The 60948-nt window shown below is 33.9% G+C and overlaps 1 protein-coding gene across 1 annotated transcript; it reads right to left on the bottom strand.

The window, feature by feature from the left end:
* Positions 1-875: 875 nt before the first annotated feature.
* LOC143253906 (SH2B adapter protein 1-like) lies at positions 876-58182 on the bottom strand. The gene is made up of 7 exons (XM_076508465.1): positions 57333-58182; positions 14135-14236; positions 13437-13552; positions 7299-7375; positions 5457-5621; positions 3060-3253; positions 876-1708 (listed from the first exon to the last, which is right to left on the bottom strand). The coding sequence occupies exons 1-7, from the start codon at positions 58053-58055 to the stop codon at positions 1304-1306; spliced, it is 1782 nt and encodes a 593-aa protein (XP_076364580.1). The 5' UTR covers positions 58056-58182; the 3' UTR covers positions 876-1303.
* Between the last annotated feature and the right edge of the window lie 2766 nt (positions 58183-60948).

The raw sequence follows: 60948 nt of genomic DNA, 5'->3' as shown, positions 1-60948 counted from the left end.
ACTTGCTTCCAGAGGTAGTAAAAACCTGGTCTGATTCATGTCACTTTTGTTAACAATGTTTGATACAAAACATAGCTATCTACTTTAATCATCTAAGTTCTTGACTGTTCACGACCTTTGTCATCATCACTTGCCAGCTTCAAAGTAATTTGTATTTTACAAATAATGACCTAGCACAGCCAGGTGAGTCAAGGCACTCGACTCATAATCTGAGGGTCACGAGTTTGAACCCCCATCACACCAAACATGTTCACTCTTTCAGCCGTGGGGGTATTATAATGTAACGGTCAATCCCAGTATTAGTTGGTAAAAGAGTAGCCCAAAAGTTGGCAGTGGGTGGTGATGACTAGCTGCCTTACCTCTAGTGTTGCACTGCTAAATTAGGGACAGCTACCACAGATAACCCTCGTGTAGCTTTGCATGAAATTAAAAACAAACAAACAAACATTTTACAAATAAAATTCTGTATAAATACCAAGTACCTTCAGCTGATATTCAGTGACAGAAGTTGATTATTTGAAGGCCCTGGGGCAAAAATACTTAATTCCATCCCTACAGCCCATCCTCTACTAATATTGTTCAAATAAAGAATATACTAAATTTAAGAAATAAAATTATGTTTCTAATTGTCTCATGTAATATTAATGCAGAAGTTATTAGGTTATAGACAGCATTAAAGACTGGCCAGTTGCATAGTTGGATGTTTCATGGGGTATCATTCAGGCCCTGGGTTCTAGAAGCTGGCCTCCAGGGCAACTGCCCCACCCACATGTACAGCATTCCTAGTGGCTGACAATACAAAATAAGTGTTAAACAAACTAATTCAAGTTTCAGTTTTAAACAGCTGTAAGTTTTGAATAATTTGATCCTCGGTCTCCATTTAATGACAAGTTTATATTTATACATGAAAGCCAGTTTACATCATAAACATTGACTGAGAAACACTTCACAAGTTTTAACATTCTATGTATCATTTACTAGTATATACAGAACTTATTAAAAGAGTGGCTACAGTCTCAAATGGTCTCCTCTCTTCTTCTCAAGAAACAAGCCTAGCAGAAACATGACGAGTCATTTAACATTGGCATTATAATTTAGCTGCCTCTTCTTAGAAATAAACAACACAATGAATGTTTGACAATAATACAAAAGACAGTTTTTAGTATTTGTGATTGTGTTGTCAAACTTCTTTGTATTCTGAGTTTATTTAAAATGAAATAAGAAACATCTGGCAATCTTAGCCATCCATTCTTTCTGAGAAAGGACAAGAGAGAGAGAGAGAGGTAAGGAGACACCATAATGGTTACACAAAGGAGTAAGTGTTTTCTATTGCCCGGCCTGAAACTGCTGCCTGTTGTTGGGGGTTAACGTGTAAAGTTTCTAAAGATTGTGTTCGAACTCGCACAGATCCACCATAAGTGATGACATCATGAAGTTCTGGAATGCTGGGAACTCGACTCTGTCCTGGGGTTCCCATTCTAACTCCTTCAGAATGGGAGGGAGAACCCCGAGTGGGATGTGAAACTGAGGTTGATTGCCGAGTACCCTCTGTGTTCACCACGTACTCTGTCAAGGTCACATCAGATGCTCCACCAGATTCTAGAGGAATGGGGTGAACACGGAAATGTTCCAACATGTCAAAGATTGCCTGGAACCACAGGTGTTGAACTCTACACTGTCCCTCAGTATTAATTGTCATTCGAAGATGCTGCAGAAAAAGATTTTAAAAAAATCGAGTTAGATGTAATCCAGTTTAAAGGTACTATTGCTCAATATAAGCCACAATTTTCTTCCATGACATAACAGTTGTTTGATATAACATTTTCAACTTATCTTTCCCTTGTAAATTCTTAGAAATTGCTAGCTAATGAACAGGACAGTCTTTGAAATTTTTTATTATGCATGGTGGCTGCATTATGGATATTGTATATCAGAACTGGTTTTGTTTTGTTTCCTGAAAGTCCTGACACCACCAAAGAGAAGTTCTGTTTTCTCAGTTCATACTTTGTATGTTCTCACAGAGATCTTTCAATGTCTTATGAAAAGCTTTTAATTTATAGGACACTTAAAATAAAAACATGTAAGTTTAAACAATTATGATATAAATTTGATTAGTCTATACAGAAATGTTTTAGGGAAAACCATAAACATTATGCTGCTTTTGAAACAATAAAATATACACTCAATCACCTTCCACTGTAACAGAAAAATAAATTTGAGAGATAGTAATCTATTTTTTTGAATAACTTCTAAAACACTTCAATTTTTAAGTAATTTTTTATCCACAGCTTCTACTAAAAGTGTCATATTTACCTAGGCATTGAAAGATTACATTATTTCTGTAAAGTGAGCATAGTTTTACCCAAGCAAAGCAAACATTCAAATGACAACATATCAACCTCCATGACTTACAAAGCTTATAAACACTAAAGGTATTGCAAACCACTTAAGAGTGTGTGTGTGTGTGTTTTCTAAGAGCAAAGCCACATCGCACTATCTACTGTGTTTACTGATGGGAACTAAAGCCCTGATTTTAGCATTGTAATTCTAAGTACTTACTGATGTCCCACCAGAGGGCTACTTAAAATGAAGGACAATACAAGCAGCAATGAATGAAGAGAAGAAATTATAATTGGTGGTTCAGGTAGAATAATTTGAAATTTTCAAACTATTAGGTGCATGAAACAGATGTTACTACACTTCTTTAAGCCACAACCATGCATGTATTAGTAACACATTTCTAGCTGATCTACAGGAGGAGATGTCTTTATTAAGATCTTCAAATTTCTAAATCTTTCAACACAACTTTACAATTGTGGTAACTGATCACCCCCCCTCCTGTCATGGATATGCCAATGAGTTTCTTTAAACAATTATGTGTGTATTAATAGCACATTTCTAGCTGATCTAAGGGGATATTTCTTTATTAACTTCTTTAAATTTGTGGATTTTTAACACAACTTTCCAATATGCTACTGAGTACAAGAAATATATATATTATTGGAAGTAGTAAGAGTTTCTGGATCATGGTATATCTGCAAGCTAGTAAGAGGGTTTACCTTAGCCCTGCCTTGGAAGTTGAATGTCAGGACATATTCTCCTTTCCTGGTTTCGCTCTGTCGGACTAGAAATACTCCATGACCAACAAGGCCTTCTCTGAGAACAAGTTGTGCTGCATCGCTTCTGGACAACATTCCATGAAACCATGGATATTCTTTCAGTGTCTGATAGATGTCTGGGACTTGTTCACCTACTGTAATAAAAAAACCTCAATTCTCACATACATGGGCCACCAATAATAATTGTTGTTCACATTTTTAGTAACCCATTCTTTAAATACTAGTTTTTAAAAAGGTTATTCAAACATTGTTGAATCCAACCTTTAGTAGCTTGAGAAAAATTAATCTTGCTTTCATTTGTACAAACTAAATTTGTGGCAATGCATTCCCAACCTGTAGCATGCATTAAGAAGAAAATGAAACCCACACCTCAATATTCTAGGGTAATCTCAGTGAATTACCATCAACATATTCTGTTAGCCACCAATTAACATTTGGCTATTATAGAATCACACTTGAAATATCTTTCTATTAACTAATATAAACCACTCTTAACTGGGGTGTGCCAGTTTCTTTTCCTTTTTTATTCTTACTCAAATCTTGACAACAAAAATCTGAAAATAGATATATTTTAATGGAATTGGAACTGTAAAAACATTATTTTGTTCATTATCTCTTTAAAGGTCAGTGTTCTTCTGGATTTTGTCTAGACAATTCCAGCTTACATACTCCCATTTTTACTCTTAAAGTTCAAAAATTAGAATATCTCAACAAATGAGATAATTTGAGCAAGATGATTACCTATCTCTCATTCCAATCAGTTTATAATATTACCATGAATGAGATAACATGAGCAAGTTGATTACCTATCTTTCCTTCCAGTCAGTTCATAATATTACGAAGAATAAGATAATGTGAGCAAGTTCATTATCTATCTCTCATTCCAGTCACTATATATTACAATGAATTTCATAAATTGAACAAGTTGATTACCTATCTCTGATTCCAATCAGTTCATAATATTATGATGAATGAGATAATGTGACAGAGTTGATTACCTATCTCTCCTTCAAGTCAATTCATAATATCATGATGGATGAGGTAATGTCAGCAAGTTCATTACCTATCTCTCATTCCAGTTAGTTTATAATATTACAATGAATGAGATAATGTGAGAGATTTGATAACCTATCTCTCATTCCTGTTAGTTTATAATATTAGAAGATATAATATAATGTGAGAAACTTGATTACCACTCTTTCCAGTCACTTTATATTACAATGAATGAAACAATGTGAGCAAGTTCAATACCTATCTCTTACTTCAATCAGTTCATAACATTACAATGAATGAGATAATGTGAGTGAGTTGATTACCTATCTCTCATTCCAGTCAGTTTATAATATGACAATAAATGATATAAGGTGAGCAAGTTGATTACTTATGTCTCATTCCAGTCAGTTCATAATATTACAATGAATGAGATAATGTAAGTGACTTGATCACTTATCTCTCATTACAGTCACTATATAATATTACAATGAATGTGATAAATTGAGCAAATTGATTACCTATCTGTCATTCCAGTCATTTTATAATATTATAATAAATGATATAGTGTAAACAAGTTCATTACCTATCTCTCATTCTTGTCAGTTCATAATATTACAATGAATGAGCAATGTGAATAAGTTGATGACCTATCTTTCATTCCAGTCAGTTTATAATATTAAAAGATTTGATATAGAGTGAGAAAGTTGATTACCTCTATTTCCAGTCAGTTTATGATATTAAAATGAATGTGATAAATTGAGCAAGTTCATAACCTATCCCTCATTCCAGTCATCACAATAAATGATATAATGTAAGCAAGATGATTACCTACCTCTCATTCCAGTCAGTTCATATTACAATGAATGATATAATGTGAGCAAGTTCATTACCTATCTCTCATTCCAATCAGTTTATAATAGTACCATGAATGAGATAATTTGAGCAAGTTGATTACCTATCTCTCCTTAAGTCAATTCATAATATCACGATGGATGAGATAATGTCAAGCAAGTCATTACCTATCTTTCATTCCAGTCAGTTCATAATATTACAATGAATGAGACAATGAGAGCAAGTTCATTACCTATCTCTCATTCCAGTCAATTCATAATATTATGATGAATGAGATAAATTATGAAAGTTGATTACCTATCTTTCATTCCAGTTAATTTATAATGTAACAATGACTGTAATAAATTCAGCAAGTTGATTACCTATCTCTCATTCCAATCAGTTTATAATTTTACAGTGAATGAGATAATATGAGCAAGTTGATTACCTGTCTCTCATTTCATACAGTTCATAATATTACAACGAATGAGATAATGTGATTGAGTTGATTACCTATCTCTCGTTCTAGTCGTGGTGATGTTCCAAGCTCACTACCTCCAACCACAGGAGTGACCCCACTACCTCCTACTGCAGGAGTGACCCCAACAACGGTTGCTCCTCGAGGAGGTAGATCTGGAGGAGGTTCCGGGCTAACTTCTGGGGTTGTTTCTTCATTCTCTGATTATATCATAGATAATAAATACATCTCATTGAAATAAAAAAATACTACCAAAAGATTTTATGAAATAATTTTAATCTTTGGCATGAAAAAAAATTCCTTTAAAAAATAATTCATCAGGAAATATTTTAACGAGGTTTATAAAAATGTTCCTTCCTTTTATCCAATGTTCTATTTTAGCGAGGTTTATAAAAATGTTCCTTCCTTTTAACCAATGTTCTATTTTAACAAGGTTTATAAAAATGTTCCTTCCTTTTATCCAATGTTCTATTTTAATGAGGTTTATAAAAATGTTTCTTCCTTTTATCCAATGTTCTATTTTAGCGAGGTTTATAAAAATGTTCCTTCCTTTTAACCAATGTTCTATTTTAACGAGGTTTATAAAAATGTTCCTTTCTTTTAACCAATGTTCTATTTTAACGAGGTTTATAAAAATGTTCCTTCCTTTTATCCAATGTTCTATTTTAATGAGGTTTATAAAAATGTTTCTTCCTTTTATCCAATGTTCTATTTTAACGAGGTTTATAAAAATGTTCCTTCCTTTTATCCAATGTTCTATTCTTCAATAATAGAAGTGTTATTTAAATGTTCCTTCCTTTTAACCAATGTTCTATTTTAGCGAGGTTTATAAAAATGTTCCTTCCTTTTAACCAATGTTCTATTTTAATGAGGTTTATAAAAATGTTCCTTCTTTTTATCCAATGTTCTATTTTAACGAGATTTATAAAAATGTTCCTTCCTTTTATCCAATGTTCTATTTTAATGAGGTTTATAAAAATGTTCCTTCCTTTTATCCAATGTTCTATTTTAACGAGGTTTATAAAAATGTTCCTTCCTTTTATCCAATGTTCTTTTTTTGTAACGATGTTTATAAAAATGTTCCTTCCTTTTAACCAATGTTCTATTTTAACGAGGTTTATAAAAATGTTCCTTCCTTTTATCCAATGTTCTATTTTAATGAGGTTTATAAAAATGTTCCTTCCTTTTATCCAATGTTCTATTTTAATGAGGTTTATAAAAATGTTCCTTCCTTTTATCCAATGTTCTATTTTAACGAGGTTTATAAAAATGTTCCTTCCTTTTATCCAATGTTCTATTCTTCAATAATAGAAGTGTTATTTAAATGTTCCTTCCTTTTATCCAATGTTCTATTCTTCAATAATAGAAGTGTTATTTAAATGTTCCTTCCTTTTATCCAATGTTCTATTCTTCAATAATGGAAGTGTTATTTAAATGTTCCTTCCTTTTATCCAATGTTCTATTCTTCAATAATGGAAGTGTTATTTAAATGTTTCTTCCTTTTATCCAATGTTCTATTCTTCAATAATGGAAGTGTTATTTAAATGTTCCTTCCTTTTATCCAATGTTCTATTCTTCAATAATGGAAGTGTTATTTAAACGTTTCTTCCTTTTATCCAATGTTCTATTCTTCAATAATGGAAGTGTTATTTAAATGTTCCTCTAATATTTTTTTCCCACATGCAGATTGTCACTCTACTACTTTGACTGTGAGATACAGGATGCTATATGTATATTATCTGCTGTAAAATGGACTGTATTACCATGGTAACATTGTTATATTCACTTGTCTAGTTGGTAAACAGGCTTATCTCCAACAACATAACAGAGAATGAATTGTAATATAAATTCTATTTTCCACTACAAAAAATACTTACTTTTGCTAGTTACAGGAACACTATGTCTTTCTCTTAGTCTAGTTAAACTGTCCGAAGGTACACTTGGTAGTCTTGACCTACTCAGGGAGGTAAGAAAATAAGTATGTAATGAAAACTACAGTATTAAAATGTTATGATAGCCCCTGAAAACTTGATAATGTAAAAATATTTATGTGACTAGTTAATAACTCAAACTATCTGAAAATACACAACTGGTGAATTTGGTGTAAATTCCCAAGTGGTGAATGAAGTAAGAGTGCTTAGAAGTTTTTTATGCTTTGCCTGTCACTTATAATTAGGGCTATTATTAATTAAATATAATTATTAAAGTAGAGTAGCTCTCCCAGTAAATGTCACCACTATATTATGGTGGACTCCAAAAATCAAACATCACCAGAAAATTTTGCAGTTTACATTATACTGACTATTATCTTCACTCTCACTTAAACCAAAAAAAACATGTCTCAGCTTAAAAATTGCATGTCTGTATCAATTATCTTTATATCAATCTAACAGTTAGGTTAGGTTCTGTTCAGTTAGGTTATTTTCATCTTATAAAACACATTACCATTCACAAAAAATATCTTAACCTTTAAATAGCAGGAATGTTGTAGGTAACAGCATGAATTTATAACAGCTACCATTAACTCACAATCTACATTTTATCAATCAACCTTATAGTGAGTGTACATGGTGACACTATCTACATTTTGTCAATCAACTTCATGGTGATACAATCTACATTTTTGTCAATCAACTTCATGGTGATACTATCTACATTTTGTCAATCAACTTTATGGTGATTGTACATTGTGACACTATCTACATATTGTCAATCAACTTTAGGGTGACACTATCTAAATTTTGTCAATCAACTTTATGGTGATACTATCTACATTCAGTTAGTTACTTTATGGAGATACTATCTACATTTTGTCAATCAACTTTATGGTGAATGTACATGGTGACATGATCTGCATTTTGTCAGTCAACTTTATGGTGATACTATCTACATTCAGTTAGTTACTTTATGGTGATACTATCTACATTTTGTCAATCAACTTTATGGTGACACTATCTACATTTTGTCAGCTTCTTTATGGTTACACTATTTACATTTTCGCAATCAACTCTAGGGTGACACTATCTACCTTTTGTCAATCAACTTTAAGGTGGCACTATCTACATTTTGTTAATCAACTTTATAGAAATTATACATGGTAACACTATATACATTTTGTCAATCAAATTTATTGTGATTGTACATGGTGACATGATCTGCATTTTGTCAGTCAACTTTATGGTGACACTATCTACATTTTGTTAATCAACTTTATAGAAATTATACATGGTAACACTATATACATTTTGTCAATCAAATTTATTGTGATTGTACATGGTGACATGATCTGCATTTTGTCAGTCAACTTTATGGTGACACTATCTACATTTTGTCAATCAACTTTATGGTGACACTATCTACCTTTGGTCAATCAACTTTAAGGTGGCACTATCTACCATTTGTCAATCAACTTTAAGGTGGCACTATCTACCTTTTGTCAATCAACTTTAAGGTGGCACTATTTACATTTTCTCAATCAACTCTAGGGTGACACTATCTACCTTTTGTCAATCAACTTTAAGGTGGCACTATCTACATTTTGTTAATCAACTTTATAGAGATTATACATGGTAACACTATATACATTTTGTCAATCAAATTTATTGTGATTGTACATGGTGACATGATCTGCATTTTGTCAGTCAACTTTATGATGACACTATCTACATTTTGTTAATCAACTTTATAGAAATTATACATGGTAACACTATATACATTTTGTCAATCAAATTTATTGTGATTGTACATGGTGACATGATCTGCATTTTGTCAGTCAACTTTATGGTGACACTATCTACATTTTGTCAATCAACTTTATGGTGACACTATCTACCTTTTGTCAATCAACTTTAAGGTGGCACTATCTACCATTTGTCAATCAACTTTAAGGTGGCACTATCTACCTTTTGTCAATCAACTTTAAGGTGGCACTATCTACATTTTGTTAATCAACTTTATAGAGATTATACATGGTAACACTATATACATTTTGTCAATCAAATTTATTGTGATTGTACATGGTGACATGATCTGCATTTTGTCAGTCAACTTTATGGTGACACTATCTACCTTTTGTCAATCAGCTTTAAGGTGGCACTATCTACATTTTGTCAGTCAACTTTATGGTGACACTATCTACCTTTTGTCAATCAGCTTTAAGGTGGCACTATCTACATTTTGTCAGTCAACTTTATGGTGACACTATCTACATTTTGCCAGCTACTTTATGGTTAAAATATCTATATTTTATCAATCAACATTGTGGTGACTGTACACTGTGACATTACATACATTTTGTCAACCAACTTTATGGTGACTGTACATGGCGACACTATCTACTTGTCAGCTACTTCATGATGATACTATCTACATTTTCTTAATCAACTTTACGGTGACACTATCTACATTTTCTTAATCAACTTTACGGTGACACTATCTACATTTTCTTAATCAACTTTATGGTGACACTATCTACATTTTCTTAATCAACTTTATGGTGACACTATCTACATTTTCTTAATAAACTTTACGGTGACACTATGTACATTTTATCAATCAACTTTATGGTGATACTATCTACATTTTCTCTACCAACTTCATGTTGAGTGTACATGGTGACACTATCTACATCTTCTTAATCAACTTACGGTGACACTATCTACATTTTATCAATCAACTTTATGGTGATACTATCTACATTTTCTCTACCAACTTCATGTTGAGTATACATGGTGACACTATCTACATTTTATCAATCAACTTTATGGTGATACTACCTACATTTTCTTAATCAACTTACGGTGACACTATCTACATTTTATCAATCAACTTTATGGTGATACTATCTACATTTTCTCTACCAACTTCATGTTGAGTATACATGGTGACACTATCTACATTTTCTCAAACAACTTCATGTTGAGTGTACATGGTGACACTATATACATTTTGTCAATCAACTTTATGGTGATTATACATGGTGACACTATCTACATTTTGTCAATCAACTTTATGGTGATTATACATGGTGACACTATCTACATTTTGTCAATGAACTTTATCGTGATACTATCTACATTTCGTCAATCAACTTTATCATGATTATACATGGCAACACTATCTACATTTTGTCAATCAACTTTATGGTGATTATACATGGTGACACTATCTACATTTTGTTAATCAACTCTATCGTGATACTATCTATATTTTGTCAATCAACTTTATCGAGATACTATCTATATTTTCTTAATCAACTTTATCGTGATACTATCTATATTTTCTTAATCAACTTTACGGTGACACTATCTAAATTTTCTTAATCAACTTTACGGTGACACTATCTACATTTTCTTAATCAACTTTACGGTGACACTATCTACATCTTCTTAATCAACTTTACGGTGACACTATCTACATTTTCTTAATCAACTTTATCGTGATACTATCTACATTTTCTTAATCAACTTTATCGTGATACTATCTACATTTTCTTAATCAACTTTATCGTGATACTATCTACATTTTATCAATCAACTTTACGGTGACACTATCTACATTTTATCAATCAACTTTATGGTGATACTACCTACATTTTCTTAATCAAATTTACGGTGACACTATCTACATTTTATCAATCAACTTTATGGTGATACTACCTACATTTTCTTGATCAACTTTACGGTGACACTATCTACATTTTATCAATCAACTTTATGGTGATACTACCTACATTTTCTTAATCAACTTTATGGTGACACTATCTACATTTTCTTAATCAACTTTACGGTGACACTATCTACATTTTCTTAATCAACTTTACGGTGACACTATCTACATTTTCTTAATCAACTTTACGGTGACACTATCTACATTTTCTTAATCAACTTTATCGTGATACTATCTACATTTTCTTAATCAACTTTATCGTGATACTATCTACATTTTCTTAATCAACTTTACGATGACACTATCTACATTTAACAATCAACTTTACGGTGACACTATCTACATTTTATCAATCAACTTTATGGTGATACTACCTACATTTTCTTAATCAACTTTACGGTGACACTATCTACATTTTATCAATCAACTTCATGGTGATACTACCTACATTTTCTTAATCAACTTTACGGTGACACTATCTACATTTTCTTAATCAACGGTTATCTACATTTTCTTAATCAACTACCTACATTTTCTTAATCAACTTTACGGTGACACTATCCACATTTTATCAATCAACTTTATGGTGATACTACCTACATTTTCTTAATCAACTTTACGGTGACACTATCTACATTTTCTCAAACAATTTCATGTTGAGTGTACATGGTGACACTATATACATTTTGTCAATCAACTTTATGGTGATTATACATGGTGACACTATCTACATTTTGTCAATCAACTTTATGGTGATTATACATGGCAACACTATCTACATTTTGTCAATCAACTTTATCATGATACTATCTACATTTTTTCAATCAACTTTATGATGACACTATCTACATTTTGTCAATCAACTTTATCGTGATACTATCTACATTTTTTCAATCAACTTTATGATGACACTATCTATATTTTGTCAATCAACTTTATGATGACACTATCTATATTTTGTCAATCAACTTTATGATGACACTATCTACATTTTGTCAATCAACTTTATGGTGATTATACATTTTGTCACTATCTACATTTTGTCAATCAACTTTATCGTGATACTATCTACATTTTTTCAATCAACTTTATGATGACACTATCTACATTTTGTCAATCAGCTTTATGGTGATTATACATTGCAACACTATCTACATTTTGTCAATCAACTTTATCGTGATACTATCTACATTTTTTCAATCAACTTTATGATGACACTATCTATATTTTGTCAATCAACTTTATGATGACACTATCTACATTTTGTCAATCAGCTTTATGCTGATTATACATGGCAACACTATCTATATTTTGTCAATCAACTTTATGATGACACTATCTACATTTTGTCAATCAGCTTTATGGTGATTATACATGGCAACACTATCTACATTTTGTCAATCAACTTTATGATGACACTATCTACATTTTGTCAATCAGCTTTATGGTGATTATACATGGCAACACTATCTACATTTTGTCAATCAACTTTATGATGACACTATCTACATTTTGTCAATCAGCTTTATGGTGATACTATCTACATTTTTTCAATCAACTTTATGATGACACTATCTATATTTTGTCAATCAACTTTATGATGACACTATCTACATTTTGTCAATCAGCTTTATGATGACACTATCTACATTTTGTCAATCAGCTTTATGGTGATTATACATGGCAACACTATCTACATTTTGTCAATCAACTTTATCGTGATACTATCTATATTTTGTCAATCAGCTTTATGGTGATAGCACATGGTGACACAATCTACATTTAGTTAACTACTTTATGGTGACTGTACATGGTGACAATGTACATTTAGGCAACTACTATGTAGGTTTAGTGTTAGTGGTCACACAATTTTCACATAATCATTTTCTGGTGTATCAAATGTCTTATTCAGTCTGTTCTCTAAGAGTTTCAAATTTGTATCTTAGATCAGAAGTATGTGGTTTCTCTTAATGCCACTTGAATATTGATGCTGCGATCTTCAATCACTTACTGATCGTATATATTTACTTATCACTTAGATAGATCCTAGATCAACAGAATAAATCCTAATCAATTATAACTTTTTTTTTCAGGAGTAAAATTTTTCGAACATTAATGTTGACTTGCCACACATTGTGTCTGTGAAACATACCATCTGTAATTATTGTAATTTGCTGGACTGCTCTGTCTAAACTCTTATAATAAGAAAGTATTCATTGTGGTGTTGCTAATTAATAAAACTAATCCTTATTCTTTGTCTTCAAGATGTCTAGATTTCAAGAAAGACTAATCAGAGTGTTTTCTCCACGTTGCATAGTTATCACAATAAAACACATATTTATACGCACACTGCCTCTTCTGTTACATTCCCCAGATGATGCATACAGTATTTAATGGTGGTTAACCATGACTTCATATCTTCAGCATCATGAACTTCAATCACATACTCCATGCAATGTTCAGCCTAGTGGAAGAAAAGATAACCCATTAGACACTGTTTTCTCTAGACTTGTAATTATATTTCATTGTAATCTCCTTTACCAAAATGTATGTACAGTATTTACTTATAGCAAGGATTAGACAGTACATTTCTAACGAGTAGGTTTACCATCTGAACAGTTCTAAAACAATTTTGCTGGTGTTTAATCAGTTTCACTATTTTAATTTAAAAAAATATATATAAAAATAATGGGATAAAAATAAAATGATACACCCACAGTAGATTAAGGGCTAAATAATGTTATATAATAAACTGCATTTTTTAAGTGAATAAACACTTGTGTGAAATAAACAATGGATGAAAACCCTTCCTAACAGGCCTAAATACTTTCAGTAATCAGTAGATGAGCATTCTTTGTAAGGTAAGAGAAAGATTATGAAAACCTTAAACCATGCCAAAAGTATTTAAGAATAAACCTGAAAGTTTATACAATGCAAAACTTGGATAACAACCTAAAAAAAACAGTACCACAATGAAGATGAAAATGAGAAAGTCTCCAAAATCTCTTTAATTTATGTACAATGACAATAAGTATTTAAGAGTTACCTTAAGAACAAAGGTATTTTCATGGTCTGGCATTTCTAGAGCTGTTGTTTCCCTGGCTTCATTAATGAGAAAGCAGAAAACTCCACTTCTGGGCTTCATGGACTGTAAAAATGAACAAAACATTTACAGTTAGTTTCTATGTTCTTGTGGGTAATGCTTCTGTCTCCAGTACACTTATAGACGTAGAACTCTTTCAGTGCCAGATTTATTTTTAAATACACAATACAAAAAAAAATGCTCCATTTTAATTATTTTGTTACTTATCTGAAAGTGGTAACTTTTAGGAAATTTGAAGTGGAATACCATTTTTCTTGGTGGTATTACAAGATTCCAAACTCACATATGGTTAATATTGCACTCTTCAAGATTCAAACAGAAATAATGTAGAATACCGTAAGTATTTTCACAGTAGTAAATGGGTTAAAACTGCTCATTTTTTAACATGTTAGTGAAACAAAAATGAGGGAGGGGGATACCTGATTAGTTACTTATAAAATCATGTTCAGTTCAGAATAATAATTAAATCAAACTAATCACACAGTAATATTAAATCTTTAAATCCAAAAAGGTTTCACAAGGTTGAAAATAATGCAACGTCTCATAGGTATAGCATAGAATTATAAGGAATGGTTTAAAATAGAAGATGCGAGGAAGCCCTGCATACTGTTCACACAACAAGGATAAAACACCATGAAACCTTCTGGCTCTTTCTGGACATGGGAATAAACTTTGCCATTAATCTATCAATTTTAGGAGACTTTCCGATTTAGAATTTAATACATCATGGATGAATGGTACTGATTTAGAATAGTCATTTTGTTAAGGTTGGTGAAGCAAAACTTACAATACATCATGGATCAATGGTACTGATTTAGAATAGTCCTTTTGTTAAGGTTGGTGAAGCAAAACTTACAATACATCATGGATGAATGGTACTGATTTAGAATAGTCCTTTTGTTAAGATGAATGGTACTGATTTAGAATAGTCCTTTTGTTAAGATGAATGGTACTTATTTAGAATAGTCCTTTTGTTAAGGTTGGTGAAGCAAAACGTACAATACATTATGGGCATTTATTATTATTTATAAGTTCAGTATTTCATTGGTACCTTTGTGACTTTAAAACCTTGTAAGTGACTTAATGCCTGTTTCCTTTCTCAAACAAACAGTTAAATGGATAAAAACAAGTAGCAGGAAGTAAACATTAAGTCTACAAAACAAAACTGAACCTTAAACAACAGTTTTCACTGTGTATTCATTAATTATTTATAATATCTGATAAAAGATATGATCAAAATATGATTATTATAGATAGCACATTTTGATAAGAAGCAGTCTGATATCTTAGCTCCAAGACAGTATTTCAGTTTGTTAGTTCTATGGTGGATTCAGTCAACTGCTGGAAATATTTAGCTGTTTCCCAGAATCTGTAGTTTATGGGTACTGGAAAGATAGATAAGTTTTAATCTGTGGTTTGTGGGTATTGGAAAGATACAGAAGTTTTAATCTATAGTTTGTGGGTACTGGAAAGATACAGAAGTTTTAATCTGTAGTTTGTTGTTACTGGAAAGATACAGAAATTTTAATGGTAAAAGTAGGGAAGAAAATTAACCTTACTTTTCCAACAGTAATTAAAAAACAAACAAATTTCAGCCATCACTTTGTCCTTACAGCTTCAAGAATAATCAACTAAAATAAAACGTTTTATTATTCTCTGAAAAACAAAGGTCTTTTTTTTCTCTAACTTCATTGTTAAGATTTATAAATCCCTTCATCATAATACAAATCCTGAAAAATAACAAAACAGGATCTCAGTTCAATTTTTATTAAAACAAGTTGTTAACATGAAGCTATTAGATAAATTTATGAAGTACTGAACAAGTTTAAACTGATCATAACTGAAAAGTACAAATTCATGATGTGGAAGACTATGAACAGACTTCCTCACAAGTTTTTTGTGTAACATACTATAACGTTAAGGCTTCCCAAGTTATTACTGTTGTATTTTGTATATTAAGTTCAGGACACCAGTATCTTCATATGGAATTTGTCCCAGATATGTTTTTCACTTGTAAAACATGCCTTCCAGCTTAAAGAAATGTCTTTTTAACCCACTAATTCAAGAAAGTAAACTCTAAAATGTCACTTACTATTCTAACCTCCATTCTTTTCATTACACATCTAAGTAACACAATTCATTAATGTGTTTTGTTTGTTGTTGTTTTTTTTGGAGGGAGGCAGGTGATCTCAAGTCAGTCTTATATTCATCTAACTTTTTTTATGTTTCTATTTCTTATGAAAACAAAATTCTAATTAATTATATTTCAAAATGTTGAGGTTCCCATAAAATAATTTTCAGCTATATACAAATTAAATTACTATAGAATTAAATAGATATGTAATATAACTTTCTTAAGAACAAGTTTTACTGTTTAGGCCTCTAAAACGGAGGAACTCGTTTGTTTTGTTTTTTACTGCAATTGTTAGTTTAAACTTTTCCACACAGTTCTTTTTATTTTGAAAAAACAAACAACTAGTTATTTCTTGGTACAAGAAACACATCGAAACTACTGGGGTAAATGGCCAAATTTAATTAAGTTTGTTGATGAAAAAAAAATGTGTGATCGGCTTTATGTACACAAATATAATTTAACTAAAGTATAAACATACATCAGTGACTTGGATACATGGTTTACCATAGATAGAGCAAACTCAAAATCAACAGTACTACCAAATAATCCCACTATCAGCAGAGACTTCTTCAAGTTATAGTAGAATTGGCCTAAATATTTATTAATCTCGTGTCTCCTAGAATTACACTTCATTTTACTTAAAACTACTGATCATATCTACCTGTGTCCTCGTTAAATATTAGTTAACACAAGATTTACGCATTATTCAAAATATTTCGAGCATACAAGGAAGGTTAAATTAGTAATATAATAACTTTAAACGCCCTTTAAAGAACTACTTCTATATCCCCCAATGTAACTTGAAGAAACGAAAGTGGAGTCTTATAAGTAATCTTCATACAGCAGGAAGTGAATAAACACAAACAGCAGACGACAATCGATGAGTATCACGTTCTTCTCACGAGACACGACTGACTGGCTAGTTGGCCAAGTTCCAATCATTATAACGTTACACTGCAGCATTGTCGGTTCCCCCATAAGCGTCATATTTTCTTCGTGATAAACTGGGTGTGACAGGTATGGGCAGAAACACCGTATCACAATTGTTTGTGCCACTAGCTACAAAATACATGCTGTATAAATCTTGGGCAACCAACAAAATGTAGAGGTTGAGACAAGACTGCGGCACGCAGGAACCCAGACCTTCTGTTTGTCTGTTACGAGGGAAAATGCTTCTTACGGTCGCAACCACCCAAGGACTTTTTTTTATTATTATCATGTGCCCTGTATTTAGAAAATTACACAATCATCTTCGTTCTTTTTTTTTTCCTTGTAGGAGGGCCTCGAGAGAGGTCATTGCTTAGATTATAGCCAATACTTTGTTCCCTATTATCAAAGTAACTCAATGTAATCTGAATGACAAAATGTATTGAAAATATGAAGAGAACAGACAGTAATCGTAAGGTAAAAATCATAATTATGAACTCATAGATGCTTCGCGAAAGATATGCGATAGCGAAAGATAGCACTTAATATTATTCTAATGTATACTAACAACTCAGTTGTTTCAACAACAGTCGTTTCTTATAAAGTGATTTTTATTCAAAAACTGTATAAACCTCAAAACTTGAATATTTCTTTTCAACCGCCATCCGTACGCTAGTTCGTGAACAATGAGCCAAACGCCTGCGCATTGTGAACAATGGCATACGTCATTTATTTTCGAAGGCAGTTTTTATTTTGCCGATATATTTAATAACTACTACGTAAACCATTGGTTTTGCCAGTTTTCACACTTTAAATCCAATCAGTGAATATCAAAAACTAACTTGTTTTTTTTCTTTTCCAGCTACAGTTAACAGATTGTCTTTTTGTAATATATTAAAACCCTATTGGTTTATTTGTCTATACAAGTCAGTCTGAAAAACACCACAGCGAAGGTAGCGCTAAAAATCATGCCCAATATTTTCAGTAAAACGCTTACACTTGGATAACATAACTGACCAATATTAGTATAACAGATATCATGCGTGATTTTCAAGGTAAACATAAAAATGAAATTCGCAGGGATGGATCAATAAATGTGTTAAATCATATATTGTTTTTTCTTTTTATTAATTATTTAATAATCTCTGTTTTTAAAATACCTAAGAAAGCTTTTGAACACACAATACTGACTAGCTGCTCACTATTTCATAAAAGCCTTGTCTTATTTTTTTAAACAATTTTTAAAATTGTCCTTAAAATGTATCAATATAGTATATAACGCAAAATAATAATAATAATGTTGTAATGTTATATCGTTATAAGTGAAAACTTAACGCATATAACGTGAAATTCACTCTTTTCATTTTTCTCTTCAAATTCAGATATTTTCTTAACATTTGTATTTCACATGTTATTAATTTCTCGAAATTATCAACGTAGAAGCGATAGTATACACGTGAAATGCACGGTTCTAATGTTTCAACTTGTGGGGGAAAAATTGGGGGTAAAATTATTTACTCAACAAACAACATGAACATTTCAACTGAATAATACGACGTTATCGAAATTAATTAAATTTTAACACTTGTATTCTTTCGGGCTGTGATAATTTAATATGGAAACGGGAGAGCAAGTTGAACAGAATAGGATAGCAGCTTTGTTTCTTCCCCCGTTTAAATTACTTTTCTCCGTAACATAATTTTGATGCTTAATAGAAAAGAAAGTTTCTTAAATAAATTGTCCTAGAATGTTTTAGGAAGACGAAACATTAAAATTAAATAATATAAATTTCAGTTTTTAAATATTCGCTTTAAAGGTGTGTTTGTGTGTTAGGGTAATAACTTGCAACAAAAGTGTTACTGCACATATTCGATATTTTAGTGTTCAATTTAATTCACTAAAATTACGTGGGAATTTTGTAGGGGGCTATACAGCGATTCTGTGGTGACAATCGCTATTGTGATTTAAACGTCGTAAATGTGAGAACCACTTAAAAACGTAATGTTTATTAGTTCCTAATTGGATAATAATCCATGTACGATTTTTTAAAAATGCATTATTATATATTTTACAGGCTTGACATTGAACAACAATATAAAACTGGTTATATTATAGATTTCTTTTCTTTTCAAGAATGGTAAAATAAAAAACACAATCTGTATCTCAGAACAGCTGGTATAGGTATTAACACTTTTCATGATAAACAGAGAAAGTATTATCCAAGACCCTAACCCACCGATACACATCCCTAGCAACCAATTCACTACCACTAAAACTAAATTTATGTTCAATAACCAAAACTACCGACAAATAAATGGCTTAAGTATGGGGAATCCCGCGTTACCAATCCTAGCCAACATTTTTATAACACAGATTGAATCTCAAGCGATCAATTCGGCCTTGCACCCACCACTATACCGGTACAGGTACGTTGATGATACAATTGCTCGATTCATATCTACAGAATAAACACTTAATTTTTTTCACTCACGTTAACTCGATACACCCCAACATTAAGCTCACCTGTGAACACGAAAAAAACTAACCAAATAGCATTTCTTAACCTCAAAATAACTAGAACCGATATACAATTCAAAAAAGAAATCTACAGAAAAATCACCCATACTGGATTATACATTCCCTGGGACTCAGCACATAAAACAAAACAAAAACTCAACATATTAAGAAACCAAATAAATGCAGCCACAAAACTATTCTCACCTGATTAATATAATGAAATCAACAAAATAAAACAACACTTCATGAACATCAACAAATTTCCTCCAAAAACACAATACCAACATAATTTATAAAATACAATGCAACAACTGCCACGACTTCTATATTGGAGAAACAAGCAGAAAGATGGAAACTAGATTCAAATATCACAAAAAAAACACTTTCACACGTTTTTGAACACTACAAATCGAATAAACATAACACAACCACAGAAAACACCCAGATATTAGGTAGGGAAACAAATATAAACGCAAAATCAAAGAAGCCCTACTTATACAACCACTAAAACCAAAATTAAACCAATCTAAAGGAACACTTTTATACCTACACTAATTAATAATCTAACAGCCCACTGCAACGCCCCCTACAATCTCGTGCCCCTTTACACTCTCATCCCTAAGTTGCAAAATATCTCTTTGTCAACCTGAAGATGACTGGGAAGGTTGAAACGTTGTTCACACCTTATCAAGAAAAGTATTAATACCCATACCAGCCGTTCTGAAATACATTTTTATTTAAGAGGGTTTCTCGTCATAAAGAGAAAACATAATCTATGACGTACAGACCTGAAAGATTATTTGAATCGCCTGTTCAAGGCTCATCAACACAGCTTGAATCGGCAAGCCATAAAAATACAGTTTGGCCACTTACAAATTGGTGTGTAAATCATATTTATAGGGTTATCAGGTCCTTGTTAATTCCACGTCACAGAGTTTATTTTCTATTTTGTCTTTGGTATTAAAATAAGAATTAAAGAAATCTATAGTATACAGTTGGTCCGCTGAATATTCAATATAGAATAATAAATTAGGGATAATATATAAGTTTTATAAAGCGAGTGAAAAATAGCTCGTGAACTCCATAAATAATATGAAACTGTTCAACGTCACCAAAGGAACAAACAACTGTTTATAGAGTGTGATATGGATACAGTGTATTCTATACCATTTAAACACATTTTTTGCTGAGTCACTTTGTAAATATATAAATATATACATATTCCTAACATACATCTACAAAGAATACTCAATTTGAGCAGAATACCCAAGAATACTGTGAAATATAGTTAAAAATATTGGGGTTGTTAACCAATTCTTTGATGAAAGCATTGTGTTGGAACTACGTTTTTTCTTAAACTTAAATATTTTAATTTTCTGGCTTAACAAACGCGTATTATTTGAACTTGCTTTTTCTTACAGTATCCATGCCATGAGTTAGAGATGGTTGCTGTTGTCAAACTGTTTTTCATCTCATCTGTCAGGTCAAAATTATGGGGATGGTTAAGCCCAAATGGCACTTGTGCGACTGCGCAAAATTTTTAAAAGAGGGGTTAAGGCTTTTGTTTTTAAAAAAGGGAATCTTTGGTTCGACGTAAAGATAAAAAACAACTCCATAATAACTAAATTCGAGATCGGACAAATTCAACATGTTTTAATCAACTCGATATATGAATGAGAAAAGTGGCGTCACATTTAATATAATTATATGCAGAACACGTTTTAACAGTGTTGCAGACGAAAATTTGCATACAATTTATTTATCAAGTCGATACACGTTTATACTGCTACTTAACGATAGTAAGTGTTAAAAATTAACTAATTCCTCAGGGAAAACAACAAAGACGTCAAATGAAATCAAGTTAACTGCATCTTTAAAACAACGTGGTGGTTGATTAGGCCTATATCGCTCAAAAATGGTAGTTTCTACGCTGAACAGCAGTCATTATAAATAACATTTAATAAAGAAAAAACACACGTTAAAATACAGAAATATGCATATACTTGTTTTGTAACGTTCTTAAATTTATATTTATACGTAAAAGTTTGATAAGAAAAATCACGAAACGCCAGAGAAGTCAAAAGCTGATTAATTCTGAACTGTTTTTTTGTTGTTGTTGTTATTGTTTGATTTGGCGTATTTTGATCTCTCTCTTTGGAATATGATATATTAAAAGGAGAGAGAAGTGATACTAGATGAACTCAGAGCGACAGAAAGTTTGCAAGCTCGTTTCTCTTCTGAACTACCCAAACCTTTTCTCTACCGTTACTTTTTCGTGATAATGTATATTATTGATTTTTCCACTGGTTTTGCAAGAAACACAAAACAAGTGAGGCTACTGGGTATGTTGTGTTCGCCTCATAAACCTTTTCGATTCTTTAAAAATCATAACTTGAAGAAAATAGATTCTGCTAATCCACTTGTATTAAAAAATAAACGTATTACAAATAATTAATCAAGGTGAAATATTAACGAAGTCTTAATCAACTCACGTGTTAAATCTTTAAAACGTGATTCTATTAAGATTTATTAAGTATAATGAGATCTTAATCAACCTATGCATTATTAAGGTTTAATTAATTACTTATCAACTCACATACTATCTGAATGATAGATTATTCAATATTAAAACATTTACTTTTCTTTTTGTATACTGTTTTCAGGTAAAGTACGTGTGTAGAATACTAAATGTATTAATCAAAATCGTGAAATTTACCTAAATATTTTTAGCTTTTAGCTGAAATATTTACCCCCGAATTTAATACATAAAAATATTATACGTTTTGGCAAATTCCTCGATCAAACACAACAAATATCACATCATTAAAAACGAATTAGGGTTTCGATTCTCTTCGGTAGACTCAGCAGATAGTCCGATGTGGCTTTGCTATAAAAAAACAGTCATTAAAAAGGCCTTTGTGAGGAGGGTCCGGATTACATATACCTATTTTAGGTTAGTTTGGTTCGGCTTTTGAATTTCACGCAAAGCTAAACGAGGTCTATATGCGCTAGCCGTCCCTTATTTGGCAGTGTAAGACCAAAGGGAAGGCAGCTAGTTATAACCACCCACTGCTAACTCTTGGCCTACTCTTTTACCAATGAATAGTGGGATTGACCGTCACGTTATAACACTCCCACGGCTAAAAGGGCGAGCATGTCTGGTGCTACGGGTATTCGAACCTGCGACCCTCAGAATACGGTTAGTCAAACTTTTCAATGTAACGAGCCTCATAGTCGATGGTGTAGTGCCATTGTTATCACGTGACGACTGGCATCGATTTCAACTTTTGGTTTTGTCCTTTTGTAAAGTATTTCACACAAACAACATTTAACCTGTGTAATTTTTAAAAACAACAACAACAACAAAAATATTACATTAAATACAATTTCTGTAGGTTTTCTCGACTAATTGAGGTCTATAATGCGCATGCGCAACACTCATTCATACGTTTCTACATGTCAGATAACTTTGCCTTTATTACAACTTTGCATTTACTATACTTTGCAAGAATTTAGCTGCGGTTCGTGCCAGAGAACTGCTATATAAACACCTTTTAGCTACGTTTTTCTTCACTACCGGTTTTATTATTCGTTTTTATTAATTTCTTTATTTCAACATGAAAAACAGTTTCACACTCTCTATGTACACGATTACAACTACCATTAATTTAATTTATTGTTTAAGTTACGTGTAGTTTTATTAGACAAAGTTACGTTTACGTGAGTTTGTCTAACCGTGTAATTTCTGTTTCAAACTAGGATTTATCGATCTAACACATAATGTTTGCGAGAAAGCGTAGCTTAAATGGCGAACGTGAAAATTATAGAATAAGGGAAATTCAGCGAAGGGCATTTAAGTTACCATAAACGTTTTGCGGGTCGCGGCTACAAGGAAATATTAAAAAACGAGTAATATGATTATAAATTTATTTGTTTGTTTTTGGAAGTTCGCGCGAAGCTACATGAGGGCTATCTGCGCTTGCAGTCCCTAATTTAGCAATTGTTGTTCTTCTGAGTTCAGTAGTTTTTTAAGACGTTAGAATTTAAAATAAGGAATTTCTTTATTGAATTCATATTAATGTTATTCAACATATTATTACAGCATTATAAGACAACTGTAAATCTACAAGTAAAAACTTTTCAAAAAGGAATTAATTTAGGATGGCTGGTATCAACAAGATAGTATGGAGTGTGTTAAAATGTTAACAGACAAAAGTATGGGAAATTAAACTATATCGTGATTGAATAGTTATATATATATATATATAATGTAGGGATGATAAAACCAACATTCATACTGCTTACATTGTTTACAATAATTAGCCCTAACAAAACATTCATACTGCTTACATTGTTTACAATAATTAGCCTTAACAAAACATTCATACTGCTTACATTGTTTACAATAATTAGCACTAACAAAACATTCATACTGCTTACATTGTTTACAATAATTAGCACTAATCATCCCCACATTTACTTCCTTTTTTTGAAAAATTGTTTCTTTGCTCGTTTCTTAATACTGTTTTAGTAGACATTGAAGGTTGTATTTGTAACCAAATTCTAATACAATTTATAATTTATTTTAATAGTAAGTAAGAATTTCATAGTAAATTTCACATTTATTCAAAAACAACGAGCGTTCCACATCTGTAATATTTTAATATGACATACTACTTATGAGCCACCGTAGTTTTACATACCTACCACAGAACCATTCATAAACAACTTGCTTATCGTGAATGGTGCCGAAGTTCGGTTTCACGCTAGGCTACCCTTTTACCATTTGGAAGTCGGGGTTAATTGTAAAAATAACGTATTCCTAGTATTTATTCAAATACTGACCGAATTAGGTAGTTTAGATTTTCATTGGTCCCGACGGGTTTACTACATGTAAAAACAAACGACTTTGAAAGGTGACGATAACATGTTAAATATTTATAAACCAGCTATAAAAACACCATTAGTTTTCACCAGACTAAATGATTCGCAATAATAAGACGATAAATGCTGTTTCATTGCTACTTTGCCCGAAAGATAACTTAAAAATTTGGCACATACGTTATCCAAGATGTCTTTTTTCAAAACTTTATACAATATCGTTTGTGGAAAAACATAAGAAGTAGGAACAGCACTATTACCAAGAAAACCTATCGAGAAACCTTTTCATGGACTATCCGCAGATGTAATCAATTTATATATAGTAAATAGTATACGAGTGAGTTGTTAGAGCCAACCTACCACTGAGATTACTTGTTTCAATAAAGCTATTATCTTAGTCAATGAAAATATGATAAACGTATTTAAAAAATACGATGTATTTCAAAACATATCGAAAATATAAATTATGTATTTAAATATATATTACACTAACTGTGTAACATCTCTTTCCATATGTATACTGTACACAATCTGACAACATAATGTATCATTTAACACTGAAGTCAATTTTCAGGAACTTTTTGAAAATTACTTGTTTGCTATACAGTTATTTCACATTAGTTTATTAAACTTTTATAATAACATTTGACAGTCGGTCTTGATTATCATTTTGATTATTTGATTTAGTTATTGTAACCTGCTAAGTCTACTTAATTAACAACAAATCACTGTATGATATGATATATAAACTTTAATGTTCTAATTACGCCATAGGGTGTCATTAGTTGCAAAATATGTTTTTGTATAATTTGATTATAAACAACACACATCTGATTCGATGTTATCTGACTGAAATTAGACCCAGACTCCCCCTATCTCCCAGCGAAAGGTCTGCGGACTTATAACGCTAGAAACAGAGTTTCGATACCTATGGTGGGCACAGCACAGATAGTCTCTTATGTAGCTGTGTGCTTTACCACACACACACACACACAAAATGACTGAAATAAACAGTAAAGAAGCGTAATATGTTCGCATATTCATAATTTAAAAACATTATATTTATTACTCTGATACAGAAAAATATACAAACTCGATTAAAGAGAAATAAAGTTGAAACGAGTATTAAAACGCTTGATAGACATAATTTACGTAAAAGCTTATTTTTTTTCTTCTATAAAAATTTTAAGGGTACCCACCATAACAAAGTAAATCGTGTTTGTGGGTAGTGCGCACGTTGATAACAGCCAATCACCTAACTTATCAAATGACGCACACGCCGTCTCTTGGCGTTATGCCAACTATCTCTCGACAAAAAACTGTTTGTTACATAAGTAGGTATGTGGTCGAACATTGAGCGTTACGTCACCAGATGTAGGAAAATGTTACATCTTATCGAACAAGAAAATAAATGATAATATTAAGATTTAATTCACATCAGTAGATTTTAATAATATCTTGTTTGCATACAATGGTTATAACATATATGGTAGTTAGGAAACAGGTGCACTTGGATACCAGATAAATCACAACACGAGACAAAGCAGTAGGCCAAAAACATCCTTAGGTTTAATATACGTTAGATACAAGTTAAATTTCAATTCACGCCAACAAAACAACAGTGCCCGGCGGTGGGTGGTGATGACTAGCTGCCTTCCCACTGCTAAATTAGGGACGGCTAGCGCAGATAACTCTTGTGTAGCTTTCTTTGCGCGAAATTCAAAACAAACAAACAAACAATGTTTCCTTCATTCTTAGTAAAAAAATGAATTATATTAATTTGTTTGTATATTTTATTCCACATCTAACACCTGATTTCGATTTGTCGAATTTTCATAAACTTAACAATAGCATGTAACATTTTAATAATTCTATCTTGCGCGACTTCCGACCACTTCTTAAAATCGCAGTTTATTTATATTTAATATATAAATATTTCAATTTGATATTTACATAAAATATTACTCCCCTGCTATAAATGTGTGTGTGTGTGTGTATACACACACGCACAGCGCATCCTCACAATCAAAAGTTGAAGCAAGTTCCTGTTGAATGTAATTATTTTGAGAAAAATTATAGTGGCGACATGATAAATAGGTTTTATTTTCACACAGGTGACGCTTTCGTAATTCTCATTTTTCTGATACCTATTTAAAACGATATTATTCAAAAAGTATTACAAAAGTTGCACAATATATAAATGATAATAACTTCATATTACTCGAATTTATTAATAAGAAACATTAAAAAACTGGTTTGGTTTTGGAATTTCGCACAAAGCTACTCGAGGGCTATCTGTCCCTAATTTAGTAGTGTAAGACTAGAGGGAAGGCAACTAGTCATCACCACCCACCGCCAACTCTTGGGCTACTCTTCTACCAACGAATAGTGGGATTGACTGTCACATTATACACCCCCACGGCTGGGAGGGCAAGCATGTTTAGCACGACGCGGGCGCGAACCCGCGACCCTCGGATTACGAGTCGCACACCTTACGCGTTTGGCCATGCCGGGCCTTAAAAAAACTTGCTATCACTTTTTCTACTATCTCAATATGAAAATAAAGCAATAAGAAAATGAAGTTTTCTAATATGCTCAGGTTATCACGATAATTTTGCTATAAGATAAACTACCCAGAAGGATATAGCGTGAAAACATAAGAACACAGAGACGGAATAATTCTCAGATTTTCTCGATCTTTGCAGTACAGTAATATTAAACTTACACCCCTAGTGTATTCCAGTTATACACATCATCCAGGACACATGTCGGATGGCCGGAAAGTAACATAACATTTATCCTAATGAAAAAAACCAAAAAAAAAAACCAAAATCGTACAAACCAACGATGCAATAATCTAGTATAGAATCTTGGATTATATATATTCTACTGCTTTCTTTCGATACTTTTGTTTCATAACGTATACTTATAAATTCATAAGTGAAAAATGACCATCAAACAATATACGCCCATGATTCAAAATTTTTTTTCTTGTATTAGAGTAACAATGTAACTACAAAACTGCTTAAACAATTTTTATGTATAATTCTTTTTACTAGGTGGGTGGTGTCTAAAGACGGATGGGAGGATAAAAAGAATTCTCAGATATTTTTTTTACTCTATTTGTGGGCAAAGTACGCATTTTATTTCGTACAACGAGAACAGTGAATTGTTCAATTTCGTCTATTTTTAAAAATAATTGTATTTACAAAATATTGAGTGAAAAAACTCATAAAACCCATTTGAGCATCGAACTGCAGTGATGTAGTCCTTATAGTGGCCTAGTGTGGGAAAGATTTTAAATATTTCACAATGTAAAAATCCTTACACGAGAAATGTCTCTTTAGGCCTAACAACTGTAGGCAGACGAAATTTTACCTTATTTGGAACTATCATAACTCAATGTACGTTTCATTGTGTTATAAAGCAGCCTATAATTAATATAAACTTCTGCTTAGATAAAGCTAAATATTGAAATGTGGAGAAGGGATTAAAAACATCAAATGAACAGAAGCATCAATTGTAGAAATACAGCGTTCTTGCATCTCTAATTGTATTAAAACATTTTTACATTTGTTGGGTATCCTAGCTGTTAATGATATTTTAGGCTATAAACTCAATAATATATAACGAAGTTCAGCCAGCTTAGATTTAAATTAGTTATAATAATAAAAGTGTAATAATAATTTGAAAGTAATAAATAATAAATACATTAATTTTTTTCACCAACTACGTCAATAAAAGAAACACAAAATACACAATATTTTGTTTGTTTGAAGTTAAGCGCAAAGCTATAGAATAGGCTACTATGTTATACCCAATATGAGCATAAAAATTAGGTTTTTAGCCTGCAGACATGCTGCTGTGCCACTGGAGACACAAAACAGGACAGTTGAAACGCTATTTTTATTAATAAAAAGGTATTTCCTGTAAATAAATTGTGAGTAGTAAACATTGTATTTGGAATATTTGTATATGAAGATAGGAATATTACAACTTCAAAATTAAAATTGTTTGAATGTTTGATTAATGACTTTGTAAGTGATTAAAAAATAACAGTTAATGTGCTTCGTTTTTTTATTTAAGGAGTTTTATTTCATCCAGGATAAGTTATTGTCGCTGCATCTGTTCAGGCGTTTAAAAAAACAAAAACAAATAATACTTACGTAAATGTTTAACACTAATACGTACAAACTCGACTGGTTGCCAGAGCTTTATTAATGTCCTTGTTATTAAGGTTTGTTATATATGGAAATTCAGGTTAGGCTAAATACAGTTCTGCGACTTGTAGGCTGAAATTACCTCCTATTAGTATCATTGTATTTGCTGGAAGATATGATGTTATTACCGAAAAAATATATGACTTCATTTAATGTGGTAATTTTTATAACATTGTTATAGGAAACTCTTTAAATATCTTGAAAATGTTGCTGGAAGGATTTTTACGATTTTATTAATTAGAAAACTAATGAAGAGATTACTGCAAATCAGCGGCCCGACATGGCTAGGTGTGTTAAGGCGTTCGACTCGTATTCTGAGAGTCGCGGCTTCGAATTCCCAGCGCATCAAACATGCTTGCCCTTTCACCTGTGGGGGCGTTATAAAGTTACGATCACTCCCACTACTCGTTGGTAAAAGAGTAGCCCAAGAGTTGGCGGTGGGTGGTGATGACTAGCTGCTTTCCCTATAGTCTTACACTACTAAATTAGGGACGGCTAGCGCAAATAGCCCTTGTGTAGCTTTGCACGAAATTCAAAACAAACAAACTACGAATCAAAACTTTATAATTTTATCTTCGGCCCGGTGGTTAGGGCTCTCAACTTGTAATCTGCGGGTTCGAATCTCCCGTATCCAAGAGTACGTTGTTTTTTTTTCAGCCTTAAGAGCATTATAATGTAACCATTAATCTCACTTTTCGTTGGTAAAAAACAGTCCAAAAGTTGGTTGGTGGTGAAGGTAACTAGCTGTCATTCCTGTATTCTATGAATTATTAATTAGGGATGGCTAGCGCAAATAGCCTTAGAGTAGTTTGGTGCGAAAGTAAAGAATCTTCTGTTGCATTCATTCAAGTTATTAATGATAATGGATGAATTAATACCAGTTCTTTCTTTGATATCATTAAAACAGTTGTTTAAATGCCATTAGCTTTTTAGCAATTAATCCAATTTTAGTAAACACTGAGAGCGAAAAGCCGACGTTTAGACCTTACCCACCATGACCTCAGTGGCTGAAACATCACCCTAGGGCCTCCTTCAGAAAACATTTTGTATTCTTACATACGAACAGCATTGTTCAAATAATAACATTTTCACTTTTTCCCTTATTACAAAAACATATTAAACAGAAATATATTAAAAGACAAAACAACAACAGAAAAAAGTCATTTACAAGCTTCAGAAATGACCCCCCGGGTCTTTTACAAACTTCAACTAATGATTTAAACTCACTGTAGTACTTACCAACGTCAGCTAGTGATCTAAACTTACTGTAGTACTTACCAATGTCAGCTAGTGATCTAAACTCACTGTAGTACTTACCAACTTCAGTTAGTGATTTAAACTCACTGTAGTACTTACTAACGTCAGCTAGTGATCTAAACTTACTGTAGTACTTGCTAACGTCAGCTAGTGATCTAAACTTACTGTAGTACTTACCAACTTCAGCTAGTGATTTAAACTTACTGTAGTACTTACCAACTTCAGCTAGTGATTTAAACTTACTGTAGTACTTACCAACTTCAGCTAGTGATTTAAACTTACTGTAGTACTTACCAACTTCAGCTAGTGATCTAAACTTACTGTAGTACTTACCAACTTCAGCTAGTGATTTAAACTTACTGTAGTACTCACCAACGTCAGCTAGTGATCTAAACTTACTGAAGAACTTACCAACTTCAGCTAGTGATCTAAACTTACTGTAGTACTTACCAACGTCAGCTAGTGATTTAAACTTACTGTAGTACTTACCAACGTCAGCTAGTGATTTAAGCTTACTGTAGTACTTACCAACGTCAGCTAGTGATCTAAACTTACTGTAGTACTTACCAACTTCAGCTAGTGATTTAAACACACTGTAGTACTTACAACTTCAGCTAGTGATTTAAACTCACTGTAGTACTTACCAACTTCAGCTAGTGATCTAAACTTACTGTAGTACTTACCAACTTCAGTGATTTAAACTTACTGTAGTACTTACCAACTTCAGCTAGTGATCTAAACTTACTGTAGTACTTACAAACTTCAGCTGGTGATCTAAACGTACTGTAGTACTTACCAACGTCAGCTAGTGATTTAAACTCACTGTAGTACTTACCAACTTCAGCTAGTGATTTAAACTTACTGTAGTACTTACCAACTTCAGCTAGTGATTTAAACTCACTGTAGTACTTACCAACTTCAGCTAGTGATTTAAACTTACTGTAGTACTTACCAACTTCAGCTAGTGATCTAAACGTACTGTAGTACTTACCAACGTCAGCTAGTGATTTAAACTTACTGTAGTACTTACCAACTTCAGCTAGTGATCTAAACTTACTGTAGTACTTACCAACTTCAGCTAGTGATTTAAACTTACTGTAGTACTCACCAACGTCAGCTAGTGATCTAAACTTACTGAAGAACTTACCAACTTCAGCTAGTGATCTAAACTTACTGTAGTACTTACCAACTTCAGTGATTTAAACTTACTGTAGTACTTACCAACTTCAGCTAGTGATCTAAACTTACTGTAGTGTAGTACTTACCAACTTCAGCTAGTGATCTAAACTTACTGTAGTACTTACAAACTTCAGCTAGTGATCTAAACGTACTGTAGTACTTACCAACGTCAGCTAGTGATTTAAACTCACTGTAGTACTTACCAACTTCAGCTAGTGATTTAAACTTACTGTAGTACTTACCAACTTCAGCTAGTGATTTAAACTCACTGTAGTACTTACCAACTTCAGCTAGTGATTTAAACTTACTGTAGTACTTACCAACTTCAGCTAGTGATTTAAACTTACTGTAGTACTTACCAACTTCAGCTAGTGATCTAAACGTACTGTAGTACTTACCAACGTCAGCTAGTGATTTAAACTTACTGTAGTACTTACCAACTTCAGCTAGTGATCTAAACTTACTGTAGTACTTACCAACGTCAGCTAGTGATTTAAACTTACTGTAGTACTTACCAACTTCAGCTAGTGATTTAAACTCACTGTAGTACTTACCAACTTCAGCTAGTGATTTAAACTTACTGTAGTACTTACCAACTTCAGCTAGTGATCTAAACTTACTGTAGTACTTACAAACTTCAGCTAGTGATCTAAACTTACTGTAGTACTTACCAACTTCAGCTAGTGATTTAAACTTACTGTAGTACTTACCAACTTCAGCTAGTGATCTAAACTTACTGTAGTACTTACAAACTTCAGCTAGTGATCTAAACGTACTGTAGTAATTACCAACGTCAGCTAGTGATTTAAACTCACTGTAGTACTTACCAACTTCAGCTAGTGATTTAAACTTACTGTAGTACTTACCAACTTCAGCTAGTGATTTAAACTTACTGTAGTACTTACCAACTTCAGCTAGTGATTTAAACTTACTGTAGTACTTACCAACTTCAGCTAGTGATTTAAACTCACTGTAGTACTTACCAACTTCAGCTAGTGATTTAAACTTACTGTAGTACTTACCAACTTCAGCTAGTGATTTAAACTCACTGTAGTACTTACCAACGTCAGCTAGTGATTTAAACTTACTGTAGTACTTACCAACTTCAGCTAGTGATCTAAACTTACTGTAGGACTTACAAACTTCAGCTAGTGATTTAAACTCACTGTAGTACTTACCAACTTCAGCTAGTGATTTAAACTCACTGTAGTACTTACCAACTTCAGCTAGTGATTTAAACTCACTGTAGTACTTACCAACTTCAGCTAGTGATTTAAACTCACTGTAGTACTAGTTACTGTGGGACTTACAAACAAACTTCAGCTAGCTAGTGATTTAAACTCACTGTAGTACTTACCAACTTCAGCTAGTGATTTAAACTCACTGTAGTACTGTAGTACTTACCAACTTCAGCTAGTGATTTAAACTCACTGTAGTACTTACCAACTTCAGCTAGTGATTTAAACTCACTGTACTTACCAACTTCAGCTAGTGATTTAAACAACTTCAGCTTCAGCTAGTGATTTAAACTTACTGTAGTACTTACCAACTTCAGCTAGTGATTTAAACTCACTGTAGTACTTACCAACTTCAGCTAGTGATTTAAACTCACTGTAGTACTTACCAACTTCAGCTAGTGATTTAAACTCACTGTAGTACTTACCAACTTCAGCTAGTGATTTAAACTCACTGTAGTACTTCCTTACCAACTTCAGCTAGTGATTTAAACTCACTGTAGTACCAACTTCAGCTAGTGATTTACTCACAACTTCAGCTAGTGATTTAAACTCACTGTACCAACTTCAGCTAGTGATTTAAACTCACTGTAGTACTTACCAACGTCAGCTTACCAACTTCAGCTAGTGATTTAAACTCACTGTAGTACTTACCAACTTCAGCTAGTGATCTAAACTTACTGTAGTACTTACCAACTTCAGCTAGTGATCTAAACTTACTGTAGTACCAACTTCAGCTAGTGATCTAAACCAACTTACCAACGTCAGCTAGTGATTTAAACTACTGTAGTACTTACCAACTTCAGCTAAACTTACTGTAGTACTTACCAACGTCAGCTAGTGATTTAAACTTACTGTACCAGTCAGCTAGTGACTAAACAAGTACTTACCAACGTCAGCTAGTGATTTAAACTTACTGTAGTACTTACCAACTTCAGCTAGTGATTTAAACTCACTGTAGTACTTACCAACTTCAGCTAGTGATCTAAACTTACTGTAGTACGTACCAATTTCAGCTAGTGATCTAAACTTACTGTAGTACTTAGCAACTTCAGCTGGTGATTTAAACTAACTGTAGTACTTACCAACCTCAATTAGTAATTTAAAGTGACAAAGACTTTCTCTAGTACTCCATTCTCGCCTTTGTAATGGTGAATGACTAAAAGGACCCAAGTAACTGCTAAGGAGTATTTTAATACTCTTCCCATAATGCATCAGATCATAAGCCTTGCTTGTGCCCTGTTGTTTAGGAAGTCGTTGGTTATAAACTTAGAGCCAACCAATTTTTGATACCACTCATTGTCCTCTGTCTCCGTATTTGGCGGAAAACATTATAATATTGAAGACTGATGGTCATCATACAGTCCATTTGCTGTTCTAATTTTTATAAATATGACCCTCTGGATGAGACGGTCGTATATAGAAGACATAAGGGTTGATATGAAAAGTCTAGAAACCACAAACAACGACAATCTTAGATGTTACTAGCACTATCATGTGAGCCCTTGGGCTCTTATGTGTATAAACATGCTACTTTGATATGCAAGTTAACAGAATTCGTGAGAGAAGTCACGTGCTCAGCAGCTAACCACGCTTGCCCAGTGGTCATATCATGTCAACTGTTTGTCCAAACCACAATCGCGCTTGTTTACTAGAATGTCAAGAGCGTGAGCGGATGAAACATGTCATTTGTCAGTGTGTCGGTTGTCCTTCCTCGTATACAAAAATAGCATGTGTTTGAAAGGACATTCCACTTACACTCCTAATTCTGGCTCAGTGAATCACTTGCTTCCGCGTAGGTTTAGTCTTCTATGTTTCTTCATATTTACTAAATATAAATACGTGAATAACTTGACGCAACACAGAATCAGATGTATTTTTTCGTAGTAATGTAATCACCGCTAGGTGGCGCTATGGAAACAAATAAGAAGCATATCTATTATTATGTTCTACTTTCCTCAGTGCATTTCTATAAAGTTTATAAAACATTGTACATGCATTAAAAACATTTAAGATATTTTAAAAGATTTAGTAATCTTCCGTTAAGACTTTTTCTACACGTTTAAAAAGCTACAAAAAAAAATTTTTTATCACCATCAGTCATCTCCCCAAACAAGAACTTTCGAGGAAAGGCAAGGGTGATATAAGGAATTTCGTAACAGTTACGCTAAAAGATGCATATTAATACAGAACGATGCACCTTGTTTATAAATAGAGGGGTGTCTATATATCATACACCACACACATCTTTCAAGTTTTTCGTTAACGGTTCGAATCACTTAGGTAAACATTTCCTCGTGTTCACCTTCACTTCCCGTACCCCTCGAAATGTCGTCATCCAAATCTGTCCTAGTTTCCCTACAGTATCACATTAAGCATGATTGTATAGCCGTACTGTAAGCCACAAACTATCACTGACTCTGAAACTTCGCGTGGCCCGGCATGGCCAGGTGGTTAAGACACTCGACTCGTAATCCGAGGGTCGCGGGTTCGAATCCCCCTCACATCAAACATGCTAGCCATTTCAGTCGTGAGGACGTTATTATGTTGCGGTCAATCCCACACACTATTCGTTGGTAAAAGAGTAACCCAAGAGTTGGGGGTGGGCGGTGATGACTAACTGCCTTCCCTCTAATCTTACACCGCTAAATTAGAGACGGCTAGCGCAGGTAGCCATCGAGTATCTTTGAGCGAAATTCAAACCGAAACTTCGCCTTCTAAGTTTTCATCTTAATAATACTGCTCTCCTGGAATAAGTGGTGTAGCAAAGAATTGGAAATTGTTGGTGCAGGACAATGATTAAAATGGTTGATTGAAAGTATAAGGAGCTTCCGTGCTGCCAAAGACAGCTCAATCTTAGGGGAACCGGTCTCTCAGAAAGTTTTTCTTTAATCTCGCGCAAAGCTACACGAGGGCTATCTGCGTTAGCTGTCCCTAATTTAGCAGTGTAAGAGAAGAGGGAAGGCAGCTAGTCATCACCACCCACCACCAACTCTTGGACTATTCTTCTACCAAGGAATAGTGGGATTGACCGTAAATTATAACCCCCCACGGTTGAAAGAGCAAGCATGTTTGGTGCAACAGGGATTCGAACCCGTGACCCTCAGATGACGAGTCGAACGCCTTAACTCACCTGGCCATGCCCCCCCCCAAAAAAAAATAAATTTATAATGACATAATTTACAGTTTCTATGTAACCCCCAGTTTCGACACCTCTATCATCGCTTTTATCATCATGCGTTTTTTTTTCTCTCTTTGCCCTAAGTTGTGCCCAAAACGACTTCTTTCCTCGGCCTTGTTAAAAGGAAGTAACAAAGCAATCCAAGCTGGAATCTTTATTGATGGTATGGAGGTAAGAATGGAGTGGGCCTCACACCTAGAGTAGAACCGTTGACCTGAGAGACCCAGACGTTTAAACTTACCCAATTCACCCTCGTCTATCAGTCGAACATGTACAAACAAAGTTTGGTCTCCCTCACTACCCCCCTGCGACACGGTACGTCCTCAGTTGTAAGTAAACAAGTAAATAAAACAAGAAAAGAAACTGTCAATATACATTTACTTCAAAACGTGCTCAGAAAATCATTCGTGACATTTCCGTTTGGCTTCTGTCTACCGTTTAACGTATAATCGGGAAAAGGCGGTTTTTTCACCCAATCATAATTTGTTACTTGGTAAGATTACAGAAGAAAAGCCGCCAAAGTCAAGAATGTGTGTGTGTTTTCTAATATAGCAAAGCCACATCGGGCTATTTACTGAGTCCACCGAGGGGAATCGAACCCCTGATCTTAGCGTTGTAAATCCGTAGACTTACCACTGTACTAGCAGGAAACCAAAATAACGACCACCTGTATTTTATTGGTTGTCTTTTCAAACCACATTTAAGGCTTAATAACAGCTGCTTTCTTTCGGAAGTCGGTGGTTGAAACACTTTAGTCCCCACACGTCCAACAAAAATGTAAAACCTTTTCCCACGTTTCTGAACATATCTTCTGTAACTCTGCTAACAAAAATCTAGCTATAATTAGTCCCATAAACTGTGAAAGAACACAGCGGTTATTAACATTCGTAAATGTTCAGCTACTGTCTAAAGACATCTACTTTTAAAACGTAAAAAAAATCCAGGCAAACAGTGTTTGTTTGTTTGTTTAGAATTAAGCACAAAGCTACACAATGGGCTATCTGTACTCTGCCCACTACAGGTATCAAAACATGATTTTTAGCGGTGCGAGTCCGCAGACATGCTGTCGCTGTGGTACTGGGAAGCATTCAAATTGGGTAGAGATTACCCAACCTAACCAAACTGATCACATACTGTATAACACGTGGAGATCAACCAACCTAACCAAACTGATTACATACTGTATAACACGTGGAGATCAACCAACCTAACCAAACTGATCACGTGATGTACAACACGTGGATATTAACCAACCTAACCAAATTGATCACATACTGTATAACACGTGGAGATCAACCAACCTAACCAAACTGATCACGTAATGTACAACACGTGGAGATTAACCAACCTAACCAAACTGATCACACACTGTACAACACGTGGAGATTAACCAATTAACCAAACTGATCACATACTGTATAACACGTGGAGATCAACCAACCAAACCAAACTGATCACGTAATGTACAACACGAGGAGATTAACCAACCTAACCAAACTGATCACGTAATGTACAACACGTGGATATTAACCAACCTAACCAAACTGATTACGTAATGTACAACACGTGGAGATTAACCAATTAACCAAACTGGTCACATACTGTATAACACGTGGAGATCAACCAACCTAACCAAACTGATCACGTAATGTACAACACGAGGAGATTAACCAACCTAACCAAACTGATCACGTAATGTACAACACGTGGAGATCAACCAACCTAACCAAACTGATCACGTAATGTACAACACGTGGAGATTAACCAACCTAACCAAACTGATCACGTAATGTACAACACGTGGAGATTAACCAACCTAACCAAACTGATCACATGCTGTAGAGAAACATAGTATGTTGATAAATGCTTCCAACTGTTTTTTGTAAAACACTTATGTGTAAACTATTGTTTTAGTTGTGAAAGCTTCAAAGCGCGTGTGCAGAAAGACGACACAATAATGCATATAGTTACTATATACGATAAATAACATTAGGAAACGAGATCTAAAATATATAATAGAGCTAAACGACAAACTACTGAACCTTCAGTTAATTATAAGAAATGTTTTTCCCAAAAGGAAAATAAATGTACATTTGTAGCTACCCGTTCACAGCTTACTAACTGTGATTGTAACTAACTAATATAAATAATATTAATTAAAATTGTCTACCAGAGTCCGAAATTAATGTATAGCAGTGATAAGTATTGGACTATCTTTAATGGCGTCATGATATGCCACACGTTTGGTCTAATTGCGGTACAGTACCGATAAGAAAGTAGATAAACCGTTAAAAAAATATAAATATTTGATGTAGTAGCCACACATTGTTACATTGAATACATGCGGCAAAACGCATACAACAGCGAAAAACTGCTACAAACTTGTAACACCAAACATTTGAGCCTAGTTGTAGAACCACACTTAGTCATTTTGGATGTGAAACATGCTACCCTACCCCTAAAAAACAGAACACTATCATGTATGATACAAGTGTATACCGTGCTCACTGGGTCGATTTGCTTCTGCCTGACCACAATGTGCATTAGTGAATTTAGTGAAGTAAATTTTAAGTTGGTCCTGAGAGTGTGCACCTGGGTATTATTACTTATCAACGTGCGTGCGTATCTTTTTGTGAGGCAAGCTAGCGAAAAGCCACATAAAAAAAAATATAACCGCTATATGGTTATATGGATGACGCTATTTGGTTTTATTTCATTACATTTAGATTCATAATATTAGTAAACACAGAATTAAATTAAAGACGGCACTATTCGATTTTATAAACCGTTAGATTTTCATTTTAATAAACATTATTTTAATACGGTTTCATGTGCTGAATTTACAATTAATGATTTTTTTTGAGAAATAAGAAAGTTTAATTGTCCTCGTACTGAGAAAGACAGGCGAATTAAACTTATTTCTGTTCTTTACAGGTTTTACAGATAAAAAATTGGGAAATTAACTTACAACAGCTATTATCCCCGAAAAAACAGTCTCACAAAACACCTAATGAACAATTGCTTGAACTAACTATATGAGTTAACTATATAAAGATGAAAAAATTGTCAACAATTATATTCAATTCGGAAGGAAACCTCGTTAGAAGAAACTATAACTAACTATAACTATAATTAACTATAACTAACTATAACTATAATTAACTATAACTATAATTAACTATAACTATAACTAACTATAACTATAATTAACTACAAAATAACAATAATTGTGTTCATATACTTACATACAAGTATCAAATTTTGTAAAGATAAACTTTACATAAATGGATGTACAATGGTGGAGTGCAACAAGTATTTGATAGTCTGTTCCCCGATGATACAGCGGTAAGTCTACGGATTTACAACGCTAAAATCAGCGGTTCAATTCCCTTCGGTGAACTCAGCAGATAGCCAGATGTGGCTTTGCTATAAGGAAACACACACACACTGTCGTCATTTGACGTCATAGAAACTGAAATTAAGATATGTTTAATAAAGTTATGTGTGACGTTTCCGAATTCATGTTTTAATTTCAGTAGTACTCTCTTACCATTTCACCAAATAAATATATTTTGTTTTTTAATTCGGCGCATGGGACTGTATTAGAACAACGTTTAATAAAATAAAAAAAATTAACGGTTTGTCAAAACGAAATAGCAAAATCAAAACTATTTCGACGAGCTAATGTCCGCCATGGTCACGTGGTTAAGGCACCTGACTCGTAATCGGAGTATCACGAATCCCTGTCACACCAAACACGCTCGCCCTTTCAGCCGTAGGAACGTTATAATGTGACGGTCAATCCCACTATTCGTTGGCAAAAGTGTAGCCCAAGAGTTGTCGGTGGATGGTGATGACTAGTTGCTTTCCCTCTAGTCTTACACTGCAAAATTAGGGACGGCTAGCACAGATAGCCTTCGTATAGCTTTGCGCGAAATTCAAAGGAAACGAAACCATAACTGATGAGGTAATCAAATTAAAATTTAACTACGTGTTACAACAGAGGTATGTTATCAAATAGCACTGATTAACTCTCAGTGAATACGAGATATAATTCATAATAAAAATTTTATTTTGTAAAAAATATATAATAATGTCGAAATATGCAATACTGGTAAGTAACGCATTCCACGACTAACGACGGTTAAGTAAAGAAATATTTAGACTTAAATACAAACATTAATTCAAACGTAAATAACATCTTACTTATCCCAGGTGGCTTAGCGGTAAATTTCAAAACCTTAAAAACTCTCTCTGAGCAGTGAACAATCGAAATCGGTTAAGAGTCAAACTACCAGGTCAGTGAACAATCAAAACCGGCTCTCTCTCACCAGTGTGCCCAAGGTTACACAGCAGTAAGTCGCTAGAAACCAAGTTTCGATATTCGTGATTGGCATAACACAAGATAGTCCATCACATAGTCTTACGTTTAACTACAAACTTTGAACAGTAAACAATCGACCAGAGAACAACGACATTTCCTTACCTTCTGGAATCGATAATGGTTGAGTTTTATATATAACTTAAGAAGCAAAAGCGTGTAACTAAATCTAAGCTGTCGGAAACATCGTCAACACTGATGGTAACCAAATGACGAAACGTGTGTTACGATTTTAATGAGCGGAAATGTAGGAAAAATATTTTTAATTGCTTATACTCATTACTTGGTTGATTTGTAATTCCGATTTAAGTACAAAGATTGCTTTGATTAGAAGATGGACAATATTAATTAATTCACGGCGAACAACATAAAAGTGGTCTAAATTCTAACATCTGATCGAAGGTCAATATGGGATTTGGCTGCAACTGACCACATCGGACAAGGAGGCCTCAACGTCACTGTCCATAAAGACTGCTTTTTTTTTTTGCTTTTTTTTTTTAGATAATGAAAGTTGTTGTTTTCGAAACACCACCCTTCACGTGTTTACCTGCCACCTGGTGTATTATCTGTGGCTTTCATGTGCTCGCCAGACTTTGTTTCGAATATTTGCAAGGCTACAAGTTATTTTTTGTTTAAGGTAAGACACTAAACTTGTCACAAACTTATCTCTTGTCGATTTTCTTGTTAACCCGCATATCAGCTTTTGAATCACTTTAGTGGACAGGAATTCCCTTCTAATCATGCCCCTCGACTCATACTATAATTTTTGTCCTCTGGCGGGACAACGGTAAATGAACAGGTTCGCAACGCTAAAATCCAGGTTTCGATTCCTCGCTCTGGACACAGCAGATAGCCCAATTAGGCTCTGCCATGAAACAATGGTTTCATTCATCCCTCTGTCGGAGTCACACACACATACACACTTTTACAGTTTTAATGTTTTTCTGTTAACATCCTTGTGCTTTTATGTATCAGTTCAGACTCATATATGACAACAATAAGTAAAACAAAGAAACTGTATGTGTAAAATCAGTGACTACAGTTATATGTAAACACCACCAGAGTTCAACCAAAGATTTTATCAGCCATATGTTGCTCCGGCTAGTGTAACGTAAAGCAGTATTACTGCAGGTGGCGGTGTGTGTTCATTCATACGCTATAAAGGGGAAGGACCTTAAAACTTTATCACAACCAATATCACACACACAGTTAGTTTCTGTTACGAAACTTCTTACGGGCTTTACAACGAAAACATAAGAGTATGTTAAGTCTAAAACGATATATATATATATATAGTATATGTAATGTTTCTTACGCCCACGTTCGGTTGTTTGTTGGTTTTGAGGCGTTTCACGTATGTAAAGAATTTCCAAGAATTAAACAGTTCAGTTCTCAGTGATTTCCGTGTTTCATTAAGCGTTGTGCACGTTGAAAATAAGCACACTTTTCCTCCTATGTTTCTTAGGACAGAGCCCAGCATGGCCAGGTGGTTAAGGCACTCGACTCGCAATCAGAGGGTAAGGATTGCGGGTTCAAATCCCTGTCACACCTCACATACTCGCCCTTTCAGCCGTGGGGGCGTTATAATGTTACGTTCAATCCCACTATTCGTTGGTAAAAAGGGTAGCCCAAGAGTTGGCAGTAAGTGGTAACGACTAGCTGCCTTCCCTCCAGTCTTACACTGCTACATGTAAGACCCTAGGACGGCTAGCGCAGATAGCCCTCGAGTAGCTTTGCGCGAAATTCAAAACAAACCAAAACAATGTTAGGACAGAATCATTTATCCAAATTCAAGGTGACACACAACAAAGCTAAGTAACACTGTAGGTGTAGTGTGTCGCACACACAAGCTATACCTGACATTGTACATATATATTTACCTTATGCAACTTCTCTAAGTCTGTACATATACATATCTACCTTATGTAGCTTCTCCAAGTCTGTACATATAAGGCCTGGTATGGCCAAGCGTGTTAAGGCGTGCGACTCGTAATTTGAGGGTCGCGGGTTCGCATCCCGGTCGCGCCAAACATGCTCGCCCTTTCAGCCGTGGGGGCGTTATAATGTTACGGTCAATCCCACTGTTCGTTGGTAAAATAGTAGCCCAAGAGATGGCGGTAGGTGGTGATGACAAGCTGTCTTCCCTCTAGTCTTACACTGCTAAATTAAGGACGGTTAGCACAGATAGCCCTCGAGTAGCTTTGTGCGAAATTCAGACACAAACAAACTGTACATATACATATCTACCTTATGTAACTTCTCCAAGTCTGTACATATACATATCTACCTTATGTAACTTCTCAAAGTCTGTACATATACATATCTACCTCATGTAACTTCTCTAAGTCTGTACATATACATATCTACCTCATGTAACTTCTCTAAGTCTGTACATATACATATCTACCTCATGTAACTTCTCCAAGTCTGTACATATACATATCTACCTCATGTAACTTCTCTAAGTCTGTACATATACATATCTACCTCATGTAACTTCTCCAAGTCTGTACATATACATATCTGCCTCATGTAACTTCTCTAAGTCTGTACATATACACATCTACCTCATGTAACTTCTCCAAGTCTGTACATATACATATCTACCTCATGTAACTTCTCTAAGTCTGTACATATACATATCTACCTCATGTAACTTCTCTAAGTCTGTACATATACACATCTACCTCATGTAACTTCTCCAAGTCTGTACATATACATATCTACCTCATGTAACTTCTCTAAGTCTGTACATATACATATCTACCTCATGTAACTTCTCTAAGTCTGTACATATACATATCTACCTTATGTAACTTCTCTAAGTCTGTACATATACACATCTACCTCATGTAACTTCTCCAAGTCTGTACATATACATATCTACCTCATGTAACTTCTCTAAGTCTGTACATATACATATCTACCTCATGTAACTTCTCTAAGTCTGTACATATACATATCTACCTTATGTAACTTCTCAAGGTTTTATCCTTGATGTGTGCAGCTATGACTATAATAATTGCTAACGTACTTTACATTACATTAACGTACTTTACACTATATTAACGTACTTTACATTACATTAACGTACTTTACACTATATTAACGTACTTTACAGTATAGTAACGTACTTTACAGTATATTATAAAATGTTGAAAAGTATAACAAAATGTGAACAGATGTCCTTATAAACCTGTCTTCAACTCATTATATACTATTCCTGCAGGGTTTAGAAACTAACACATGGATGAAGTCCTTCACAGCCTGCTATGAGCTGCTCTTTGAATGTTGGATATATTACAGGTTCTTTGTGCGCTCCTGTGTACTGTTCTCTAGCACCTTTAATTATAACCAAACTAACACGCCTTTATCCTTTTTAGTATCAATTAAAACTAGTTTATTCCCTCAAGAGTCCGTTTTTGATAGACTTACTGAATAGGATTTTCTATACCTTAATGTGTAAGCATTGTTAAAAAATTAAGGAATAAAAACTGAGTGTTTTTTCATAAACTAAGCCATTATTATTTATTTTATGTAGTGGAAGTGTTACAGTGATCACAGCTATATATACATGTATAAAAATTATACGTTCGTCTGAATGTAATATATCTTATTTCGTTAAATTAAAAAGTTAAAATTCCATAAATTTGATTTCAGTCAAAATAATCATGGCTTCAGAATTTATAAGTTTATTGAAATTGCTTTCGTTTAAAAGAAAGAGTTGCTGGCAAGATCTTTTCGCTGGTGCCGATATATGCCGTTGATTCGCTTGTTCTGAAACATGTGACATAAAAATTCACAGAAGTTAGTTTTTGTTGTTGTTATTTTCTATAACCCAGACCAACATAAGTTGGTTGTGAATAGCACTGTCTATCCGTTTACCTGTCCCAACAACAAACGTCATACAAAGTTACTTTCTTTGTAATAACCAATAAAAGCTACCGTACTTTCAAACAATTCTACTTATAACATTGTGTCATCTCAGTAACCGGTAACCGTTTACCCTCCTTCACACGAACTTTTATTTACTTACTTATGTAGAAACCGAGCTTGAAACTTATATAATACATGTTTTTACTTAACTTCCAACTTGGAATGACAAAACAGTAACTAATTCCAGTAAATTCTAAATAACGTGGGTGAAAATAAGCTTTAAGTTTCATACGTTTATTAAAACGTGTATTTATGATTCCTGGTGCTGAAACCATTTTTGTTTTTGTTTACCGCTGTCGGTGAATATTCACTGTAACATTCTATTATCGTATAAAAATAAAACTGGAAATAAGACTTTTCAGTTTTTCTGTAGTTCAGAAAAGGTGCACCTTCAAATAACAGTTGCTGACCAACATGACTACCATATCTCTGTGCACTGATTTGTATTTTGACAGAAACAAAATTTTACAGCCAGGAATCTTGTTCTAGATCTCTGAATGTAATCTGTACACCATAAGTCTTGTTCTAGTTTTCTGAAAGAAACCACCGACATATTATGTTCAAAAGATATATTCTAACCAAGCTTCTAACGATCTGGAACATTATTTGTATTTTATGGACAGATGTACCTTATCATCCCCACTCATAAGGTTTTTAATTTCATTGGAAGCTAGTTCACTCTGAATACTTCTACCAACAAGTGAAGTTTAAAAGACTAAAAGATCAGGTGTCACTTTCACGTAACCTTTTGGTTCCCGATGTTGTATGGAGACTGTGAATACATGCCACTCTAAATATTGTTCCTGAACAGATAGGTTTTTAGGTAATTAACATACAATTATTAATTTAGTTAGATATTATTTCCTGTCACCGATTTAAATGTTATACAACTATAACACTCAGCACATCCTGGCGTGTGTATTTTATAATCTAATGGAAAAATTACTTTTCGTATTTGACGTAAACAAAACTTGGATGTTAATTTAACTGCAAAATTAGGCCTACAAGTTAGGCCTTCTTCGCTAAGAAAGAACACGAACTATCAGTAAAATCCATATTAGGCCTACACGTTGTTTATTATATCACTCTGGTCGTATTTTCTATCAACTTTTTTTATATTGAACGGGTAATTCTTTCGGAAATAATAAATATAGTCTGGAGATTAATGAGTGAAAAAAAATCCTGATAAAGTGGAATAGCGTAATCGTGTCAAATTTACCTTTTCTTCTTTCACGATAGTTTTAATCTGACACAGTAAACATAAATATTCGTTTTCCAAATTTCTGTCGCTGATCAGTGGCCTATAATATTCAGGCACGAATTAGAAAAGTACAAAATGAGGAATGACGGGGAATTTCTCTTATATACTATGTATTTTGTTTTCAAAATTATGCCTGTCTGACCTTCTTTCAACCGTTTCTAAAAGATTCCTAGTGTCTAGGGAGGAGTCTTAAGCTTTAACAGCGAACAACACCAAATAAAAATTAATCCAAGCCTCAACGAAACAGTTACGAATCTTAAGATTATGAAGAAGCCAGAGAATAAAACAATTTGCGTGTGCCTGTTACCAGCCACTCGATTGCACTCAATGTCACGTGACGTTGTAATCAAAGAAATTTGATCTTTCCAAAGCCAGCCATATTCTCTGTGGTCGCCTAATACAGTGCCTATCTGTGTAGAATGTCGAGTCGTTTGGCTGATCGATGGCAAAGTTTCGAAGAGATTCGCATTGTGTTTTCAGTCGTTTTGTAAGGTATTAAAACACCGTATTTAATTTGTATTTCTTCGTTTAATCTTTGCTTCACCCCCAACCCCCACCAACAACCACTGTGATAGCTCAGCGGTAAGTTTGAGGGGATAAATCGGTAAAATTCGAGATTGGATTCCTGCAGCGCATGCTTCGACCTCACAACAAAAACACTTATTTTTACTTTCAACTGTCTTTCTACTTTAAATTATTATTTTGGTCGATTTGTAATAACAATTTTTGTTATTTTTATTTAAAAATATGATACAGCCACAACTGAAAATCAGATTTGATAAATTCCATATTATAGAAATTAACAATTCCAATCGAATAAAATCCACCCACTCCCAGGAATCTTTAATTTCTTACATCTACAGCTATTATGGCCTAGCATGGCCAAGTGGCGCTCAAATCTTAATCTGAGGGTCGCGGGTTCGAATCCCTGTCACACCAAACATGCTAGCCCTTTGAGCCATGGGGCGTTATAATTTTACGGTCAATCCCACTATTCGTTGGTAAAAGATTATCCCGATAGTTGGCGGTGGGTGATGATGACTAGCTGCCTTCCCTCTAGTCTTACACTGCTTAAATTATGGACGGCTAGCGCAGAAAGCCCTCGTGTAGCTTTGCGCGAGATTCAAAAACCGAACCAAATTTATCTTTAATGCACATGTGTGTGAAGTATAACCAAGAATAAACGGTCAGTTCAAAAATATAAGAAAAAAAAATTTTTATTTGTTGTTTAGCGCAAACCTATACCACGGACTATCTGTGCTCTACCCGACGTGGGTATCAAAACTTGATTTCTTTAGTATTATAGCTCTTAAAACTTTCCACTGAGCCACCAGGGGCGAGGTATTCTAATGGCCGTGTTTGTGTTTTCTTACAGCAAAGCCACATCAGGCTATCTGCTGAGCCCACCGAGCGGAATCGAACCCCTGATTTTAGCGTTGTAAATCCGTAGACTTACCGCTGCATTAAAGGGAGGCGTATTCTAATGAATCTTTCCTTTATTCTGTTTGGGTTGATTTGCCAAGTCGATAAATTAATTCATTTTATCGTGTTGGTTTAAAAATCAATTAACAAAAAAACAGGTTGTTTCAAAATCACCAAGAACAGGATATAATTTAGAGAGAGGAGACTTACTTTAGCGGTATACACTTTGTGTGGTCTTAGAATCTGTGTATTTAAATCAAAAACGTAGAAATGTAAAACTGAGAGAGTTATTACTAATTCTAAAAAGTGAAGTAGGAAGCGAGATGATAATCGAATTATTCCACAAAACTATTAATTATTTATTATTCTACAAAACTACTTTTCCACGACCGTAACTCAGCACAGCAGTCTGAAGTTTGACGTAGTTTGTAATAGGAGTAACTTTAAATGCAAATAGAATAATGGCATTAAAAAATAAAAACAGTATATCTCTGCCACCGTGAAACGAAATTGTGGGAGACTTCGTGCATTAAAACCTTAAAAAAACAACAAAAAAAGTGTAATATTCTCGTGCGTAGTGTTTTCGAACAAACATTTATTTAAACTTAAATCTATTATTAGAAAGTAAATAACGTTGTGTTACGAACGATTTCTTATTTAAAATCTGATTTGTAAATGACCGAAGTAGAAATTGATAAAAATTAAAATACGTCTGCTTAATTTCATTCACACAATATATATATAATATATATGTACATACGCCACCTATATCGATATTACGTCTGTCGCAACAAACAAACACGAAAATTCCCTACAACAGACGTAAGTAGTTTTTGGCAAAAATACTTTTCCATTTGATTAAATCAGTACATTGAATAATCCATAACTATTCCCAAACGTATCTTCTAATCGCTTTTTAAAAACATATCACCTTATTAAATCTGATGTGTTTTGCCATTAATCTATGTATAACTACACTCTTTGATTTTCCAAAATCCTTGCGTGCACAAGACGAGTATATTTGTTGATACCTGCCCAAAGTAAATGGGTTTTCTGGGACTACTTCCGTTTCACCCCACAGCAAAATTGAAACCTGGTCCTTTCATATTTGGTCTGAAAAGTGACCGTTCCACGAAATTTTAAAATTCACAAAAAAAGTTTACTTTTCAAAACTTCTTGTTAGATTTAAAACAAAATTAACAAAAAAACTTTTCATACTGTCTGTCGCATTCCAGACGGCCTGACGAGTCCTAGTATCGATCGAAAGGTCTCGTTGGCATGATTATAGCAGGTTTAACATGTGGCATTTTTACTTTGCTTCCATTCATTAGTTCTTTGATTTTACAGCGGATTGTGTTCGTATTCAGTACTTCGTGGGTTTATGGGACAGTATTTCATAAATATCCTCTTTCCTTTACGTAGTCCACAAACATATCTTCTTACATTTATGACCCAGTTGCTTTTGGACCAGTTTATATTTCTGGAACACCGACGACTTTCTGAGAGGAATTTCCACCCAAGAATGAACGCAAATCAACTGACTCGTTTCGAACCCTAACACTTCTGGCTTCACGATTGGTCAACTCCATCAGCTAACTAGTTTGAAATATGAAAAATGTTTAACGGATGGCATCCAAACACATCCTCGGGCTTCGCTACCTTCCATTTAGTCTTAAACTGCTAAATTAGAGAAGGCTAGCGCAGACAGCCCTCGTGTAGCTTTGCGCGAAATTCAAAACAAACCAAACCAATTACCTTTTTTTATAAATATGTAATCTTACATTATTCTAAACATGAAGTATCAAAATAAACAGTCAGTGCTTGTCGTATAACTCAGTGCAATCCATGAGTGGCTCAACGGTATAAGTTTGAACTTATATAGCAATAAAATTCGAGTTTCGATTCCTGTGGTCGACAAAATACGGATAACTTATTGATACAACTTTTTGTAGAGGTCTGCCACTGAATTCATTGTAAGTATATAACGCAACTAAGAAGTGGGTGTAATTCACATGCCGCCTCCCACTCTCATTCACACAGTGGCTAAGGTCTTATAACGCTTAACAAATTGAGTTTTGATAACTGTGGTGGAACGCATAGAAGCAGAATTACTGCTAGAAATTCTTGAACTTGCGATCTGTCACAGGTCAGTGTAAATAGTCGAGTTTCGAACCTCCAACAAGGTCGGGACTGTAAACAGTCGGGATGACGGTTGAAGAAACGTTTTCTGATTCTTTAAGTGCAGGCGACCCACAGCGACAGAGTCGCTTACTCTGAGATTGATTTAATTACCGAATCTTGAGACAATTTCCAATTACTTTGTTTTGTTTTTTTTGGAATTTTGCACAAAGCTACTCGAGGGCTATCTGTGCTAGCCGTCCCTAATTTAGTAGTGTAAGACTAGAGGGAAGGCAGCTAGTCATCACCACCCACCGCCAACTCTTGGGCTACTCTTTTACCCACGAATAGTGGGATTGACCGTCACATTATACATCCCCACGGCTGAGAGGGAGAGCATGTTTGGCGCGACGCGGGCGCGAACCCGCGACCCTCGGATTACGAGTCGCACGCCTTACGCGCTTGGCCATGCCAGGCCTATTCCAATTACTTTATTGTATTTTCTAGAAACGTGCGGCGACGAAAAACTCGTGAATTTCAACGTTTATCCAAAAGCGTCAATGAACGTAACTTCAATTCCACCAATCAGCTGTCTCACCGAATAATTTAAAACAAATTATTTCTTAAATGTTGTCCAGGTGTTTAAAAAAAGCATTATTAAACCATGTGAGTGCAAGGTTTTTGTTGAAACGGATAAATCAATGGGTTATTTGCATCCATCAATCGGGGGGTTACACCTAGATTTTATTGTAATGCTGACTCCCCTTCCCCAGTAGAACTAGCTTTTTTTTTTTTTTTAATGGCGGAGAAAGTTAGTATTTCCGAGGTATTCTGTGGTAAATCAAAGAGGTTTGGGGTTCTAGGCAGGAACCCCAAGTTGCCCCATGGCTTCTTAAACTTGCTTTGTTGCATATTTTAATGTAGTTCACTTAGCGTTTTCTCATTTCATCTACGCTTCAGAAACGAATAATTAATAATCCTCGCATGTTAATAATTTTCTTAACAGAGATATTATAAAAAAGTACTCTACGATACCATAAAACATACCGTAGAGATAACAATACCATTAGTCTCACTGTAGAGGTAATACACGTACTCTACGATACCATAAGACATACCGTAGAGATAACAATACCATCAGTCTCACTGTAGAGGTAATACACGATTCCCGAACTAAATATTGTTTACATGAGTTAGTGGTAAAAGTAATTACAGCCCGTGGCGAAAGGCTAGCGAGACCACGTGTCTGTTGAGTTGGCCCCCACTAAGCGCTGGTGAGCCTTAGACGGTTGTTCACCTAGGCCTAGACCCATGTTTCTTATGTAAAACACCCATTAACTAGGACAGGGCACTTTAAAAACTGTTCAATTAATTATACAAATTAATTTAAAGCATATACTGTGAAATCTGCATTATAAAACAGATACTTAAAAATCATGTAAATATTTATATATTCATACAAATATTAAAATATTCAGGATAATTACTGTGACTCCTTGTTCTGGATAAAAGGTTAGACCACAAGCTGTCTGTGACTCCCTCTTTTGGATAAAAGGTCAAGCCATAGGCTGTCTGTGATCCCTCTTTGGGTAAAAGGGGAAAGTACGAGTTGTCTGTGACTCCCTTCTGGACAAAAGGTCAAGCTATGATCTGTCTGTGACTCCCTCTTCTGGATAAAAGGTCAAGCCACGAGCTGTCTGCAACGTGTTCTTTTTTGAAATTGATTTCCTTTCGGTTTCACGAACTATAAAAGGTACATACGTAGTACCAAAGACAATATATCAACCTCAGTAATGTCGAGAAAACCCACTTGTAGAGAAATATATATGCAAAAACGGCTCGTTTGGGTTGAGAAAATATTTTACATAGAAGAGAGAACAACGTTTCGACCTTCTTCGGTCATCGTACACCAACCTAAAATATAGCTTTAACTTATCATCATGTCCATGTTAGAGGCCCATGGTGGCACAGTGATTAACGTGTTCGGCCTGTGAGTCCAAATGTTCACGGCGTGTGACCCTTTGTTAGGTAAATGCATAGGACCGTGGGAACATTATTAAAAAGAAATAAACAAACAACGTTCCAAAAATTTCTACTTTGCTGACCTATCCTTTAATTGCCCGACATACAGACAGACACAAACAAATACACAACTTTTAACTGTTTCGTTTCTCGCTTGGGAAGGTTCATCAATTAAATCGCTGTCTTTTCATCAAAAGAAAATGATCCTGGTGAAAAACAAAAGTTACACGAATCAATGACCACAAATTTATGCTCAGTGCCATGTACTTCCTTCGGGTCATCATATGCAATCTCCATGACAACCGAATTCCCCACCCGATTGTTCCTCCTTATTCGGATTAAATTTGGACAAAGTAATTTTTGTTTTTTAAATTAACATATCGTGTACATAACGTTGGGAAATACGCAACGTTTTCACGATAGTACTAAAATCGATACACGCCCGGTCTTTCACTCTGTACGCACAAACGCCTTAAATTAACCATATTGTATTTAGCCCCTAAAATATAGCTTGAACACCACTTGCGGCGAGAAACCTCTAAGAGGGAAAATGGATTCTGCGCAAGTAATGACTACAAAAGTAATGGAGTACGTTTAAAGTTTTATTAAAAAAGATGAAAGCAAAATTAATGATAAGAGGGGAATGTGACAGCAGTCTTACACCAGGAGTAAAATAATGACAAATTACACCTTGACATACTGTTGTATTGGTTGTATAGTAATGACAAATTACACCTTGACATACTGTTGTATTGGTTGTATAGTAATGATAAATTATACCTTGATATACTGTTGTATTGGTTGTATAGTAATGAAAATTACACCTTGACATACTGTTGTATTGGTTGTATAGTAATGACAAATTATACCTTGACATACTGTTGTATTGGTTGTATAGTAATGACAAATTACACCTTGACATACTGTTGTATTGGTTGTATAGTAATGACAAATTACACCTTGACATACTGTTGTATTGGTTGTATAGTAATGACAAATTACACCTTGATATACTGTTGTATTGGTTGTATAGGAATGACAAATTACACCTTGACATACTGTTGTATTGGTTGTATAGTAATGACAAATTATACCTTGACATACTGTTGTGTTGGTTGTATAGTAATGATAAATTACACCTCGACATACTGTTGTATTGATTATATAGTAGTGACAAATTATACCTTGACATACTGTTGTGTTGGTTGTATAGTAATGATAAATTACACCTCGACATACTGTTGTATTGATTATATAGTGGTGACAAATCATACCTCGACATACTGTTGTATTGATTATATAGTAGTGACAAATCATACCTCGACATACTGTTGTATTGGTTGTATAGTAATGACAAATCATACCTCGACATACTGTTGTATTGGTTGAATAGTAATGGCAAATCATACCTCGACATACTGATGCACTGGTAGTTAGGAGAGAAATAATGAAAAATTATAACTTGACATACTCTTGTATTGATTATATAGTAGTGACAAATCATACTTTGAGATCCTGATATATTGGTAGTATAATAATGACAGATCATACCCTGACATACTGTTGTATTGGTTGTATAGTAATGACAAATCATACCTCGACATACTGTTGTATTGGTTGTATAGTAATGACAAATCATACCTCAACATACTCTTGTATTGATTGTATAGTAGTGACAAATCATACCTCGACATACAGTTGTATTGGTTGTATAGTAATAACAAATCATACCTTGAAATTCTGTTGTACTGGTTGTATAGTATGCTAAAGTATCGGAATAATATATTGAAAACCACATATTAGTTGATTGGAGTGATCTAAATGTCATACCTGTCTTCAGTCCGTAAATAGCAACGTTCTATAACTCAGGCATTTATAATATGGATATTGAAGTAAGTTTCTGTGCTTTTTATAATAACAATTTTGAACTACAAAACTCTGATATGTATAATATAGATATACTGAACTAAAACCTATGGTTTATTATGATAAATATATTTCACTTGAAACCTCCAATTTCTTATAATAACAATACTAAAGTAGAAAACTTGTTGTATAATAATGGTATTCACCTAGAACTACCTGATTTGTGGACAACCACTGTTAACCCTTCCACTGTATAAAGTGATGCATTAGCCAAAATAATTGTAAAGCTCTATATGCACAAATATGACAGCAACAGAAATGTGACAGTTAAACGTGGAGGACAATGGACAAGTGACCAACTCTTAACTATGACAGTTAAACGTGGAGGACAACGGACAAGTAACCAACTCTTAACACAGAAGAAAAAAATGCAGCTACTATTATGAAACTCTGTATTTATTGGCTCAATACCAGCCAAATCCAAGACATCCTATATAATGTACGTATTTCCTCGAAAACACTTACAAATTTCGGTTTTAGTCCTTGTTAAGCACAATGGACCCTCTGTGCGCTACCAACCACGGGTATCGAATCCTGACCTCCAGCCTGCAGGGTCACTAGGAGGAAAGGGGGCACGCAAAGGGAGCACAAACATCAAAAGATGAAAGAGAAAAAAAAAACCAACACCCGGTCAGTCACATAATATACGTTTGCCAAAATACAAAATTAAAACATATGTGTGTGTAAGAAAGTGTTCTTATGTAGGTGTACTGATGAAGACGAGTTCCCAATGTTACTGCTTTCTTTGTTGAAGATTTTGTAACATGTGTATAACAGATGATAACGATTTACCAAACTTATCTCGGCCATGTTCAACAGCACATCCGATACCGGTATCACGCACCCATCTACGTGAGAGTTCAAGACCCATTTTATTTCACGTCATGTTTTTAAGGCACCTGATATTTCAAAAAACCGTTTGCTTAAATTTAGTTTCTGTTTGTTTGTTGATGCTTTTCAAGATCGTTGAAATAAATCAGTTTGGCAGACAACACGAACTGCTGCATTTAATGATACAACTTATAACGTCTGGAAGCAGAATAAATATTGTTTTATATATATATATATATGTGCGATTATTTCCTTGGAAGGTGAATTTATTCTTGGGTGATAGTTTTCACTAGACACAAAGTAACTACACCAACCAATCAAAACTAATAAATTAGAAATATTCTATTTACTGTATTAAGAATGCCTTGTAAAAGAAAAGAAAAGTCTAAAATGTTCATTTAACAAGGAAACAAATTAAAAACGAAATCTGGTACATGTCAGTGCATCCAACTCCATGTTGATCACGTGCGCCTACAAGAGAAACGGGTCTTATCTTTGCTGCAGAAGCTTAAAAAAAAGGTGTTGACATTTATTTATACACAAAGATCAGCGAAACATTAATAAAATGTTTAGTGAACTAGTTAAACAGAATGGAAGAAGTAAATAACCAAAAAAATGGGTGTTTCAACTATAACTTAAAACGACATAATACCAGGAACTGCAGACAAAGGGAATAAAGAGTCTTTCTAAAGCATGTTATAAAAAAAGAAAAACGTGACCATTACAGTGAAAACTGTGGACAATCAACAAGTGATAATAAATCTGGGAACAATGCTCTACAGGCGAATCCAAGAGTCCAACCAGTTATCAGAAAAAAACAGTTATCTTAACTTAAAGGATGAAGCTCAGCTGAGAATACTCCATCTGCTCAACTGGGGCGAAAAGTGCATTATTTAAACAAACAAGTCCATAAGTTAATGGATTCGTTGATTGAAAGGCTTGCAATATATTTATCAACTGTTCATCCTTTAGACTTGCTTGAAACAGTTTTACAGTCTGTGACAAAAGAAGACCTAATGTAACACGTGATAAATACAAAACCATAGGTTGAACTTGTGGACAACAATAAGTTATTTTACCAACCACTACTCGTACCAGAAATAAATTTAAAACCAGGGACTGAAGGACGGTAGAACCAAACACTCCAACTAGTCGTGGTGGATTCTCGATTGTAGTAACTTCGGTGGACCTGAAGAATGAAACAGTCAACATTGGTATTGTCAAGTCATGAAATTCGAATGAATTCCAGACGGAGCATTGCAAAATGTGCAGGAAGGCCTTCTACATCACAGAACATCCGAGATAGTCACCCTTTGAGATAGGAAGTCTGATGTCAAACACGTGCCGATAGATTACCACCTCACTTACAGGAAATTAATAAAATAAAGTGTGTTTGGAATACCGATATTACACACCATTCTAATTCTACTAAAGTACTGGATAAAACGTACAGTAGTTAAAGACATGACAAGCCTAATACTGATGTATTTATTGCAAGTGTAACTGTTATCGTAAGTAGACTGAAACTACGTTACAATAATGACATTGCTTATTAATGTATAATTTAATGCGATGGATGATACTCGATAATAGTCACAAAGGAAGAATTGATAAAAAATCACATGGTAATAGTGCAGGATAACAACGACAAGAATAACACGTAAGGCACCACTGTTGACGCGAGATTTGTCTCTGTTGCTTGGGGATGGTACACAACATCTTAAACTGCGTATTTGTAAAAGCACGAGTTTCTTGTAATATATAAAAGTAATTTCATTACTACTGTTTATTTAACATGACTACTGCGTTAGCGACGTGTTCTAAACATTTTCAAGATAAACGTATATTAATTTTCATCAACGGCAACTGTGTTTTATGCTAATAATAACAAGATTTATTTGTAGATAATTACGCACAAAGCTGCATAATGGGCTATGTGTACTATGCTCACAATAGGTATCGAAACCCGGATGCTAGTGTTGTAAGTCCGCAGACATACTGCTGCGCCATTGGTGTGTGGGTCGGGGGGGAGGGTCAAGATTTGTGTTCGTAGTTAATCACCAGACTACACAATGGGCTCTCTATGCTGTGCCCACCACAGATGTCAAGACCCAGTCTTGAATGTTACAAGCCTTTAGACTTACCGCTTACTGGCGGTAACACTGCACAGAAGAAATGCATATAAAATTAATTCTCAATTACGCAGGCTACAAACTGTTATTAAGTAAATACTAACAACGTTTTAAAAAAACGATTTCAATTATCGACCTGAACAGCATTTTATACGTGCTTGACGCCCAGATCAGAAGTCTGTCTTTAATTTTAAACTACTGACCAGCCAATAATACCGCCACCAAAAGAAGTTTACCCAACCGTAAGTTGTTAAGCGCAAATCTACACAAAGCAACATCTGTGTTTCGCTCTCTGTAAGTCTCGATACTCGTTTATTTTGTTGTTGTTTTTTTGTAAGCCAGCATAATTACCACCATGGATCCCCTAACTACTTGAATCGAATAACAGGATTGGCTATCACTTTTATAACGCGATCACAGCATCATCAGGTCTCAAACCTTAGATTCTTCAATCAACAATATAGCTTGCTACGTACTTGGCCAACGATTAAAAATAAAAGATGGTAAAAATACCATACATATTTTTACATCATTATTTCGGCAAATGAAGACAATATACTGAATATCTAACAAGCCAAACGTGGGAATAAGGTTTTATATATATAACATTTTTTTTCCCACGTTAGGCTTAATAGACATTAAAAAGAGCATATGTTAGATACTATAGTAGCACCGTCATGATATTAACAACAGCGCTGTTTACTTTGTCAAAATGAGATAAGATTTGAACATTACGAAAGGAATACGTTGTCGAAATGTGAGCTCGGTAGGCGCAACGAACGACTGCTTTATTGCTTATTATATGACTTAAAGTATCCACAAAACGAACTTTGATTAAAATCGGATACCTGTAAATGTAACATTCTAGTGTTTTAGCCCTTTCCATAACTTGGTCGTTTTCGTCATAGAAGTGCTAGAACATTCGTTATTTAATATATAAATAAATATAATTTTAACATGAAATATCTATTCAACCATGTTACAGGGATTGAAAACCAAGCGATAACCTTGCTAACAATTACTTTTTGAAGATACTAACGAAATCAAACATAGCTATGATATTTAACAATATAAGCAAAGAACAACCTTGCTCAACTGTCATTATTTTATCAAACAATGACGATACACCCAACATGTGTTTTATTTTATAACACTGAATTTTCCAAATAAAATATACTTCAATTAGAGGGGTAAAAAGTTTGGCCTAATTATAATAATAATGAATGTTTTTCCTGAAAAAGAAAACAAATTAACGTTCCTTTTTATCATTAGGGCCTTTGCTATAACCTAAAACATTCAGTTAAAAAAACATCAACTATATTGTTTATATATGTCCGTGTTTGTAATACAGATAATTATAAAATACACACAGAAATATGTATATATATCCACACTGCAATTAATTCAGAATATATTCTTTCACCTATTAAATGATATACGATTATATTAAGTTGACTTTTAAAACTACACGAGCAATTTAATTAACTTAGTGTTTCATGTAGTTTGTATATCCGTGAAACTGTTTACAAAATATAAGCAATTATTAAAAACTACCCACGTAGGAAATTCAGCAGTACTTACTTTTGGAGGGGAATAGAATTCTAGCATATATCCTGCAGTTGTCTTTACAAGCGCTAATCTACACTTTTCCCACTTCTGTTTTCCATCGAGGTTGTCCCCAGTAAGATAATTAACAATCCCTTCTTTAATACATTCCACAACAATTTTGGCTAACTTTGTTTTTTCATGTTTTTCTGCCTTAGTTCTTCTGTCGTGGTGAGAATGGGACAGTTCCACTTCATCTGAATGTTGTTTATGAAACAGTCCTTTTCCCTTTTTTAACCCTTTAAACGATAATCGTCTAAAAAACGGTCTGTGATGAGCTTTTGGTGATTCAATCTCCGGGTCAGAAAGATCACTATAATCTTCGTGATTAGCAAAACTTCGAAGGTTTTCTTGTGATGTGTTGTTGTGTCTAGGTGGCCTGGATTTTATATTATCTGTACTGCTTACTGAGGTGTCCTGAGTTCCGTGGCCGTTAGCGGCGCTAGATAATCCTCTAGTTTCCGCACAAGCCGAGTTTCCGTCTCGCCTTTTCAATTCAGCTTCAAAGAACTCTTGAAATAAGTCCGTAAATTTCCGGGATAACTCCTGAGCTGTTACACTTCGCACTACATTAGGATGTTCATTGAGAAACAAACGGTAACTAGCGGCAAACTCGGCTGCTACCAGCCTCGCGTGTTTTTCACAAAATTCTCGGCACACTAACTTATCTTCACTGTCTCCGTTGGCTGCCGTAGCCATCACTAGGTTTAGCTCAAATTTCCACTTCAAAAGAATACTGTGACATCGAATCTGCCAGTCCGGAAATGCACATAGTTAACAAACAACCACAAAGACCCCTCCTAGCGGCTGCTGCCATGATGATGTTCATGGTATGCGCACTAGTGAATGCGCAAAGTTCAACAACCCAAACTACGGTGGCTGAAAAGCAACAGTCTCAAATGAAAGTAAATTGAATATATTTAATCTTTGGTGGTATATTTCTAGAAGACTGCATTTAGGCTTTGCAGATTATAATACAATTCAACAATTAAGAACATAAGAAAAGAAAATTCTGGTAGAATGTTTTTAAAACTTTTATTTTCTTATGATACGAGATCTATACTCTATTACTTAATATTGTTAAATGCTGTTTATACTATAGTATTAGCAACGAACTAATTTCTATGAAGTTCTGAAAAGAGACAAGAAGGGTCAAATTTCGCTACACTACTTTTCTCGTAACTCTGTAATTTCACAAAACAAAAAACGATAACACTAGTACAGAATGTGGAAATGCTCTATAGTAAATTTTATCATGTTTATTTCAGAACTTTCGTGTAAAACATTACTAAAGGCTAATAGCGCAAAGCCGTCCATAATTTTGAACTGATGGACTTTACCAAAACTTAGTTACTCTCGTCTTATCAAACAGGGGGTAGAGGGGTGTTGGTTGTCATCTCTACCTATAACGCACTTCCTCTCCAATGTACAGAACATGACTAATTCGTCTTTTTTTCCGCAAACAGAAGTAGTGAACACTAACCACTAGGCCACACCCGGTCCTAACTTCTCGTCCATCATTCTTTAAGATTTTTCTTAACTGACACTGTTTATGTAAATAAGATTATAAAAAATTGGGAAACGTGATCATTTTATATTTTTACTATATTTATTTATGTGCGTAATGTTAATGTACTTTTAATGCTAACGCAAACAGAATGTCCAGATTTTGTACACAAACCAGAAGCTTAGATGAAGGTGTCTGAGAATTTGACAACTGTATTTCGAAAATTCTCTTATTCCTAGCACAGGATAAAATAGAAACCAAAACGTCATCAAAATAGTGTGGTGTGAGATAACAACACAGAATCACTGAAATTTCTAATATGTGGTGTTTTCTGTTTATTTTGTACTGTTACAAAACATTTAGATTTTGGTGCTACTTAGGTATAACACATCAAGAATTTTCTCGCTTAAAAATTAATTTTTTTAGTGTCATATATTATGAGATTCCTTATTCTCCATTCCTAATTTTGTACTGATAGATGGGAAAAAATGCAACAAGTCAACAAACCACCCATTGTCAACTCCTAGTCTACAAGTGGCTTTGAGTGAAAATTCAATAAACAAATGAGGCTTAAAACGTAGCTAGTCTCTTCAAGTTCAAAATTAGAACTATGAGCAAACAATCCCTATGTCATTGTATGCTTAAATTCTGAATAAAATTTCGACAATTGTTAAACTTATACAGATTACAGCTTTTCTGCCCCCTTTATACATTGTTACAGAATTATTTCTGTTTCTTGTGGATTTCTTTTTGTACTAGTTGATGAGCTCCAACTTGCGAATTATCTTCAGTCGATAAAATAGTGACGTGTAGAAAGAACTAAAACTACATTTATGCAATCGTCGTTGTTAGCATTTACGTCTTTTACTTAATGCGCTGCTGTTTTAAGAATTATTACGATGAATAAAATATATAACTCTTCAACTGGGCACTGAGTTTCTTCCTGTCATACGTTGATGTAGAATACGTAAACACAGAATATCGTAATCGACCTATAATCGCCAAGACTTTGAAGTGCATTGAATAAATGATAACTTAAACTAAGCCTAAATTGCACAGAATTAGTGTTAAGTGTAATTTAAAACAACTTATCAGTTTCAATTGCATAGAATGAGTTGGTAATATAATTTTAAACAGTTAAATTCTCCGAAAGAGCGATAAATAGGAATCTTAAGGTTAAATATAACCACACTCGTTCCTTCACTGAGAACCGTGAATCATGCACTCAGTCACGAAGAGCGCGTGTTTCTAGCGTGGATGTTTTTAACTTTCGTAACCTAGTACGTGTATGGTGAACGTGAGAAACAAGAAACTAGATGACGCCGTATACATATTAGTGAATTACTTGTACACGTAATGGAAGAATGAAAAAAAAACAAAAAACACTAAAGTGTGAGGATTTCTTTATGCCCTTGTGCTATTCAAAACTGAACTATTCTAAATAGTGGTCTTGAAACTCAAAAAAGAACAATTGGTGTTTTTTTCTTCAGTTTTTTTTTTCCTTCGTTTATAGCATAAAATGTACATTAAAAACTGTAATAAGTTTAGGCTATCTTGTATGTAGTGGTGTAGTAGCAAATGAACAAACCAAACATTTTTCAACTAAACATATTAAACAACAAAGAATTATAAAACACTATATCGTCCAAGATGCACATTAAACACAAAAATAAACTCTCCTTTTTGAGACAACGTTTTAACAGGAATTTTTAAGGTATTATTGAATTAGCAAATTTATTTCCTTTTTCAGAATGCAAATTTGCAAATGAAGAATATTGAGACAGCAGAAAAAAATGATACTAGTGCAGTGCATATATTTTCCACTGAAATCTCAAAAATGTATTCACAAATGAAATCACAGAACATTGGCTATTTTGAAAAATATATATGTAACAACTGCTGGTTTGGGTTGAGAAAATTTTTATGTAGAGGAGCGACCCAAACCAGCCGTTTTTACATATATATTTTTCTCTGCAAGTGGGTTTTCTCGTCATCACTGATTGTTGGCTATTTTGGCTTAAACACACTGGCCATCCCAAAATGGCAGGTTTGACATTTATTGCCAACTCTTGCTATTTTGTTTCA

This window comes from Tachypleus tridentatus, chromosome 6 (genome assembly GCF_004210375.1).
Source record: "Tachypleus tridentatus isolate NWPU-2018 chromosome 6, ASM421037v1, whole genome shotgun sequence".
Lineage (NCBI taxonomy): Eukaryota > Metazoa > Arthropoda > Merostomata > Xiphosura > Limulidae > Tachypleus > Tachypleus tridentatus.
This window is presented reverse-complemented; position numbering and strand designations above follow the sequence as displayed.

What these genes read in the sequence shown, in the direction of transcription:
- LOC143253906 (XM_076508465.1), bottom strand. Translation starts at nt 58,055, where the DNA reads ATGGCTACGGCAGCCAACGGAGACAGTGAAGATAAGTTAGTGTGCCGA. An exon ending in AATGTAACAGAAGAGGCAGT is followed by an intron (nt 7,376 to 13,436) that starts GTGCGTATAAAT and finishes CTCCCTGAGTAG; the next exon opens with GTCAAGACTACCAAGTGTAC. An exon ending in ACTTCCAAGGCAGGGCTAAG is followed by an intron (nt 1,709 to 3,059) that starts GTAAACCCTCTT and finishes CTTTTTCTGCAG; the next exon opens with CATCTTCGAATGACAATTAA.